Source organism: Pteropus medius, unplaced genomic scaffold (assembly GCF_902729225.1).
Source record: "Pteropus medius unplaced genomic scaffold, Ma_sr-lr_union100, whole genome shotgun sequence".
In the NCBI taxonomy this organism is placed as follows: domain Eukaryota; kingdom Metazoa; phylum Chordata; class Mammalia; order Chiroptera; family Pteropodidae; genus Pteropus; species Pteropus medius.
In genome coordinates, this window is record NW_024354911.1 from 12909215 (window position 1) to 12981303 (window position 72089).

At 31.8% G+C, this 72089-nt stretch overlaps 1 pseudogene; it reads left to right on the plus strand.

The window, feature by feature from the left end:
- The first annotated feature begins 6722 nt into the window (after window positions 1–6722).
- Window positions 6723–6841, plus strand: LOC120597999 (uncharacterized; annotated as a pseudogene).
- The last annotated feature ends 65248 nt before the right edge of the window (window positions 6842–72089 follow it).

Consider the following 72089-nt stretch of genomic DNA (forward strand, 5'->3'; position numbering starts at 1 on the left):
ATGTCAATTCTGACATAATTCTACTGCCATTCTAAATGTAAGAGTTTTTAATTATTTATTATCATAAACTATCACACACACACACACACACCATAGTCAAGGGTTCAATTTGAATTTTTTAATGGCTTTAAAATTGTATAGTCTTTCCTTACAAAGCCTCAAAAGAGAATGACAGGATCATTACCCATTGCATTTGGACGAGAGAACAGGGAGAAAAAGAATTAGTGCTTCTTTTTTTTTTTTTTTTTTTTTGGTTCTTTGGTAAAGCAAACTGGGAAAATGTTCACTCACCCAGACCTGTGCGCTGTTTACCTTATAATTGGCTGGCAATTTAGAAGATATTTATTTTAAACATCATAATAGTCAATGATCAGAGTTAGAAACAATTTTCAAAGAACTAATTAATAATCTATTTTTTTGCTTCCAGTACATTATTGATTATTATTTTCATTTTTTAGGAAACTACAGAGTAAATCACATTTAAAATGATTTAATAAACTGATAAAACATATAAGTACAGTATACATGGCTGTAGACAGAATACTTAGCCTCAAATTCAAAACAATATTGAGTGTTGGGTGTTTTTTGTTTTGTTTTGGTTTGGTTTTTGATTATTCATCTCTATTAGACCAGCAATATAAAAATATTTATATAAGAGATTTTGTCTGAAGCAAAATATTATCTGCCTGTATCCCAGATATTCAAGAGAAATAAAAAGAAGCAAAAGGATTATATATAATCCATTAATATTATATCTTTTTATTTGTTTAAAATACATTTGACTGTTCCATGCAAAAATAACAAAAAAAATGTGTTTATAAGATATGTAAAATATAGAACAACAATCTCAAAAAGTAGGGGAGAAGGGTAAAGGAATTATATTATTGGAAGTCTTTTACATTGTTCATAAAGTAATATATTTGTAGTAGAGCAGGTCAAATAAATATACATGGTGTGTTCACAAAAATTATTTAAAAAGAACACAAACACATTGGGCTAAACATTTTTTTAAAAGTTAAAATAAAATATCTGTGCATACATATAATATACAATGTGGCACATATTTGTATATGTGTAATGATTTATTTAATTTATATATAAATTAAAATGTATACACATATTTCTACATTACAATGTGGTAATCTTTCAGGGGTTATTATTTTGCCATCTACACACATATGCAATATATATTTAAAAATATACATATATGTGCAAACAAACATACACATATGTATGCAAAGAGAAATATCCTAAAGATACACATCATAACATTGATAGTAGGTGGATATTTTTTCTGGATCCCAAAAGCCTTAGGAACACCAGATATCAGGTAGAAATATAAAATCTGACAAGTTCCTATTCTAGATATATATAAAAAGTGATAGTCTAGAAAGGCCAAAATAATATTAAAGACATAACAATGTTGGAGGACTTATAGCACCAAAATATACCAGTTTTAAGGCTATAATATTCAAGATTGGTTTGTAGAGATAAACTGATAAATGTAATAGGATTATATGCTATTTACAAATGAGTCCAATACTAAGCACATCAGTTATTACCCCTCATGATATAGGAAATTCAAGGTTTAGGATAAAAATATAAATCTAGGTAGCATAAATAGTATATTGGCAAAATAAACTATAGTATTTACATTACATCTGACTTTATATAAACTTTCAAAAGAATGATACATATCTGTGATCAGAAATACAAAAAAATTGTCTATGGTACGTCATTGAGCAAGCAAATAATCAGTACTATGTGAATGATATGTGATATGTAGATATGTTATGTGTATGAACCCATCGTGTTTAAAAGTGGCTTACCACAGTGTTAAAATGTAAATGTAACTTTGAGTGGCGAGATTTCTGAGGCAGTTTTATTCCTCCCTATGATTTTGGTTTTGTCTGAATTTTTTTGTGGTCTCCTAGAAAGCCTTTTATTGAAACTGGGGAAAAATTGGTATGCAACATTATTAGTATAAATTATTTTTTAATCAGAAAAAAATTTAGAAGGCCTTCAATCTGGGTAAAAGTCTAATTCTTTAGACATATTTATTATTTTAAATAAAGATAATTTTTTTATTGATATAATTAATTTTTTTATTGATATATTTATAACAACCATAGGTTGTTATAAATCAGCCATAAGCTATTTGAACTGTTTGCAATAGCATATCCCTAGTTTCTATGGCCAGAATGTATTTGAAAAAGATAGAACTAGGTCAAGTTGCACTTGAGCAGGCTGGAAGCAGCAGGACCAGAGTCTACTTGCAAAGCAGATAAAAGAAACATCAGGTAAAAGTTAAAATTATCATCTAAGTTGTCTAAGTCAATGCATGTTGTAAAGCAGAGGAAAATATTCTAACAAAGAGAGAAGGAACAACGTTTTGAAAGAACCAAGTTTTGGATAAGCATTTACTAGAACATCATATTTCAGTTAATATGTATAAAATTTCTAGTGTTTTTGTAAACCTGCAATTATTTATCGATGAAGCACAAAAGATTTAAACTAACTAAACTTAAAAGCTAAATTCTAATTAGAAACTCAGTGCTCTACTGTGAAGAGTGTCTATTGTTCTCAATAACTCTAAAATCTCTATTTCATTCCTGCAACTGATGTGTATAGAACTTATTTGAACATTTAGTATAATAAAATAAACCAATATTTTTATTTAGAAGAAGAATTTGCAAATATTAACCCCTGTCATTCAATAATGTTTCTTATAAAGAATGAAAAGTAGAAAACGTTGTTTTTTTTTTTTTTGGTAAAAGTCTAGAGGAAAGTCTAGAGATTTTACTATTGATAAACACGCCAAAAGTAATCTAAGGACATACCGATAAACCAGAGCTTTATTTAAAAGATTGTGAAGGGTCACTTTAGGTTAGTAACAGGAAACAGTACAGAGATGGTCTAAAAGTGATTCCAAATTCTGTTCTTTAATTTGAAACAGAAACATGATTTGATTTTTAGTAAAAAAATTCAATAAAATATGCATGCTGAATAAATAAATATTTTGTGGTGCAAGTAAATGAAAAGTGAGCATTCTTATCTCTCCTTTAATTCAACTAGTCATTTTTATTCTGAGAAATAGGATTTGAACAAATTGAGTAGAAGTACCATAGCCAACATCTGTCCATAAATATATATATATATATATATATTCCATAGAAAACTCAAGTAGCCATACAAAATAAGGAAAAATATAAATAATTAAGAATATTTATTTAATAAATGTCACTTTAAAATTCAAATCTAAAATCACATTATTGTCCATATTGTATATCTGCTTTGTCCACAGGAATTAAAATAATTTCTCAATGTCCTTCATTATGCATACATAACATATTTAAATCTCTCATATATTACTTTATGTGAAGCTATCTACCAGAAAATAGATAAAACTTTTCAAATATAGTTTTATGCAAGAAAATAAGAATTCTTATGTTCTCAAATTTCTCTTTATAGAGACAAATGATAACTGACAGTACCATACTTTTGGGAAAAGCTAAAGCTGTAAGGGGTAAGAAATCTTGTTTGAATTAAAGATGATAAGTTGCAAAACTTTTATTTAAGTCATATTGCATATATATTCAGAAAACAAGATTAATGTCAGATGACTGCTCCTGAATGAAACTGTCTTAATTAAATACAAAATAAGATTAAAATGGATAATAAATGTCATTTACTCTGGCCTTTACGAATCTATAGTGCCTAAAGTATCTGTTTGATATGCTTCTACCTTAAATTCACTCAAATAAAAATTACGTCAATAAATATGAACTGAAAGGCAGATCTTTCTAACATTCTTTCCTTTATTATTGAGTAAAAATTGTGCAACCAATGGTATTGTGAGAGAAGTAGTAAAATATATACATTGAGAAAAAGAAGATGCAATCAAATGACATTTTTAAATATGAGAATGAATGCTAATTCTTATCATTAAGATATGAGAAGAATGAACTATTAACGTTTATTCACATGGTATCTATTATTGTTTATTATTTCTAAATATCAATTATAAGTGATTATAAGTATTGTTCCATTTGTTTTTTTAAGACGTATGTGTTTTGCTCAATATAAAATATATTTTACAATTAGAAAAATACTGAAAAGAATTTTCTTGCATTCTAATAAATTTATTTTAGTAACTTTTATTTGTGTTCAAAAGCCTATTAATGAAATAAAAAAATATGCCTGATTTAGCTAACATAACATTATATCTGATGCAGCCACTATGTATGCTTTCCCTCCAGCTTTCCCTTTCCTCACCCAGAGGTCGGTTTCCTGATTTTCTCTGGGTGGCAATGACACTGGATTTGGGGGTCCTTCCTCATGATGGTCCCATGTAATCTCTAAAATAGCCTGACTACTTTCCACAATTAATAATACTATTTCCTGAAATCAAGTCAGTTGATAATTTTGCCAAACAAAAGTACAAAATTATGGTAATTCTTGAATGTTAATACATATTTAATTGAAAGTCTTTCAATTATATTCCCAAATATTCTTTCAACAAATCAGTCATAATTACTTATTAAAATCTGTATATATATATTTTTCAGATAGTACTCCAGGGCATTTCAGACAAAATTGAAAGAACTAAGATTTATGGATGAAAAACCAGAAACATTCATTCATATGTGGTTCTTTCACATTACAAGAAAGAGACTCATTTAGGCTGTATATTTTGTTTAGAAAAACGCAGTAAATGTAAGGAATCCAGAGAAACCTATCACTTCCTCTGCAATAGATGCATCTTATAGATGATTTGAATACCTTCTCACTATGCGTTCATTACAGGAGGTCTTAATCGCATACCTTTTCTGCAAAAGACTTGTCACGCATTTTCCATTCTTGTTTCGTTTATCTTTCACACAAAGCAAATAACCAGTAATATTATCTGACATTCTTCTCACTGGGAGAATTTTACTTTGCCATTCTTTTTCAGAGCCACCTCTGAGTGTTGCTGTAGTTAAGTATCCACAGAATTCTGGTTTGGAGATGGCATATGGTATCGATCCATTTTCAAACTATGGCTATTATTTTCCTTCTCCATTAACTGGTTGAAGGACATGGGTCTGGTTGACCAAAATATAGCAAAGCAATGGACCTCTATACCATATAAGTGAACTACCTACTTGTGCAATTAACTTCTATCTTCTGTGCCAATTTTAGCCTGCTATTTATGTATCATTTCAATTTCATAATTGAATGTATGATTTGATGAAATCCAATGGATTGCACAGTCACTTGGTAGCTGATGTCAGCTATTCAGAGCTACTAGGAGCAAGTAGTAAGCCAGGAAATGTTTTCACATAGAAATTAGTACTAGGTAACAGAGGGCTTAGCCTTACTCCTAAACCTAAAAGTCTGCACAATTTTTCTCTGTCGAGGTTGCCAGAGGCTACTTAGAGCCTCTCTATCTCCCCTAGACACTTCCACAACCATTGTGTCTAATAAGGAAAAGAGATTCAATTGATTGAATAACATGTATCACAGATCTTAGCTTTTTTAAAATGGGTAGTCTTATAAGTTGTCAAGCAAATGATTGAAGCAGCTTGCCCTAATATGTTATTTTTAGCCAAAAATGCTCAGAGGCCCAGCAATTTATCTCTTAGTTTAGAAGATATAGCCCAACATGTCTCAGAGCTTAACAACTTCATTGATAGTTTTGGCCAAATTTCTATGAGGCATGTCTCCTAAACCCTGGCACATATGTCTTAAAAAGGCATCTAGGATATTGGCAACTTCCTCCTTTTCAGGTTTAATTAGCATACTGTGATGGATCAGCGTGATATTGGATCAACTTCTGATTTTCTCTTCATATTTTCTTTACTAATTGGAGATGAAAACATAAAGTTATTTTCTAAGCTAAAAGCTTTATACCAGTGCCAGAGACTGTAGGTTCTCCCATTAAGTATATACACCTGAAATGACAGCTGCAGTTAGCATTAGCATTTCATTAAGTTCAGGATATCCTGTCATTTTCTATGATTGCCTTAGTTTTTACCCTGGGTAAACAAGTGGGATAACATGGACTGTGGTAGCCAGTATCACTTCTACATCCTTCAAGTCTTGCTGGTGGCACTAAATCTCTACAATGTCCCCTAAGGTGTGGGATTATTTTTGTTTACACCTTGGAAGAGTAGGAGAATTTCAGTGGTTTCCATTTGCCCTTCCTATCATAACATCTCCTCCATAGGTCAGGGAGTCATGTGGTGATTCTACCTGTCACTAATATTTACATTGTATATTCTGATGCTGGACAAAGAATCAAAAACGCATCTGTAGTCTTGTTAGAATAATATGAAATTGACCAGAGACAAAGCTCCATCCATTGCCTAAACTCCTTCAAACTTCATTTTGAAGCTGTGCCACAATAGAGAATTAAGTCTCCAAGGATTACTATCAATTAAAGCAAAATCAAATAATCCACAGAAGCTCTGAGAATTTATTTCCTAAGGACACATTCATCCTAACAAATGACTACTGATGACAGTGAATATGGCTGTGGAAAGATTCATACATATACACTTGTGGATTTATTTCAGTGTTCTATTTCAAATAGATGAAGCTCCCCACCCTTATCATTCAAAAGACTCAGTGTCTGCCAACTGTCGTGAGTTGAACACTGAATTTCCATTTCAGTGTGCTACCTCAGAATAGGTTTTTCCCACCAAAACTGGAATTTTGCTATCTATAAGTATCAAATAAGTGTCTACAGCCATGTCATCCTGAATAAGCCCGATCTTATCTGATCTCGGAAACTAAGCAGGGTCGGGCCTGGTTAGTACTTGGATGGGAGACCACCTAGGAAGACCAGGTACTGTAGGTATAAAAAATAAATAAACAATAAGAGATTGTAAGCTGACAAGGTCTTTGCAATCCGTGAGACCAACCAAGGGTTGCCTCACTTAAAATAAATAAATAAATAAATAAATAAATAAATAAATAAATAAATAAATAAATAATAGATAGATAGATAGATAAATAATACATACATACATACATAAATACATAAATAAATAATTAAGTATCAAATAACCACCTTAACAGAAGTCTAGTTATTTCATTTTTAGGGGTCCTGTAATCGACTAAATATAATCACAGAGTCTTGCATATCAAAACTCTGATTGCCATTATTTCAGGAATTGTGTCCATCTTGTCTCTGAAAATAAATTGTGTCTACCTGGCTTGTACTGTTTTATCATCTCATTTTCACTGAGATAAGGAAATCCAATTAAGCTGCAGCATCCCCATCACCATCTTTACCCTGCACAGAGCATGTAGAGATTTTCAAGAAGGCTGGTGACACACTCACCAATTAATTTCTTTAAAAAGTGACAATTGACATGTCTATGTGGGATTGTAGACTTTGAGTTTAAAAACCTGCGCTTTCAGTCATCAGCTACCAATGTAAGTTATTTAGAATTCTTACATTTCATTGCTTGATTAAGAGTAATTTATATTATTACAAAAGACTGAATGTGCTCAGGACAATAAACAATGACATGGTGTCATGTGTGTGTTTGTGTGTGGGGGCGGGAGAGGAGGAGTTTGACACAGGAGGTATCATTTTCCTGAGAATAGGGATTGACTCAGTGGAATCTTGATTCTATTTTCTAGGGCTTTCAGATTGGTAGTTAAAATTATGTGCATCATTGGCCTTGCTCAAAGATGTCCTGACATAATCATATTGCACACAAATGAATAATATTAGAAATGTCATAACAAAATCAACTGAGAGACATATTACTTTGGACAAATTTGAGGAACAACTTTTCCCCTACTTATGAATTATTTCCAAGTGACTGAAAGTAAATCTCTTTAACAATATGTATTTTAATGGAAGTTATTCTTAAAAGCATTACGTGTTTTCCTGTTTTCTTACAGGGTATATTGAACATAATATAAATGTTTCTTTGTGAATGTAATTTTTACAGTTTTTACACAACAGTGGTTCTCAAGTGTGATCAGACCAACAGCAACCGGGAAATTGTTGAAATGATAAATTTTGGGTGCCTCTTCAGATCAACTGACTAGAAAGTTCTAGGTGGTTCTAATGCCCCCGAAAGCTGTCTTTGCCTCTGCTAGAGCACAGACTTTAGGGGCAGACACACTGAGGTTTAAATTTAGATTCTGCAAGTTCTTAACCAAGTGATCTTGGCAAAGTTATCTAACCTACCCAAAGCCCAAATTCCTCCAATGTAATTTCAACTTCATAGAATTTTGAGGATTACATAAGCAATTACATTAATTACGTGTAAAGTTCATAGTATAGTGCTTCACACATATCAGTTGTTTAATAAATAGTTAGATTATTATTTTTTAATTGCAATATACAGCCATGTTTAACAGTTCTATCCTCAATAGCAATTTTATGCAGAATTGCCTTCACTTTTTAAAACTTATGCATTTTTCTTTAACACATAAGTATCTCGTTAAAGTCCAAAATCTTTTTCATTGTTGGTTTTAACATGTAGTTCCTATAAATGAAGAGTTAGACTGGAAAATTATGTAGTTCTATAAAATTTTGAACTTACTTCTAAATAACTGCGGTAGCCAAATCCTTCTCTTAACCATTTTATAAAAAAAAATGATTTCATATAGAATACTCAGTTTTATAGTTTGGTCTGGTGTTCATTAGGCATATTAGAAAAGTTGTCTTAAGAGAAGCTTGATTTCCAAGTACATGACTATAAAAGAAGAATGAATTAAAACTAAAACAAATTGCAGAATTATAACTTTTCTTTTACTACATTCTTCCATGTTCAAAATCCTGGGAAACTTACAAGGTTAAATAAAAAGAAATCATTTTGTAACAGCCAACACTTTCAATTAGGCTTTCCTGAGGCTTGCAGAGTTAAAAAAAAAAAAAAAAAAAACTTAGCAAGCAAGTATAAAACTGATTCTTTTTCAGTAGGTACAAATAAAAAATGTATTAGGTCTCAATGGCAGGAAGAAACTGAACTCTTTAAAATAAAGACCAAGGAGATATTATTGCTTCAATTATTTTCTATCACTAGATGTTCAGAGAAAAGCCTTCCTATCAGCAATTCTAAACTTTTAAATATATTAGATTTTGTAATAACTGTCCAGTAAATACAAGAAGCAATACATTCTGTAACCATTCATAATTCCAAAGCTGGGCATTAAGAGTCATTATTCCTTTTCATTTATGATTTAAAGTATAACATGTTAAATATAAAAAAATTTCCAAAGATGTCTTTTAATAATTCATTGTATTATACTGAACATTTTGATAAATATTTTTTAAAAAGGATATGTGACATCATAATTTTATCCATCAATTACATTTTATTTCAACTTACATTGAATTGTTGACTTTAAAGAAAGTTTTATGTGAAAATTAAGTACATGTTGCCATGTTTGCTCACTTATTTCTTTTCTGGTCAATAGTGTTCTTATCTTTTGTTTTGAAAAAGGATCAAGAAGAGATTGAGCAGGGAGGTGGAAAACATAAAAGTGTTTATATTATCATTCCCATCATCGCCTGGGTTAAAATAGCAAGACTATACTCTTTTTGCCATTAAATAATTGGCAAAACTCAGCCTTTAAAAAAAGGTTATATTTTTAAACCTATATGCATACCTCATTTTATTGAACTTCATGTCATTGCTCTTCCAAAGTATTGCATTTTTCACAAATCGAAGGTTTGTGGCAACTCTGCATTGAGCAAGTCTATCAGCACCATTTTTTTCCCCCCCCAAAAAAATGATCGTTAGTATTCTTTTAGCAATAAAGTAATTTAGGTAAGATATGTGAATTTTTTTTTTTTTAGACATAATGATGTTTTACATTTAATAGGATGGTGTAAATATAACTTTTATACACACTGGGAAATCAAAAATTTTGTGTAACTCATTTTATTGTCATGTTCACTTTATTGTTGTGGTTTAGACTGAACCAACAATATCTCCAAAATATTCCTGTGCTTACAAAATAAAATTACCTTGCTACTTAAGGCAAATCATTTTTCTCTTTTGTATCCCATCCTATTTTAACTCTCTAGGGATCTTATTCCATAAATTATTCCATCCTTATTTCCTTATTACAGAATCAATATTTCTTCTCTGGTATACTTGGTATCAAAAAAATCACCCATATTTAAGTATTTTGGTTAGCCTAATTATAGTCCTATTTATTTTCTTTTCCCTATTGCCATATTCCTAAAATAATTTTAGTTTTACTCACACTTTTTAACTTTCCTTTCACTTGACCACTGTGATCAATCATCAATCAATAGAAATTCACTGAAATTCCTTATCTGATAGTCAGCATAGGCTACATTATGCTGCAGTAACAAATAATATAAAATACTCATTAGCTTAAATTAACAATAGTCTAATTCTCACACAAAGCTGGTAGGATCCCAGATTGATGGCACTTCACTCATTTATAAAATTATCTTCTCAACATAAATTTCCACAGTGGAAAAAAAAAAAGTATGTACAGAATTTCATAGGATTTTTTTAAGTTTATCAATCTGGAAGTGAGATTCTTGTTCATCTTTTGTTGGACAAAGTAAATGACTCTTTATAAAAATGGTAGAGGAGAGTGATAAATTGAAGGGGGAAAAAAGACTCTAGACGAAAAGTCACTATAATTTAATGATTTTAAAAATTTAGGCATTTCCAATCAAGTTAGAGGGGTAGGAAAATTCTGTGCTCGCCTTTTCCCCTGACCATATTAAAATTACAACTCAATTATAGAAACATCGACTTGGAGAACCACCTGAATTCTAGCTGAACATAATGTCTATGACAAAAAATAAATAAATAAGAGGTCACGTCGAGGGCGGAGATGAGAAATAGGCTAGCCTCACACTCACATGTGGCAGTTGAGCATCAGGAGGAATATCTTGGCTGCAGGGGTACCCTTAAAGGAGCAAGGGGCCCCAAACCCACACCAGGGCTACCTAGTCCAGGGTTCCAGTGCTGAGAAGTAGAGTCACCACATAATCTGGCTGTGAAAATCATTGAGGATTTTGATCATCCAGGTGAGATGAAAGGAACCTGGAAATGCAGGTGTCCTGTTAAAGGGCCTGTGCGCAGACTCACTTGCTCATATGCACTCACCCTGGTCTCCAGCGAAGGGACAGTAGCTTGGGAGGCACCAGAGACATACGGGGAAAGACTGAGTTGTATGGTTTTGAAGCAAGAGCGAGAGGGAGCTGGCATTGTCCCTTTGTCGAACCCTTTTCCTGAGAGGCCAGAGAGCAGACACCATCTTGCCTGTGTTCAGCCTTCCGCCCATACAGCCAATTCTGAATCTGCGTTGCCCTAGGTGGGTAGCTGCTAATCTTTTTGTGACCTGAGACTTTTTCAAGAGACCACAGGCTCAGCACTGAAACTGAACCTGAATCTGCACTGGTTGGGTGAAATCCACTCCTGTTACCCTAATGACTCTCTGGGAACCCGTCCCATCAAACTCATGTATCACCCAAAGACTCTCAGCGGCTGAACCCTACAGGAAGCCAGCAGGTATCCTCAGACCTTAGGGTGCCCTGGACCTTTAAATAAACTGCCCCAAGCTGAATAATTATGGGAGCCAGGCCTCAGTGCAGAGCATGGTCTCCCCCACTTGCCTCCAGGTTCAACACAAGCTGAGACCAAACACAATAATTTTGTAGCTCCTACCTGGTATCTCCTGGCAGTCACAGGCAGTAGCTGACCTTGGCCTACTGGAACCCCTCCCAAGAGGTCACAGAACCAACACATCCAGAGGCTGGTATTAGACCATAACAGAACACCATTTGATTAGCCTCACAAGTGGCACACCCAAAAGGTGGTCTCCACAGGTACACAGACTGCTGCGGTAAAGCACCTTCTGAGGGGTCATCCCCCATACAGAAGCTCATAACCTTGTGGGAGTGGCCAGTCCTCACAGCCAGTCAGCCTGAGAGTCAATCCCATTCACTGATGTGCTAACGCAATCAAGGCTTAACTACAACAGGAGAGCACACACAGCTCACACAAGGGACACGCCTGGGGCTTCCAGCATGGGTAATCAGGGAGACTGTGCAGTTGGGCCACACAGGACATCTACTACATAAGGCCACTCTACCAAGACTGGGAGATATAGCAAACCTATTTAATGCACAGAAATGAACACAAAGAGGCAACTAAAGTGAGAAAACAAAGACATGTCCCAAATGAAACAACTGGAGAAAACTCCAGAAAAAGAGCTAAATGAAATAGAGGCAAGCAACTGACCAGATATAGAGTTCAAAACACTGGTTATAAGGATGCTTAGTGAACTTAGGGGAAGAATAGATGACTGAGAGATAGTAAGCATTAAAAAATGGACATAGAAATTATAAAAAAGAATCAGACAGAAATGAAGAATACAATAACCGAAATGAAGAATACCTTAGGAGGAAGTAACAGCAGGTTAGATGAAGCAGAGAGGATCAAATTAGTGATTTAGAAGACAAAGTAACAGAAAATACCCAATTGGAACAGCAAAAAAGATAAACAAAACAACAAAAAAATGAGGATAGTTTAAGGGACCTTTGGGACAACATCAAATGTACCAAAATTCACATCATAGGTGTATCAAAAGGAGAAGAGATAGAGCTAGGAATTGAAAACATATTTAAAGAAATAGTGAAGGAAATCTTCCCTAACCTGGCTAATAAAATAGACATACAAGTCCAGGAAGCACAAAGAGTCTCAAACAAGAAGAAATCAAATAGGCCCACACCAAAAATATCATAACTAACATGCCAAGGGTTAAAGACAACAGGAGAATTTTAAAATCAGCAAGATAAAAGCAAATAGTTATCTATAAGAACACCCCCATGAGTATGTCAATAAGGCTTTCAATTAAAATGGAAGATAAAATAAAGAGCTTCCCAGACAGGAAAAACCTTAAGAAATTCATCAGCAACAAGCTAGTATTATAAGAAAGTTAAAGGGACTTTTTTAAGAAAAAGGATGGGGAAAAAGTAAATATGAATAATTAAATGGCAATAACTATGTACCTATCAAAAATTACTTCAAATGTAAATAGATTAAATGCTCCAATCAAAAGACATAGGGTAGCTAAATAGACAAGAAAACAAGACCCATATATATATATATATATATATACTGTCTACAAGAGAACCACTTCAGATCAAAATATACACACAGACTAAAAGTAAGGAGATAGAAAAAATATTTCATGAAAATGAAAAAAAAAATCTAGGGTAGCATTACTTATATAAACAAAATAGATTTTAAAATAAATGCTATAATAAGAGACAAGGACATCACATAATTATAAAGAGATCAATCCAACAAGAGGACATGGCCCTAGTAAACTTTTATGCACCCAACACAGGAACATCTATATATACAAAACAAATATTGATAGACATAAAGGGAGAGAGCAACAGTAATTCACTCATAGTAGGAAACGTTAACACCCCATTAACACCAATAAACAGATGTTCCAGACAAAAAATCAACAAGGGAACAGTAGCCTTAAATGACACCCTAGACTAGATGGATTTAATTGATATTTTTAAAACTCTTTCCCCCAAAGCAGCAGAATACACATTCTTCTCAGGTGTATACGAAGCATTTTCCAGGATAAACCATATATAAGAATACAAAACAATTATCAATAAATTTTAGAGATTAAAATCACTTTGTATGGAAGCACAAAAGACCCTGAATTGCAAAAGCCATTGTGAGAAAAAAGAATGAGGCTGCAGGCATCACTCTGCCCAATTTCAAATTATACTAGTAAGCGACAGTAATCAAAATGCCATTGTATTGGCAGACAAACAGACACATGGACCAGTGGAACAGAATCGAGAGTCCAGAAGTAAATCCATATTTATATGGGCAAATAATTTTTGACAAAAAAAGCCAAAAAAATACAAGGAAAAAAAGAAAGCTTCTTCAATAAATGGTGCTAAGAAAGGTGGAAAACCAATTGCAAGAGAATGAAACTAGACTGTTGTCTATCAACACACATCAAAATTAACTCAAAATTGATTAAGAACCTGAATATAAGACCTGAAACAATAAAATGCATAGAAGAAAACATAGGAACTAAACTCATGGATCTTGAGCTTAAAGAGGATTTTATGAATTTGACCTCAGAAGCAAGGGAAGTCAAAACTAAAATAAATAAATGAGACTACATCAAACTGAAAAGCTTCTGCTCAGCAAAAGAAACCATCAATAAGGTAAAGAGACAACCGCCCGAATGGTAAATATATTTGCAAGCAACACCTCCAATAAGGGGGCCTAATATCCAAACTATACAAAGAACTCATACATCTCAATAACAACAAAAAAAAACAATCTAATCAAAAAATGAGCAGAGGACCTGAACAGATACTTCTCCCTAGAGGACATACAAACGGTCAACAAATATTTGAAAAGATGCTCAACATTGCTAGCTATTAGGGAAATGGAAATCAAAACCACAGTGAGATACCATCTCAGAACTCTTAGAATAGCTATAATCAAAAGGACAAGTAATAACAGGTTTTGGAGAGGATGCAGAGAAAAAGGAACCCTCATACTCTGCTAGTGGGACTGCAAATTGGTATAGCCACTATCGAAAAGAGTACGAAGTTTTCTCAAAAAACTAAGAATTGATCTACCATATGATCCAGCAATCCTTCTACTGGATATTTACCCAAAAGCCTTGAAAACCCATATCTGAAAAGATATTTGCACACTGATGTTCATAGCAGCATTATTCATAGTGGCCAGAACATGGAAGCAATCAAAGTACCCTACAATAGATGATTGGCTAAAGAAGCTGTGGTACATATATACAATGGAATATTACTCAGCCATAAGAAGAGATGAAATACTGCCATTTGCAACAATGTGGTTGGACCTAGAAATAATCACACTAAGCAAGACAGAAAAAGTTGAAAATCACATGATATCACTTATATGTGGGATATAACCCTAAAAGCGACAAAAGAACAGGACAAACAGAGACTCATGGACATGGACAATGGACTAGTGGTTACCAGAGTGTAGGGTAGAGGAGGGATTGAGGAGATAGAAGAGGGAAAAAAATAATAATAATTTCTTCAATTTAATTAATTAATTAGTCAATTAATTAACAATAAAATCACTTTGAGCATCTTTTCTGAACACAATGGCATAAAACTAGAAATTAATAACAACAAAAAAAAAAAAACTTGAGAAGTACAAAAACACATTGTGGCTAAATAACATGCTACTAAACAATGAATGGGTTAACAATGAACTCAAAGAAGCAATCAAAAGATACCTTGCAACAAATGAAAACAAAAGGACAACAACTCAAAATCTATGGGACACAGCAAAAGGAGTCCTAGAGGAAAATTCATAGCAATAGAGGCCTTCTTCAAAAAACAAGAAAAATCTCAAATAACTATCTAACCTTATACTTAAAGAAATTTGAAAAATAAAAACAAACAGCCCAAACTGTGTAGAAGGAAGAAAATAATAAAGGTCAGAACAGAAATAAATAGTCTAAAAAAAATTCTAAAAATCAATGAAACCAAGACCTGGTTCTTTGAACAGATAATCAAAATTGATAAACTTTTAACCAGACTTAGAAAAAAAGAGAGAGGATCTGAATAAAATGAAATAGAAGTGACACCTGACTCTATAGAAATGAAATAGAAGTGACGCCTGACTCTACAGAAACACTTAGAATTATAATCAAATACTACAAGCAATTGTATGTCAACAAATAGGGCAATCTGGAAGAAATGAATGATTTCCTATACATACAGTCTCTCAAGACTAAGTCGAGATGGAAAAGAAAACCCAAAACTACAATTTACTACTAATGAAATCAAATAAGTAATCAAAAAACTCCCAACAAACAAAAGTCCCAAACTAGATGGCTTCACAGGTAAATTTTACCAAACGTTCGAAGAATAATTAACCTCTATTCTTCTCTAACTATTCCAAAAAATTCAAGAGAAGGAAAGGCTCTGAAGCTATTTTTAGGAGGCCAATATTACCCTGATTCCAAAACCAAAGATATTAAAAAAATTATAAGCCAATACCTTTGATAAACATATATGCAAAATTTACAACGAAATATCAGCAAACTGAATTTATAATACATTAAAAAGATCATATACCATGGTCAAGTGCGATTTATTCCTGAGAGGCAAGGTAATTTCAAAATCTACAAATCAATTAATGTGATACACCATGTTAACAAATTGAAAGATAAAAATCATATGATCATATCAATAGATGCAGAAAAAGTGTTTGACAAAATCCAGCATCCAATTATAATAAAAACTCTCAGCAAAAGGGGAATTGAGGGAACATAATTCAACATAATAAAGGCCATGTATGACAAACCCACAGCTAACATCATACTCAACAAGGAAAAGCTAAAAGCGTTTTCCTTAAGATCAGGAACAAGACAGGGATTCCCACTTTCACCACTCTTATTCAACATAGTATTCGAAGTCCTAGCCACAGCAATCAGACAAGAAAGAGAAATAAAATTGTCCAAATTGGAAAGGAAGAAGTAAAACTGTCATTATTTGTGATGACACAATGCTATAGAGAACCCTAAAGATTCCACCAAAAAACTGTTAGAATTGATTAATGAATTCAGTAAATTTGCAGAATACAAAATTAATATTCAGCAGTTGGTTGCATGTTTATACACTAACGATAAACTATTGGAAAGAGAAAATAAGTAAACAATCCCATTTATAACTGCATGAAAAACAATACAATATCTAGGATTAATTTAACCAGAGGAAAATATCTATATATGGAAAATTATAACTCATTGAAAAAAGAAATTGAAAAAGAAACAAATAAATGGAAGCATATACTGTACTCATGGATAGGAAAAATTAACATCATTAAAATAGCCATACTACTCAAAGCAATCTGTACACTCAATGCAGTCCCTATCAAAATACCAATGACATTTTTCACAGAACTAGAACAAATAATCTGAAATTTATATGGAACCATTTATGATCTCAAATAGCTATAGCAACCTTAAGAAAGAAGAACAAAGTTGGAGGTATCACACTACCTGATATCAACCTACACTACAAGGCTATAGTAATCAAAACAGCATGGTACTTGCATAAAAACAGACACACAGATCAATGCAACAGAATAGAAAGACCAGAAAAAAATCCACACCTATACACTTATTTAATCTATGACAAAGGAGACAAGACTATACAATGGGGTAAAGAAGGTCTCTTTATTAAATGGTATTAGGAAAGTTTGACAGACACATGCAAAACAATGAAACTCAATTGCCTTTTCCTTCTTATATCATATACAAGAATAAATTCAAAATAGATTAAAGACTTAAATGTAAGTCCCCAAACCATAAAACTCCTAGAGGAAAACATAGACGGTGAACTCTCTGACAATTGCTCTTAGTAATATTTTTTCTGATATGTCACCTCGGGCAAGGGAGACAAAAAAATAAACAAATGGGAATACATCACACTAAAAAGTTTTTACACTGCAAAACAAACCATCAACAAAACAAAAAAAACAATCTACTGAATGGGAGAATATATACAATGAAATATTACTCATCCATAAACAATGAAATCTTACCATTTGCAATAACATGGAATGTTCTGGAGGGTATTATGCTAAGTGAAATATGTCAGACAGAGTAAGATAAATACCATATGATTTCATTTATATGTGAAATCTAAGGAACAAAATGAATGAACAAACAAAATGAAGACAGACTTATAGACACAGAGAACAAACTGGTGATTGCTAGATGGGAGGGGAATTGGGAGCTGGTTGGAAAAGATGAAGGGATTAAGAAGTACAAATTGGTAGTTACAAAGTAGTCACAGGGATGTGAAGTACGACATAGGGAATATAGTCAATAATTTTGTAATGGCTATTTGAAAAGTTAAAGCTGATAAGATTTATTTAAGATTTTTAGACTTCGAGTTGATGCTCTAATAGGATAAGAATTTAAGGACATTGGGTTGGGGTGAATGTATTTTGCATGTGCTATGAATGTGAATATTTGGGAGCCAGATGGAAGCAGAATAATGACCCCCAGAAATGTCTAGACCCTAATCGCTGGAGTCAGGGATTCGAATATGTTACCTTTTATGGCAAAAGGATTTTAGCAGATCTAATTAGGGTTAAAACCTTAAAATAGAGAGATTATTCTAGATTTTCAGGTAATCTCAGTGTAAAAAATGGAAAATGGAAAATGGAAAAACAGAAGGCAGACATATGTGAAAATGGAATAAGTAGCAGGAAACATTCAAAGTGTGAGAGGAACTAGACCTAATTTTGCTCATTTTGAAGATGGCCAAAAAAAAATCATAAGCCAAGGACTGTGAGTGGTATCTGAAAGCTGAGCACAGCCCTCAGTTGACAACCAGTAAAGAAATAGGACCTTAGTCTTACAGCACTATGACATTGACTTCTGTGAACAACTTGAATGACAAGGAAACAGATTCTTCCCTAGAGTCTTCAAAAAGGAGCACAGTCCGGCCAACATCTATACTTTAGACTTTTGAGGTCCATATAAGGATTCAACTCTACAGAAATGTGATATAATAAATGTGTGCTGTTTTAAGTGGCTAAATGTGTGGTGATTTTAAATGGCAGTAGTAGAACACTAACACAAATAGATACTCACATGTTCTTGTATATAATATGTACATGTTCTCATATTTAATAAATACATTTTTTCAGAAAATGTTTAGTAAATTTTCATTATTTTATTTAAATTAATTTATTTCATTAATTAATTTAGTAAAATTTTTAATAATAGTATACAGCGAACAGCATTTTTACTATATTTGTTGTAGTAATATATCTGTACACTATGGGAATAATATCTTGTAGAAGTAGAAGACAAATTTTATTTGAATCATTGTAAGAAGTACTCTCCTCAGATGCAGAGAATTGATCACATTTAGGGTTACATATAAGCTATTATTAATTCCCCAATACCTGAACTCATCTCTTCATTTCTTTCAATTTATTTGAAGATCTTGGAAATTCATTTGTACCAATTTATTTTAATAAACAGGAGACCACATAGTATTATTTCACTCAGAGAAATAAAGGCACAGTATTATAAACTGTAATTTAATCTTCTTACTGAGTACTCTCCAATGTGTCTTTTTAGAGGTGCCTTCTTTTTATTATAACAAAATTGAAAGACAAAAGACCAATGGCAGTCTATCTGTAGTGTGAGAAAAATAAAGTAGCAAGGAAACTAATAAAATAAGTGTAAGAAAGCCTGAGAGCCTAGATGTTTAGTAATAAAGATAAAATAAATGGGCTTGGGAATGATAAGAGTTATCTACTTTAGTAAGCATGAAATGATTTCATTTGATAAGCCAAGATGTGAGTATACATGGAAAATTAACCTCAAGTTTTAACTAACTAACAGAGCCTTGAAAAAGTTTACATTACTGGAATAGAAGTTACAAAGCTTGTTTTCACTCTTTGTCAAATGAAAAATAATATTTGGCCTGGGATGCTTTTCCTAAGAATATATATTTTTAAATCCAAAATGACAACTGGATAGCAAACCTAGGATAGAATCAAATCAATTCTTTATTCTAGAAAGAATTAATTGTGTTACAATATATTCATCTTTCCCCAAATAATCATTTGTAAACATTTTTGTTATATATGTAAAAGATATTCTCTTCTATATTTCTTCAAATAATTGTGTTTGAAATAAACAGCATAAAAATACGTGTATTTTCATTAGATAAAGACAATATGGTACATATATACAATGGAATATTACTCAACCATAAGAAAAGATGAAATACTGCCATTTGTGACAACATGGATGGATCTCGAGATAATCATGCTAAGAGAAATAAATCAGACAGGAAAAGTTGAAAACCATATGATTTCACTCATATGTGGGATATAAAACTGAAAGCAACAAATCTCATGGACACAGACAGTGTGATTACAACAAGGAAGGGGTAAGGGAGGAGGTAGATAGTGGTATAAGGAGTCAAATATTTGGTGACAGAAGTAAATTTAACTTTGCGTAGTGAACCCACAATGCAACACATAAATGACATATTGTTGAATTATACACTTAAAACTTACTTCATTTTATTAACCAATGTCACCCCAATAATTCTAATTTTGAAAAGTTTTTTAAAAATAAACAAAATAAATGTGTTTTTATATCCACATTTGGCCAAACTTAACAATTTGACATACAACTATTAAATTTCCTGATTTTAGTCGTTGTACTTTAAAAGTAATTGGAAAATGTCATCATATTTAAAGGGAAGATTACATTGTGCCTTTTGTTTATCTCAAAGCAGTGGATTTTTACATATTTTACCAAGAATTTTTTCAAAGAATATTTTATAAAGCAAAAATAAAACTTTTCTCCTTGATAGCTAATATTTTTTACTGTTGATGAAATATAATTTCTATCCAGACTATAAGAGAAAAAATAGCATAAAAAAGTAACAGAATCTGGTTTTCTCTCACAATTAATGTATTACATTGTTGATAAGAGAAATATCCCCTATAATAAAAGCTGTATTATTCTAGGTTTTATTGAACAATGTTGTTCTGCATATATTAGACCAGAAAAGAGGAAATTGATAAATCTGTCTGACAACAGACTAAAACCAAGTTGACTATTGTAGTAATACTCAGGAAATTGTCATCCAAGGGTACTACCAATCTTATAGTAGATTTCATGATCCTATATTTAAGGATAAGAGATAACTTTGATTGGGATGACAAATTCAGGTATTCATAGTGGACTGGCAAAAGTACTTTATTATTAAATATGAAAAATAATAGACATCATTTGATCAACTCTAAAATATTTAAAGTTTGAGAAGGCTTTTTCATCTATTCCATTAATGCAAGTTCATAACCTCCAAGAATTTGTAAAAACTTCACTTTCTGTCTATCATCTTCATTTCCACAACTCAGCTTAATCACTTTCTATTCTGTCCCGGTAGATGTTAATTCATATTTATATTTGATGCCACTAGGTACACTATTTTGGAAATCTCCCCTACTGTATTCCACTAATTGTGTTCCTGATTTAAGTCCTATTTTAGCTGACAATAAGCTCAAAATAACAGCAACTATATTTCACTAAATAAGATAAGCTGTTTTGGTCTTTCATTTTTTTTCTATTGGTGTTGGATGCTTTCAAAACTAGGCATTTCAATATGCTACACTATCTTCCTAAATCCTATGTTACACTGTAGCAATTTTATTCAGTCTCTGAAATATCATTCTACTTACTTGAATACTCTTAGAAGGTATGCTCAGTATTCTATGATTTGACAGAGTTACAGATGGGAAAGCTATGCCCACAGTATTAATACAAAACTGAAAGTCACATTACCAAAAAAAGCTAACAGAAGCCATAGAAGAGTTAAATTTTTTGTTTAATATTAATCTAGTATAGTTTTATAGTGTTTTATGAGAGAAAAATAACTTGCATTTTTAGTTTATAATGATTCATACTCAAATATTCTGAATGTTACAACTAAAAGTCAACTTCCATTGTGATGTGTATATTGTAGAAAAGAATACACAATATTTCGGAGAATATTCGAGTAGTGAAAGCTTCCATAAAATGAGATGTATATTTGTATCAGCATATTGGAGATAATTTTATCTTGTTTATGGAATCACCCTAGTATTAAATTGTAAGGTGACTATTTTTACTCATCTCTTTTAACCCTAGTATTGGGTCATTACAATTTTTGAGTTGTTCAGTAATTCAGATTACCAAGTTCAGTAATTGCATTACCAAGGCTTTTAATGTGAATTCTAAAATTGTAGTATTAATTATAAAATATTTACCTTAATTAATTCACAACAAAATATATCAGTATATTATACAAATATTGTACAAAATATATATCGAAACTCTCCTTTTACATATTTATTACAATGGTTTCTAAACTTCAGCCAGGACACCCCACCTATCAAATGTTTCACATATTTTTGAGAACATGTCGACACGCTTTTTGTGATTGCTGCGTTTATTTAACATATTTGAAAGACAGTCTTCTATCCAAATGTCATGCATAAGGAAAGTATATCAATTCAGCTGTCTTTCAGAAATGTAGAAGTTTAACCAATTTAGCATTTGGTTGGCTATTTTTTTCTATAGATTAGAAAGTTGTAGTAAATATGATAAAATAGTGGGAGAAACTTTCATTCCTGGAGTTTATTTTAAAAAATGAGTCAAATGACAATGGTGACAACACAAAATGATTTATATTTTCCACTTTATCTTTGAATGAAATCGAGCAGAGTCTTCTTAGAAGAAAAAATTGTTTCATTGTAGTAGGATATACTAATACTTAATCATTGAAGATTTAGCTATCACCTACCTTACAGGGCACTTACTTGTGGGACTGAGGTTCTAATGTGACTCCAGTAACCAGACTGTCTAAAGATGAATCCATAAAATATAACCAAAAAGTTGGGATTGTGATTTTAGACAATGAAGTGATGTAATATGTCAGGAACAAATATTTCACATAACTATTTGAAATTCAGGATTATTACAGAATTACATTAAAAAGTATAACAAACTTTTCAAATCATTGATAGAATAATGGCAAATTTATATTTTAAGAGTTAGTGCATGTATGTTGCTGTTGTTCATTACCATTTTGACATATCAAAATATATGACAGAATCATATAATTAGGTAGGAAAAAAAGGAAAAAGTGTAAATATTGAAATCGAATAGGCCTTGGTTCATATCTCATCTCAGATATATAAATTTGTGACCTTGGGCAAGTTGTTTCTTCTTTTATCAGTCTCAAGTTTCTCTTTATAAGAGTTACAGTAACTACCTCACAATACATTTGTAAACATATAAATGAATGCCTTCTATGTGGAGTACATTGTACGGGGCATGTGGTCAGAAATTGATAAATACTTTATCTTTATTTAACAATTAATCCCCTAAACTCTGTATCAACTCTGGGAAATTTCTCATCCCTTTTATCATGATCTAATTTACATCAAATAGTTGGTCAGATTCAATATAGGTTTATTTTTCGTGATCTTCACACCCACTCCTGCCTTTGTGAGACAATACTGGGAGCGATTTTGGTGCAGGTGGTGAAACTAGATTTGTATTCAAATTTTGGCTGCATAATTATTGACAAATAATTAAACTCTGTGGATCATAGATTAGCATACGCTTGCCTTATTAGTTGATGCGTATATTAAATAATTATTTATAAATTACATGTAAAATGCTAACAATACTTCCTTGAACTTGATAAGTGTGCAATAAAGGTAGGTTTTAGTTATTTTAATTAATAAATGTTGGAGTTTCATTTACATAACACATGTATCCCTGATGTGCTCTTTTAGATATACATATGTTTATAAAGTTGGGTATTAAAAATTAAAGTTCAATATCCACAGTGCCATATCTGCCTTTATTGATCCCATATTCTTTTCCCTCCACATCTGTTTATCTTTCTTGTCCTCTCTACTAGGTCCTTCCTTTATTGTGTAAACATCCTCAAAAAACAAGTTCGAGAAATGATATAAGCATCATGGCTGCATGCCATTCCTCTTTGCTTGCTTCTTTTAAAAAACAACTAATTAGATATCCATAATCTTACAAAAGTGCCTCCACACCTTACACCATGGGGCCCAGAAGGACTCTAGCCAACTTGTGCATTTGCAAATAAAACTTCAGTAAGGACTGTGGATCCAAAGGAGTCTATGAACCTGTCTGCCACTTCTCTAAGAAATGTGGAAAAAACCTATTGAGCACAAACCTGGGCAGATACCCAAGGAGAAAGAATTTGTAGAAGTCCAACCTGCCATAGAGAAGATTCCAGAATGCCATAGGAGTAGGATAAAGACAAGTTGGGACCAGAGTAGAGGGAAGAAATTGCCAGAGCCACCTTCCTCTTTAGGGCAACACTGCAAAGAACTAAATTATTTGGCTATGGTAGCGTCTCCCATGGAGGAGGTGGACAGTGAAAGCAGTGAGTTATGTGGATTGTGGCTGGTGAAACCCATTCTCTCCAGTGATACCTGGACTGCTGAGCAGGGATCTCCATGACTGGGGGAAGGAATCAGGTAAGAATACCAAAGCATATTAAAAGAAGGCATTTTCTGCTGTCTGCTTCAGGACATAAGCAGGATGTCTGGCATAAGCCTCTGCGAGTACCCAGTTGAAGGATGTCCCCACCAGGCCATTGGCAGCCACAAAGCTCTCAGTGTAATAGCCATGCCTCCTCCTACTCTACTGTCAGATCACTGTGCATGTTTCCTAGCACATCAGTAAGAGCAAGCTCTAGTAGACAGGAGCATGCTCAGAATATAGGCCAAGTTTGGTGCGCAAGAGAGAAACCACAAAATTGAGTTAAATCGCCATCTTGTGGAATACAAAAGAAAGGTTTCTAATAGCCAGCCTGGTGAATTTTAAGAACAAAAATATAAGGAGGTTTCTCAAAAACTTAAAAATAGATCAATCATATGAACCAGAAATTCCTCCTAAGTATATACCCAATGGAAATGAAAACAAGATATAGAAGAGATATGTGCACCCGCATGTTCATTACAGCATATTCACAACAGCCAAGATATAGAAACCACCTAAGTATCCTTCAATAGATAAACGGATGAAGATGTGATATATACAATGGAATATTATTCATCTGTGAGAATGAAAGACATCCTGTCTTTTGTAACAACATGGCTGGAATTTGAGGACATTAAGCAAAGTGAGATAAATCAGACAGAAAGACAAACACAATATGATACCATTTACATGTGGAATCTAAAAAAGCCAAACTCATAAAAACAGAGTAAAACAGTAGTTAGCAGACAATGGCGGGGATATGCAAGGTGTACCAATGTACAAATATGCAATAAATAGCAAACAGTCCTAGAGATCTAATGTATAGTATAGTGAATATAGACAACAATATGATATTATAATCATCAAATTTGCTACAACTGAATCTTAATTATTTCAACCACTAAAAAGAAATAATAATTATGTGATGCAATAGAGGAGTTAATCATCAATACAATAGCAATCATTCTATGATATATAAATATATCAGATCGACATGTAGTACACCTTAAATTTACACAATGTTATACGGCAAATATATTTTAAATATATTTTAGCAAATAATAACAAGTACAATAGCTTGCTCAAACTTGAATACTCCCCTTAGTACCATATAATGGAGGCAAGAACAATTAACAGTGTGGAACCAAGGTACCATAAATGGACGCTGAGGTTCCAATCCTGGCCCCACCTCTTACTGCCTGTATAGTCTCGAACAATTTGGTTACACTACCTGCAAATCATTTCCTTCATCTTCAATATTTTCCGGGTTTAATAAAACAATTTTAAAGTTCATTTTACTGTATCTAGCACAAAGTAAGGATTCAATAAATATGAGTTTTGGTTTTTTTATTACTATCCAATTTCTTTCCTTCTCCTGTTATCCAAATATTACTAGAGTCATCCTTATTGATTCTAAGTGAAAAATTCCTAATATTTTAATTTAGTTTTTTTAAAGAAATAATACAAAAGCTATTTTCCTAAGGAAATGAATATATGAAAAACACAGAAGTTTGCATTCAGTTTTGAGAATTTCACAAACCCCTGACAACTTCCTTCTAGTTGAATGCCAATCAGAGTCAACTTTTTTATTAAAGGCATTTTGGTAATTAGACTTAGCAAAGAAATAAAGATATATTATTGTTAAAATGAAATTATTATTTCTTTTCGACTGAGTATGACAAGCACCACATAACACCCTTCATAAATTTGCACATTTAAAGTATATGGTCGTCAAAATTATATTGGATGGTCACCATCCAAACAAAACCTACTACTGAGAATAAAGAGCTGTGCTATCAATCAACCAAGAAGCAGATTTAAATTGACATTACTCAGGGAAAATGAAAACTTACGGTCACTCATAATACTTATATAGGTCATCATTGAAAACACAGAAAATGGTGACATTTTCTATAATTTTTATTTATAATATTTGCTAATTCACATCTACCATTTTTTCCCTTAAGTTTCAGTTATATTATTTCCATTATTTCCAATATAAGGATACATATCGACTAGGTTAGAGTTAAGACTTGGGTAAAGTACATGTAAAATTCAGCAACATTTCTATCTAAAGGTTTTCTCCATCTCTAAGGACATAAGATTTTTAGTTGTAATACATATAATATTTTGAAAACTACTATTATCAAAAATCAAGAATACTTAAAGTAGCTGTTTTGATACATTCTCAGTTCTGCATAGAACCTGGGAGCTCTGTGAATGAGAACGTAGAAACTGTCCATAAGAAGGGATCAAATATGTACTGATATGTTTGGCCTGCTGGTGATGACAAGCCTCCAAGGATAGACCCTGATACAAAATTATTGTGAGTAAGAAAATTCCTGGGAGAGCAGTCTGGGCTGGGGAGCAAAGCCAAGAGGTAAAAGACAAGAAAGATTCCAGTACAATTAACCACCAAGTGACTTGCTATAGGCATACTCCCTTTTCCCAACTATTTACCATTCTGCTCCTCGAATGACTGTACTTCTGGAAAGAATGGCTGCGGGATGTAGCTAAAGATGTGTCATCAGAGAAATGTAGACATACAGAAAGTAAGTCAAGTTCTCATAGACTCAAAGATAATAGGGTTTTTGAATGAAAGTTTGCTCTTCCTGTAATCCCATATTATATCTGTTCAAGATATTATGGCACTATCTATAAAAGGTTTTCCAAATTCTCTTTCCCATATTTTAATAATCAACTTTGTTTACAGCAATCGAAAAAGTATTTTAATTGGTTTTATTGTATTCTCCATTCTAAGATATAGCTGTCTCTCCCTCAAATTATTACTCAAATAAATCCATACTTATATAATGCCACTGTTTACAAAACTCCAAAGGTTTACAGTCTGTAGAATAGAAATAAAAAGCATTCGCTCAAGTCATAGGCACAGATACCAGCACAACTTTATTTCCTCCATATAATATTAGTTAAAGCAGCCACAAAAACCTCCCAGATCAAAGAGAGGGGAAATAGTCCCCATCTCTTGATGGAAGGAATATCTATGTTTATTCTCTGTAAGGAGTATAGAATTAGTTCAAATGTGCAGTTAAAGAAGTAAATAATACGTCAAAGCCAGGATCTACTACTGACTAGATATGAGGTTTTAGGAAACCTGTTAGGCAATAGGCATTTAATTCTAAGTTTCCATAATAGTCTCATAAGAGCAAGGGGAAGATTACATAAAATAATTCATGCAAAGTGCATAGCCAATGGCTTGCCAGAGAAAGTACTCATTAAAAGTTACTTTCTGCAACCTACACTTCAGCAAAATTCCTCATGTATTTTTGCACTGTGGCCTAGTGGTTTGTAACTGCGGACACATTTTTTTCCCAAGGGGACATCTGGCCGTTTCTCTAGACATTTATGGATGAGATAATGGAGGGTGGGTGGAGACTGGATGCTGTTAAATATCCTACAATCCATGGGACAGCACAACAAAGAATTGTCTTCCTCAAAATGACAACAGAAACATTTCACTAGCAAAATTGAAAAATGTAATAGTAAAAAAAATATGTTCCAAGTTTTCTTATTTCCTTTTGATTCAAAATATTTCTTCAATTCTTTCTCCTACTTAACACTGCTAGAAATGTCACATGGGAGGCTTGATTTATGTGGAATTTTCTCAATGAAACCTTTGTTTTTCCTTAAACCAGAAGAAATTTTTCTATCCTCAGTATTCTCAAAGTACTTGATACATTGATGGCAATCTCCCTCAAAATTATGCTTGTATTATATTACCTGTATTTTTCTCTGTTATTAATTTGGAAAGTCTTTTATTGCCAAAGAGCATGTCTTAATTATCTTCGAATATACCTTTCCCCGCTCATCTCTCATTGATGATAATGTTTTGAATGAACTAGACATTTAAAGGTATATTTGAACTGGATTAAAAGAATGTGATAAGAAAAGAAGATGGATTTGAAGAAATTATTTGAAAGTCTTAAGTACACAAAAAGCTTTTATTAGATAATTTATTTCCATTATAAAATTAAGGTTTATTATAATTTCAGTTTGGGGGATGTTTTAGTTTTCTCAATATATCTGGGTACAAAACTGAAATCTATGAGAACTCGATACTTAAAATAACTTTGTAGTTACTAAGAGAAAGAAAGTGCACTCTCATTGAATTTCTAGAATGCCTCATATAGAGTAATTTAATTTCCAAATAGTCACTTTTGTAGAAGATACACAGCTATCAGGATCAAAAGAGAAAAGACTAGCATAATGATCATTAAATTTATTTTTACTAATATATAACTGTAATATCCATCTAAAAATAGTATTTATTTATAAGTGCTGAATTAATTCCTGAAAGTCTAAAATGATTTAGGAAGTAATAGCATGTTTCCAAATATATTTAAATATTGTCATAAGCAGAAATTTAAAGGAGATTTTAAAATAATCTGGAAAAGAAATATTAACACAAAAAAGGTATAACTCCACTAGATCCATTTTTGCAAAAGTATGCTGGCTTAGGATGATACAAGGATGATTATCTCTCCAGGGACTAGAAAATTCTTAAATAGAAAGGAGCCCTGAGTGTGTACCCCTTTGACTAGCAGTCTAACTAATCTCGAGCTATATTTCCTCTATCTGGCCTATATACTCCAAGAGTTAATATTGTTCTGCCTTATTCTTTTAAATCCAGGACTAAGTAACAGGCAACTAAGGGACCACCCCTATATTTTAACTAGCAATCCTAAACTGTTTCCTTAACTAGGAAATACATGATGGAGCCTGACTATAGGTATTGTTGTAACCCAGTGCTCAACCATAAAGCACTGACCTCTTTTTCTCCCTTCATCTTAGCCCTGCCTTCCTCTGAGTTGGTTCCTTTCTTAACTCTCCAAGAAATGGCAAAATCGGTTCCTTCAACTGTAAGTTAAATTGTCCTTAGAGCCTGTGATTCATAGATGAAGCATAATTTCCCTCAAGAACTCATAGTAATACCAGGGGGAACAAACAAACAACAACTCTACTACAGCTTGAGTTTTGTGCCATCTCTGGAGAAAAAAAAAAAAAAAATGGATCCAAATGATTAAAAAACAAACAAATCATAGGGTGAGTAAATTGCACATGCAGAAGATTCAGGCAGACCAAAAGAAGAAAAGGTTCTCTGCAATATGTAAAAGAGAGAAAATGAATAATAGATTCAATTTTTGGGAAAAAAACAAGTGACTAACTATAAGAGAAGGTGAGGAATTAGGAATAAAGGAAAATAATATTTCAATTTATTATTAAATAATCATTTTAAAAATTGTTTTGCAGTACATGTTTATTATTATATTATGGCTATAACTCATAGAAATATGTGTTAATAAAAATTTAAAAATATACATATTGAACTTCTCTGGTGTAAGACAGAAAAGATACTTCCTTTCCTACTCTTTTTCTCTGAGCATTTATTTTAAAAAACCCATCATTGCAAACTTTCTCTGCTCCTTGGAAATATGTGTCTTTTAAAAAGCTAAATAGATCCCTTCTCAGCTTTATAACCCAGAAATCTTTTTTTCTTCAAGACTTGGGAACCACTTTTTTGAAATGTAATCATCTAAGAAGATAGCACATGCCATCTCCCATTGTCCCTGACAGGGTCGGACCCTAACTTCAGCTGGTGCTGAGCTCCAAGTTGAAAACCTATGAACTGTTGTAAAGATATGAAAATGTTATTTTTTTTTCATATAAAGGCAATTATAAAACACAGGCACATACTCCAATTACCAAGTGAATTTGGAATGAACAATGTGACGCAAGTGGTGCTATCAAATCCTCTACTTGAAGACTATTTATCATTTATTTTGAGAATATGCATAAAATGCGTTGCACATGCTCTACTACATGTATGAAAAAACTAAACATTTTATCTTGCAACCTCTTTAGCTGATTGCCTGTGATGTGTATCACATTCAGATTCCATGCTTATTCAATAATATTACTGGTAATTTAAGTTTTTCTGGTAACCGCATTAAAAAGTATAAAGGAAAATATTGAAATCTGGTCTGTATTTTACAATTGCAATACTTTCTCAAATCAAATGTTAAAGTTTCTTTGAAAACAATTGACTGTGTTTAGGTGTTTTTTAAATGTACAAGTGAAAAAGTAAAGTCAAATAAACAAATTTTTCCAAACATACTTAAAACTTTTCCAATAATTCAATCATCAGTTTTAAAATTAATTTCAAAGAATCAGTGCTTCAGCCACAGTAATCCCATTTCAAGTGCTCAGTATCCACTTGTGTCTGACTGGTGACCCTATATGGGATAGCACAGGTGCAAAATTTAGTAAACAATACCAACAACAGGAGATAATATAGATGGCAAAGCCCATGACATACGATCAGCAGCAATACAAGACAATAGACAAGGAACGGCAGCAGTTCTGGGACTTCCACTAGTTATTAATAGCATAACTGACACATTTGGAATTATTGATGAAAAGAGATATAACCCAGTGAACTGCAGAGGAGGAACATAGCGATGTTATGTAGAAGACCTAAAATGAGATTTTGGAATACATATAAGGTGCTCTCTCAGGATTCATGGCAGTAATTTGAGAAAAATTAGAAATGTCTTTGAGGAGAATAGCGAAGATGCCTCAGAAACAATGCTTTTATAAAATTTTCTTCTTCTGTCACTTTGTATTCAAAGCAGTGTAGTGTAAATGACACAAACGTTAGAGGAACATTTCTTTGAGTGAGAACTAGTAGAAACTGCGGGGGCGTCTAAACCAAGAAAATAATACATGCACATTCATTTGATCTTTCAAATAAATGTTAACATTAATAGTCTTGTGATGAGCTTACCATCTGCTTTTCTAAAAACAATTATTATCCTGAATATGCTACACTTACAAAAAGTACTACAATCAAGAATTTGGAAAAATTATGTTGTTTTATAGTGTAGCAGTTTATAAGTTTAAAACTCTCTGAAGTAGCAGTTTATAAGTTTAAAACTCTCTGAAGTATAACAGAGGTAAGATTCAACAAGAAATAATTTCATAGTGCCTATATTCCAATGAGATGAACTGACATACACTAAGCTCAAAAGAGTTATACTCTAAAGAGTAATCTTACAATCTCTTATTCATGAAGGAAAGAGACTAACTTCATGTGTCCTATCAATGTTCAACTTGAAACCACTTAAGCTAAAGTATTGGTCAGATTCTTCCTTAGGCTCTATGACCCCAGATGGTAATTATCAAGATAGCACATATAGAGCAAAAGTATTCTGAAGTATTATGTTAAACTGTGGATACTAGTCTAGAGAATTGTAGCAGCAGGTGCCCTGCTTAAGTTGGCACAAAACAGAATATCTCTACAAGCAGCCTCACTTCTGACTTCAGCATCTAAGACTCTGCTTGCGGGCTCTCTCTTGGCACACAGGACCAGTTATAAATGTCTGAGAACTGACACCCTGTGAATAGACCCACAGAGTTCCACAGAGGAATTAAGCTGCAGATAGATACCTTGTGGCTGCTTTACTGATAATGCATTCTTCATTGGCTTCCTTCCCTTTCTTTCTCACTGTTCCAATCCCCTACCAATGTTCCCCAATAAACAACTTGCACTCGAATCTTTGTCTCAGAGTCTATTTCAGAAGGAACACAAACTAAGGCAGAGACACATTCAGAGACCTGGAAAACTTGAACATAGACTATATTTTTCTGGTAAATGAACTGTCTTTTATTAAATCCTAAAGAGTAAGGTGAAATTACATAAAAATTAAGTGAAATTAGGGTAAAATTAGGCACTTGACCAGTTAAGCAAAATAATTTCTTCTTTACAAAAAATCAAATAGTTATTGATCCTATGAAAATACTATTTGTTCATTCAAAGTAAAGCCCTTTAATGACAACTTTCTATATTAGTTGATCAAGTGATTACAAATGATATTTGAATATTTAAAATCAACAGAAATTCATGCTATTCTACAAGATAACAGTACAGAACACTCTGTAAGTCAACAAACCAAATTATCCTCTGTTCTGTACAATTAAAACTATTATGACCAGTATAAGAGCTAAAGGGAGAAAATTATTAAAAGTATTAAATTGCATATATATATATATTTTCTTTTTCTCAAAAAATATAGAAAAGTCACTATATGTTAGGCATTTTTTTGAGGTATTTGGGATATTGGTTTAAAAAACAAAACAAATTATTGCCTTTGAGTAACCTATATCCTAATAGAGGCAAAAGGTAACTTCCAAATAGAAAATTGTATCTATATTTCGTGGGTAGTGTTAAGATTTATAGGAATTCATTGAAGTTTGCAGAAAAAATGACATCACTTTGCTCAGTATTGTTAAATAATATGTTAATGTAGATTAAATACAATGCATTATAAGGGGACAATTATAAAATCAGGAAGGCAACTTGAGAAGCTACTCAGTCATTTAACACACATTTATTGAGTACCCACTATTTTTCCAGTTATTGTTATAATAGAGGGAATTCAGGGGGAATGACAAATATTCCTGCCTCTATTGAGTTTACTGTTTAGAACTGAGTGACAGACAAAAATTATATGGGTAACTAGAAAGGGATGTTAGAAGACGATAAGTGTTATTGAAAAAAAAAATAGAGGTAAGTGAGGAAGATTATGTATATGGATGACAGGATAGGTTTAAATGGTCCACCAAGTTTCCAATTAAAAAAGACACACACCGTGAGGCTCAGAGATCATGAAATTTCAGAACACACACCAAAGATAAAGAAAAAGCATAAAAGCTTCTAGAGAGAAAAATAATTCGATTTTCTATGATTAAGAATCAGAAGCATTAGATATCATAACTGAAATATCTAGAAGTAAATGATTTAAAATTTTGAAGAAAAAATGATGCAGGACAGGGCAAATTCCCTGACTAAGAGGGTGGGTATTGAATATTGTAGCCAAAATACAAATATAGCATTTGGATAGATGTTTTGTATTAATTTCTCAAAGAAACAGTATTTCTCATTCTCTTGTTTTCAAGGAACTCTGGAGATTAATTAGATTTGCTCAAAGTAAAAGATAAGTACAGAGGATCTAGGAAATAAGAGATCTAAGACAGTGAGGGGAAAAGGAATGACAGCTGTGCCTGCAGGCTCAGAGAGAAACCAGTTAAAACTACAGGAAGAAGTGTTATAGGACAAGACTGATTTTACACACACACACACGCACACGCACGCACACACATATGTACACATTAATCAGCCTCTCAAACTCAAGTGTATATGTGTGTAACACACACACATCTATGTTGCACAAACTACTTATCCAATTAAAGGAGAAGCACGGTTTCCTAATGAAACTACAAAAAAATACAATACTATAAAAAGTAAAGAGAATTCATTGTATTTGTTCCAGAATTTAAGGGGTCAGTGAGAACAGTTTACCATTAAAAGCTATTCCATTGTAGTTTGAATAAGCATAGTCTATTAATTTGATGTTTTGAGATAAGTGAAGAAGAATGAGACACATTTTCCAATAAAGAGAAAACAAAATATTTAAAAATATAACTAAAATATTTCAAAACAACCACAATTAGTAATACCTTAACAGTTTCTCAGTGCCTAATGTAGTTAAATCTGCTTAAAATCTGATTTTATGAAGTTATCCATTTCTAAACTAATAATAACCCTGGAAATTTTGAGTCTGTACTGTAGTACAGTCTGAATGTTGTCTAAGTTGTGGTGCTCTGAACTCCAGGTTCTGTACCCAATAGTCTATTTCTTGAACTATCAGTAGTTAAAGATCTCTGATGCAGTCCCTCTGAGACTGTCTCTCTTTGTTGAAGACTTAATTTCTAGCCTACAGCCTTTAGCAGAACCTTCGGACAAGCATGAGATAAAAATAAAACAACTGTTAATGATAAGACAATGTTTTTAATTAATTTATTATAGTAATCAATAATATCAAAAAAAGAAATGTAAAATAATCTTTTTGGATCTATTTGAAGAATTGATCAATATGTATCTTGAGGGCAAGTACATATTAAGACAGCTAGGGAACTGAGACTTCTACAGGGACTCCTAATTCTTCCTGTAACAAATGTATATCAATGATATTTTACCTGTAGCAATTAAGCTAGGGAAAGCTAAGGTTCTTTTTTGATTTTACAACTTTCGATTTTAAGGTTCTTTTTTGATTTTACAACTTTTGATTTTACAACTCCTTTCATACAGTTCTTGCAATAATCCTGAGCTTATGTATGAATATGGAACATACCAAATAAACTTGGTTTATTTATTTAAACAGAATTACAGAGATAAATACTAGAAGTAAATGATTGTGGCCACTGAAAATGGGTCTTGAGAGGTGGGGAGTAATGGCAAAAGGAGGCTACTTTCAGTTTAAGATTCATAGTAAAATGTTACTGCTTAACCAATGTTTATTATTCCTTTGATTATTTTGAATATAAAAAGAATGAAAAATGAAATTAAATGAAAACAATAATTACGGACACTTTGAAAAGTTGAATTGTGAAAGAGGAAAGATAGGTTGTGTAGTTGAAGGGAGCATGGTATTAAAAGAAGGTATTCAAGGTTGTTTGTTTTAAAAGATGGAAGATATTACAGCATGATTTTTAAAATAAAAATAACTATATTAGAGCTTCTATATACTATTAAGAGAAAATCAGATGAAAATAAGGAAAAAATGATCACTTGGAGATGCAAATTTTTAAGTATGTGGAAGAAGATTCAATGTATAAATATATTAGCCACAGTAGCTGGTAAATTTAAATAATGTTTACTATAAATAACCCCAAGAAATACTATTCTAACAGAAGCTGAAAAGTAATCTAATAAAATCGAACATGTTTTCCAGATTAAAAAAAAAATTGACAACCAAGTAACAGTTATACTAGTAAAAATAGGTATAAGAAAATGAGGGAAATGCCAGTTTCAATTACATCTATTTTATATATCTATATGTTTATCAATCTAATTGTGTGTGTAATCTAGGAAGATGCCAACCAGTAGTGATGAGTTATGGTGTGTGGCACTATAAAACTGAACACTATAACTTCCAGACAAGCGATGCTCCCATGGTACCCCAGGGATTAACATGAGTTAGAGGGTGATTGTTTTTCAACGTAAGGCCACCACTCCATCATTTTTCAATGCTCAGCATCACTGGTCAATGGGAACTAACGAAATAAGTACACTACTCTAGCTTGTGTAGAGTTGAGAGTTTATGATCAATCTCTGGTGAGTTTTCGGCCCTAAGCATTGACTAATCAAATGGGAGTAGGCCTGGGGCTCTTCGCTGTTTAGATGGAGTACCTGCCCAGAAATGAATAGCAGCAATAATGGGAGAATGAGGATGAATGAACAAATGTGTTAGTGAACTAATGGACACTCTACCAAATGATACTGAGATGCATTAATTATACATGTATATTAGATTATTCATAACAAGCTAATATTTTTAATTTCAGGTATATTGAAAGACCGAACATTAAATCTATAAAATAGCGAGAAGATATAGTGAATATTTGTCAGTGTATACTATGGGACATGCTTTTCTAAGCAAAAAAACAAAGAAATTATAAGTGAATATATTGATAGATTTGATGACACAAATACACTAATGTTTTAAAATGTGTATAGGAGAAACCACACAAGTCAAATTTAATGATGAATAAAAAAATACAACAAAAACAGATAAAAGTTAATATACTAAATATATACACATTTCTAACAAATCGGTATGGAAAAGTTGAGCAACCAGTTAGTAGTTTAAAAAAAATAAGAAAAAATTTCAGGTAGACAAAATAAATATAATTAATTTGTAAAGCTGGTTATACGTTTTAGTAGAAAAAAAATTTAAACAATTATTACGAAAGAGAAATTGGCAGTATCGTTTAAGAGCTTTTAAAAATGTTTTAAATACATTTAATATTTAAAGTATTTGTATTTATTTTTTACTGGATACTTTATATGCATAATCCAATTTTGTAGGCACATGTGATTATAATGTTTAGTCCACTAATAATACTGAAATATAAAACGACATATTTGTTTCTTATTGAGCAAAACAGTATTTTCTTCTAAAGCAAGAAAAGCCCACTCTGATGTCTCAAATTTTGCCAAGCATATTTCATGGATCTCTCCTTTTTTGTGTATATAATCTACAAGCTGGCAATCGCTTGATTTTCCTTAGCGCCATCAGATTTTACTTTGGCTGCTTCATACTCTACCTAGAATAGCAAAAATGTCTAGTGGTACATTATCAATTCCCTGGGCTCCAGAGATAGATGGACACAAACATGTAAATACCATGGTGAAAAAAATCAGTAATTGTCTTGCTAATGCTTTTAAAGAAAGAAGTGCAATCATGCTGACAGCCATAGTGCAGATAGAGAATTACAGAATCAATCTTCTTGTCTGAGAGACCACTCTCCCTGGTTTCTTTGCACACTCCAGGAACTTACACTCTCAGCAGGAATGCCATTATCAGTCTGGAAATGTTTCAGTTTTTATAATTCTTTCTTGCTACATTCATTCAAGGCTGAGTGAAAGCTTTGCTCTTTTTCTCTTTGCTTTTGAAAGATAATTGCTCTCTCACTTCATCGGAGATGATATTGCTGTTTCTAAAAGACAGTACGGTGTAGCTGGTTTGAGTCAAAGCTCAGCTCATCGGTCTCACTTTATGTCATAGAGTACATATGCCTAGGGTAAGTAAAACCTATTGAAGATGGTGGATTGCTAGGAATTTTGAATATGCACACCCTAACCCTCAAACTGAATTGCTTCAGTTTTTCTGTTCCTAAATAATCTAGAACTAATTTTACCATAGCTGGGTAATCTCTTTCTAAAGCACTATTACAACAGCATGGAGCTCTCACCACACACAAGAAGTCAAGATGAATTGAGACATATTTTCCAGTTAAATTTACTAATAGCAAAGACCATAATTGTAGGAAATAACTAGAATAAAATGCTCTACTTAGCTTAATGATTAAGCTTGAAGCACAAATTGCTAGACCTGAAGCAAGCAAATGTAAGACCTCAAGCAAAAGAGAAGCACTATAGTTTAGGCAAAATGAAATTATTTGAAAATTCATATGTGATATACATTTATATCTGTAAATAATGTTATTTCCAGTTTTTCAACTTCTGAGCTGGGTTATCTCGTACAAGTCACAACTTCTCTAATTTCCTTTTCTTCAAAATGAGTGAAAATATCTGCATAACGTACTTCAAAAAATTGTATGGCCAAAAAAATTAACCTTTTTGGTGCATAATATGCATAAAATAAAAAGAGTAAAAAGTCACTGAAGCATTTTGTACAATTTTGTCATTATTAAAAGTATTGTATAAAACAGGTCATTTTACCTGTCGTATTTAACAGATATTAGTCGTAATTTAAACTTTTAATGATGCTAATTTTAATTAATGTGGGTAGTTGACATACTATTAAAAATGATAAGATGAAAAAAGTATTATATACTGATAAGACAAAATTCATAAAATGAAATAACTGCAATTGATAAGGAAAGAAAAAGCAATGGAGAATTGAAGGGTTATATATTTAAAACTGTAGCTGCTTTTAAAAAGTTTTTTTAACTAACTATTCCAAGAAAAAGTTTTATTTTTGTTTCTGATACTGACTTGATCATTTTAAATATGAGAAAATACACTACTATAATAGAAGTGTAAAGGTTTTCTTCAGTCATTCCTTCAGATTAAGAATAGTAGATCCTTTTAATTGAAATACTCATTCAAATGAACTAGAATATAGAGTTAAAACACTTCATTTCTGGTCCTTTTTTTTAAGTACAGCTATTATGACCTGAAAATATTTTACGTTTTTATATTTTATTTGCCTCAATTATCTAGATTATATTTCACTTATTAAATATTATTTGTGTTGAAAATTTTGAGATAACTGTAGATTCACACGTTCTTTTAAGAAATAGTACAGAGATCCTGTATATTCTCACCCACTTTCTTCCAATAGTAACATCTTACACAAAGACAATAAAATATCATAACCAGAAATTGTCAATAATATATTTTACACAATTTAACATACATTTATTTATGTATATGTGTGTGTGTTTGTGATCTTACTTAGGCCTGTCACAACTGGTGTGCTACATGACATTATTTATAGATATCGTTTTAGGATTTCTCACGCTTGGTTTCAAAAGTAAATAATTTTGGAGTAATGATTTTACAGATGAATATATATTAATATATTAATATTAATATATTAATACATATTAATGTCACTTTGGTAACTAACTTAAAGCCTCCGTGATGAGGTTACATGGGTTGTTCCTGATCAACTAAAACTATTCTTACCCAAGGCCAGTCACGAGGGGGTTAGCAGAACTCTAGTTAGGTTCTTCTAGTCATTCGATCAACTGATTAGGAAGGCTTTCCTACCATATAATAGTTAGAAAATGTTTGGTAAAAACTAGTCTTATAGTTTTTTTATCAGTAAATTTGGGAAGTAACATTATTTTTTTGGCAGACTGAGTAAATGACTAACATACAACTAGCTATCGTGTAAATAATAAAGTATTTCCAGATCTTGTTAGTTGTAATATATCAGCAATAATTGAGATTAAAATACATAAAAGTCTATTCAAATAGATATATGACATAAATATACATATATGAGATTTGCTTGCTAGAAATTAATATAGAAGGTATTTTTGATATATTGCTTTAAACTAATTTATGTTTACTCCTAGTTATTAACCCATTATGTTAATTATAATATATTATCCTGACTGTTGATTAGAGAATTATATATTTCGATGTATTAAAGCATCTAGATGATATACAATAAATACTTATATTGAATTCTTATACAAAATAGAATATTTAAAAAAAAAATCCAAAACTCATTATTGAAAGACCAACATAAGCATGATATCCAAATCTAATAAGGATATTCTGAGAACTACAGGTCAATGTCACTCATGAACAGAAATGCAGAAATCCTAAATGAAATTGACAAATCAGTCCAGTACTATATAAAGTGGATCATATCGTATTAATTCTAGTGAGAAAGAAAAAAGCAGAAACAATAAATTGTATAGACGAAAATATAGGAACTAAACTCATAGACCTTGGACTTAAAGAGAATTTTATGAATTTGACCTCAAAGGCAAGGGAAGCAAAAGTAAAAATTAATGAATGGGACTACGTCAAACTAAAAAGCTTTTGCTCAGCAAAAGAAACCGTCAACAAGGTAAAGAGACAACCACCTGAATGGGAAAATATATTTGCAAGCAACACCTCCGATAAGGGCCTAATATCCAAAATATGCAAAGAACTCATACAACTCAATAACAGCAAAAAAAAAAAAAAAAGAAAAGAAAAAGATACAATTAAAAAATGGGCAGAGGACCTGAACAGACACTTCTCTCAACAAACATATGAAAAGATGTTTAACATTGCTAGCTATTAAGAAAATGCCAATCAAAACTACAATGAGATACCACCTTACACCTGTTAGAAAAGCTGTAATCAAAAGGAAAGTAATAACAGATTTTGGAGAGGATGCAGAGAAAAAGGAACCCTCATACACTGCTGGTGGGACTGCAAATTGTTACAGCCACCATCGAAAACAGTATGGAAGTTCCTCAAAAACTAAGAATTGTTCTACCGTATGATCCAGCAATCCCTCTACTGGGGATTTACCTCACAGACTTGAAAACCTATATCCAAAAAGTTATTTGCACACTGATGTTCATAGTAGCATTATTTATGGTGGCTAGGACATGGAAGCAACTGAAGTGTCCTACAATAGATGATTAGCTAAAGAAGCCGTGGTACATATATACAATGGAATATTACTCAACCACAAGAAGAGATGAAATACTGCCATTTGCGACAATGTGGATGGACTTTGAGATAATCATGCTAAGCGAAATAAGTAAGACAGAAAAAGTAGAAAACCCATGATATCACTTATATGTTTATACCTAAAAGCAACAAATGAACAGGACAAACAAAACATAGACTCATGAACATGGACAATAGACTAGTGGTCACCAGAGGGTGCAGGGGATGGGAGAGGGGAGGTAGACGGGGTAAAAGGAGTCAAATATGTGGTGACAAAAAGAAATCTAACTATGGGCGATGAACACGCAATGCGATATATACATACACACACCTTACGGCTAAATTGTACTAGATTTTGTTAATCAATGTTTCCATAATAACAAAAAGCAAAAAATAAATAAGAAAAAAGTAGCCTCACCATCCAAGAGCTAAATTGTCACCACTATCATCTGTGACCTGATGTTGCTAAGTGCTATCCTGATAATCACAGCTAGATTTTGATTTTACAGCACACCAACAACATGTAAGTCCATTTAGTGATTATGATGAATCAAGACAAAATAAATAATTTCATTATCATGTCTGACACAGATACTTATTTTCAACCATATCAATTGTATACATTGAATATGCACAGCTCTTTGCATGTCACCATACCTCAATAAATACTTTTTTTTGTAAATGACAATTATTCATACCACAGAATAGCCAAGTATTCCCCTAGATTGGTTAATATGAGTTATTGGAACTCATTTATCAATGACAACTTTAGACTTGTTTTATTCCTTTTACTTTATAGTTAAGCTTTATTAAAATATCTAATCATAAAATTGTCCCCAAGTCCTGAAAATATTCAATACAAACTTTGGCTTCCTTGAACACTCCTAAAAATCACCTGTTTTATCTAAATCCTATATATTCTAACAGCCTCTTACTGAGACATCTGCATTCTCCTCGGTGTTTGTTCTCCCTTACTTCAAGAATCAAACTCAAATTGTTAAAATTCAAGTGTCTTCATAATGGTTTTTGGGTAGAGATCATTGATTTTAGAAATGTAAAAATGATTTCACAGCACCAAATCCATCAAGAAAAAATCAATTATGTGATTATCTAAATACATAAAGAAAAAAGAATTTGATAAAATACAACATCAAAGGTTTTTAAAACTCTTAGTAAATTATATTTAGTCAGTTTTCTTTATTAGACATGCTTATTAAAGTGGGAAGGAAAGGCAAATTACCTAATCTGATGACGGTTACATACAGAAAACAAAACTAAAAACAAAAAACTTTACAGTAAACATACATAATAATGAAATACTAACAGCTTTTTTCTGGCTCAAGGACCAAGTAGGAAATGACTACAATGACCAGTTTTGATACATATTTGTATCAAAGGTCCTATCCAATGAGATAAACAAGAAAAAAAAAGTGAAAGAATTGCAAAGAAATATTGTGACAGATGACTTGATAGTATAAGTGCTATAGACAAAAATCAATTATATTTTTATACAGATGTAACAAATATTTTATGAAAAGATAACACTTAACGCAGCATAAAAGTATCCATAAAAACTAATGAAAAATGTCCAAGATTTCTATACATCATACCTTTAAAAACACTATAAGATAGAATTGTAGGAAATTAAAGAAGATGAAAAAGGGTGATTATACCTTATTCTTGGTTTGAGTTTGTTTAATGTCAATTCTTTGCAAATTCAGATTGATTCATAGATTTGTTGCTATGGATATTTTTTTTCTAGAAATGTCAATCCAGTTCTAAGATTTACATAGAAATGCAAAGGCCAAGGATAGCCAAAAAAAAAACAAAACAAACAAAAAAACCCCAACAAAACAGCAACAACAACAAAAAAACACAAAAAATGAAAAAGACGAGCATGACACTAGCAGTTTTATTATAAGTTATAGTAATTAAGAGAATGTGGTACTGGCCCAAGGATAGGCAAAGAGATACATGACAGAGAACAGAGAATCTAGAAACTGACCAATTCATGTTTGAGCATTTGAGTTACAAAGAATTTAACACTGCAAAGAAATGGAAAAAGAATCTTTTTTTTTTTTTTTCAATACTAGTTGTGGCACTGTTTTATGTCCATGTAGGAAAATTTTATTGATACCTATTTCATACCACATACAAAAATTAATTCCAAATTTATTGTTGCTACAACTCTGAGAGGAAAAACAACAAATCTTCTATAGAAAAATGTAGGAAGATATCATCATTAACTTGAGTTAGATAAACATACTTGAAGACAAAAATACGGTAACCACAAAAGAAAGATCAATAAATTGGACTAAATCAAAACTAAGAACTTTTATCTATCAATTGACTCCAGTAAAAAGTGATAAGGAAGTTGCCAAAAGGAAGTTTGTAGTAACGAATAAACAACAAATATTTAAGCTAGATAAAGAACAACAATGTAAGGATAGGAATCCCTAAAAGAAACTAAACAACAAACTTAAAGAAGCATTTCACAAAGGGTATACTCATATAGCCAAAAATATGTTATAGGTGACAAATACATTTTGATTTGAGAAAATGAAAATGAAAATCATAATATACCACAACACATTATACAAATATTTAGTACAAATAACCACAATTAAAATGACTGACAGCATCAACTATTACTGAAAATGTAGAGAAACAGAAATTCTCATTTACTATAGGCATTTGGAAATACAAAATGATGTAACTACTTTAAGAAATTTGTTAAGTTCTAAAATTGAATCTATGTATCACTGTGACACAGAAATTCCACTTCTAAGTGTATTTCCAACAGAAATGCATACACATATGACAAAGGAACAAATACAAGTAAATTCACTGTAGAATTTTCCATAATTGCACCAATCTGGCAACAACCTGAATATCCATCAATGGTAGAAGGCATAAATAAGTTGCAAAAATTCATAGAATGGAAAATTCTCCAACAACGAAATGAATCAGCTCTAGCTATATACAAGAACATGGATGATACTCACGAATATAATATTGAATGAAAGAATCCAATCACAACACACTTATTGTATCATTCTATTAAAATAAACTTCAATAAACAGTTAAAATTCAACTTTAACCTTATGAGATGCAAATAAATGTGGTTCATTTACAAACTTCTTAGGACCATGCAAGGTTTAGTTGGATAATTTGATATGATTTAATGTAATTTAAATGCAATTAATAACTTTATCAAAAAAATTAAACTTTCGTTATCATCATCTCATCTAGAGAGTCTACAATGAGGATTATTTCACTTGTTTTGAAGGAGTAGAAAGATATTTTATATGTACTGGGCATACTTCATCAAATTTGTAGTAAGTTACTGAAATTAGTACCACAGTTAATCAGTACAAATTAGCACATCATTATTGTTATTTGCTTCATTTTATCAAGGGCAGTGTTTATAATTTATCTACTTCACCTGGTAGGAAACTAATCTAAATCATGAGTATAAAATTTAACTTGATTTTCTTTAATGTAGAACAATCACATTAGCATGTATAAGGCATGGTGTTTATTTTACAACTTCCTGAATAAGTACATCACTTTTTTGAATTGTCAGTTACAAGAATAGTACCCACAGAAATAAAGCAAGACGTGAAATGTTTTTCACTTGTACTCAAAAAATATATATGTTTTTAAGTCAGAAAGAAAAACTATTTGGCTTGGCCCACTATAACTGAAAAAGAAGGCATTTTATTCTTTCTTTAATGCAATCAAAGGTATATTGGTAAAGAGACAATAAATATTTTATTGAACCAACATTTATGTTAATTATGTCTACTAATAATATGTGAAGTGGAAGGATATTTATTTAACCACTTCAGTATTAATTTCTTAAATTTTTTTTAATACTTAAGAATATCTAGTGGTCTATTATTTGCATTCAGTTTTTATGCAATTATATAACAGCACAATGTTTCAAACACTAGAACAATATAGTTATGTCATAAATACTTTATACTCTGGCATAAAGAATCCAATAATGCACTGGAGTCAATTTATTCTTAAACAAGGAATTCTTTCCAAATAGTGCTTGTGTGAATAAACAGCATATGTAATTTCTAATAAACATTTCCCTATAAAAATAAACATTTTAGGTAAAGATTTAATATAAGATGAAAATAATATCAAAGTTATTTCTGTATAGGTTCTTTTAAAAGTTTTCCCTGGCAATATTGACAAATAAAATTGTGTGTGTGTCTAGTATACAACATGATGATTTGATATATACACATTGTGAAATGATTGCAATAATCAGATTAACACATCTATTACCTCACGTAACTACTGTGTAAGTGTGCATGTGTATGTGTGTTTGGTGAAAATACTTAAATTTACTCTCTTAGCAAATTTCAAGTATACAATAAAGTATTAGTAACTATAGTTATCATGCTATACATTAGATCCTCAGAACTTATTCATCTTACAACTGAAAGAGGTATCCTTTGATTAGCATCTCCCCGTTTCTCCCAAACTTCAGTCCCAGGTAACAACTACTATACTCTCTGTTCTTATGAGTTTGACTTTTTTTGTTTTAATATTCCATGTATAAGATCATACAGTATTTGTCCTACTCAGTCCAGCTTATTTCACTTAATATAATGTCCTCTCAGTTCTTATCCCTCACTACTATCCTTATGAATATTTTTGCTTTAAAAATTTTATTAAAATATTCATCTGGTTTCAAGTGTTTGGAATTGTCCATGCAACCTACACTTCTAACAAATTGTTTTAAGAAAATCATTGCCTATCACATAAATTATAACATTCTGTTAATAAATATACAACAGTAAATTTGTTTTTTATTTAAAAAATAACTTTCATGTACTTCTGTCAAAATACACATGAAAATACAGGTTGTTTTCTCATTTCCCAGACAAAAAAGAATGACTGAAATGTTGCTCATTGTTCCATTCTTAGTTCAAGCTGAGTTTTTCTACAATCTCTTTGAGAGATATGAGTTTTTTTTTGTTGTTGTTGTTTGTTTTGTTTGGGTTTTTTTAATCTCATCATAATACCACTTGAAACCACTCAGTTGCTCAGTGGAATTAAAATTTCCTATTACACAAAATTGTAGAAATGTAAGATTTTTGATGTACCTCCAAGATAAAAAGAGACATTTTTAAAATTGTTTATTTTGCTTTAGATTATTGTTTTCCTTCTTGTTGAGCAATGTGTTAGTAGAAAATCTTGGTTAGTGTGTAATCAGCCATTAGAATATTTTAACTTTTATTTTTTTGGAAAAGTTGATGCTTTCGGTAAATATGCATTCAAAAACACCCTGTTTAATGGTATTAAACAAAAGAAAAAGAAACACTTCTTTTCACTATAATAAGAAATGCATTAGTTCTGTTTATTCTTGGTGAAAAGAAATAAAACCAAAGATAAAATGAGGCTGAAATAGATGATATTTTATTCTTTCTTTAGCACAATGAAATGTACATTTTGTATTTTGACCTGTATTTTCAAAATGGGTAGAATGTACTTCCACAGAATGAAGATGAGGTGACTTTCTAGCTATGAAACAACTCCAGATTTTTTTGTACGAGAAAATGATTCAAGCTTCAACAGATTCTCCTGCTCAGGAGTACATGAGATTTAAGTTATTAAGTTTTATAAAGTTGCTTTGGGTTTATCTATGGCAATGAAAATTCCATCAAGACGTCTGAAAAGTAGGCTTTTGAGAAAATATATGAGTTCTCGGAGTGCTATTTGAGAGACTTCAGGTCTAAGTTAGTGACATTTTTAGTTAGACCTCTCTCTTCTAATTTCTTCTCCACCTGATTGGTCAATGTCTCTGTCTATGTCTCCATGTATCTCCTGTAATTTCTGCTTACTAAAAGCTGTATCTATGTGATTATATATCTATAGGAATTTAGAAATATATTGTAATTTTAAACTGAAGTGTGAAACATAAAATTTCTTTCTTTTTTCTCATTTATGATAGCGATCCATGCTTTCTTTATTTGGAATTAAATGTCACCTGATGTTTCCAGAGTTTTATTCCCAGTGGCTTGATACCAAGAGTAGTTACTTTTTCATCTGTGGGGAGGCAGGACCCTGCTTTTTGCTTTTCTTTCAAATATACTTCAGTGATCCAACAGCATTTTCTTCTGCAGAGTCACATTTCTCAGCCAGGCTTGTCAAATATTTTTTAAAAGAAATGTTCAGTTCCCTGAGAGTAATTGAAAACTTCAAGGCACATGTTTTCAGATACTGAAGGAGTCATCCTCTGTATCTACAGTTGGCAGAAGTTATAATTCATTACACTGGGGGGTTTGCAGGCTGGTTTTCTACAGCTGACCTTTTCTAGTTACTTATTTTTCTTTGAGGCATATCTAATATATAATAAACACATTTACTTCAAAGTCTTTGTTTTTACAAAAGTCCTAAAACAATAGTGGGCGAATATACCCTCCATAAAATATTTTAACCTCGGTTTTATTTACAGTAGAAAAAACTTTGTGTTACAAATGTCATCCAAGAAAAATAAGCCAATTGATTTTTCTGTTAATAAGTATATTTATTACATAAAGCACAAGTCTTAGAAATTTTATGAAGAAATCAAGGCTTACAAACATTCAAAAAAAATTCAAGTCTTTCAATGTATATTTGACAAGTTCTCCCATTCCTTAAGAAATCTAAGTACTTAACTCTAAAGATAAGCCTTTCTGTTTGCTCTCCGTTGTCTTTTAATATAAAAGACAGTTTGGGAAAATTAATTTCTGCTTTATTTATTTCTATATGATTCCCAGGAAAGGCATAATATAAAAATAAAAATATATATCAGGAAATTTATGTTAAAAGAGGCTTTAACATATTAATCATAGTTATTTGAATTTTTTTTTCTAATTCCAATTCATGAGTCTGTTTCTGATGACTCCAATTCTACTTTTTTTGCCTTCAATATGCCTCATATTATTTTTGTAGTTGTTTTAGAAAGCTAAAAATGCTCTATTTAGTAATAAAAACAGGATAATTGATCTTTAGTTTGAGGATTTATGCTAATCTGGCTAGGAGTCGGGCTGTGTTTAAAGTTTGCTATAGCTATAGGTGCCAGAAACTTGAATTCTTCTAGTATGCTTGTTTTTATCTCTTCTTAATTTAGGGTTTCTATAACTATTCCTCCTCAAAGAAAATCTGTCTTGTGGCTCTTTTTGTTGTAATATACTGTTCACTGTTATTATACTGGAGGCCTATTGGTATTGTTGTAAGGTGTAGGGAAAAGAGGAATGTTCTATAATTTTTCAATTAAATCTCAGTTGGCCTCACTCAATGAACATGTATCTTGGCAATGTCACATTTATATGTATTTCTTCAGTGGTATGGCTGTTTTCTCTCAGTCTCCTTCTGCCTTCCCTAGTGTAGTGTTCTCAGTCTATTTTCTCAAACACCGGTCCCCTGTTGACTATGTCTATTTTCCCCCTGAAATGAGACAAGAAAACTTGAAGGGAGGAAGTAGTAGAAGAAATTTCCTTCTCTCAGCTGGCATAAGATTTCAACAGTAGAAACTAGATTTTTGTTATAGAGAAGGTTCAGTGTATTTCACTCTTTTCCTTCTCCTGCCATAGCTAGGAGGGGATATTTCTTAGATTTTCACTGTGAGAACCCAGTGGGATTCCTGGAGGTAAATCCCATAAATATGAGGAGGCTCCCTAAAACTGAGAATACCAGGAGTATCTGACTCAAGTTAGTCCACACTCAGCCTTCAGTAATTCATCAAAATTACCATTTAAATGTCCCTACTAGTTTATGGCTCTATGGTCTTCTTATCAATATAAACAGGCTTCAGCTGTGTCTCTCTGGGTGAACCTCTCTTTCTAGGTTTGGGGTGGCGATTACCCTGTGACCTCAGTTCTTGATGAGTCCAAGGAAATTCATTGATCTCCAGTTTTTCTAGCTTTTTTGGTTATAAAAATGGAAGTGAGATCTTCCAAGATCTTTTATATGTTAGTGCCAAAATCCGATGTCCTCCTGGAGGAGCTGTAAGCACCAAAGTTGAGCTTCAACTGTTCAGCAAGGACAGTGATACTAGCATCTCTTAGAGACTTCGAAGCACGAATTCCAACATCTGAAAGACCTAGTTAATATTGAGTAAGATGAGAAATTAGGACAATTGAAAATAAGGAAAAATTATAGAGATCAACAGAAGATTTCATCAATATACCTAGATGATGGGTAAGGGAGAACATAAGCTATTTAATGAGGACACCAGGGTCATGAGAGTATCAAGGGTACCAGTAGAAGCATTCCTTTAGGGCTTCATCCCAAGTTTGATGAATGTAGATAATTCTGAAAATAATAAACATTCATATAGATCCTAGAATTCAAAGGTCTTACCCTGGACTGGTCTTCCATTCTAAATAAATGACTCTGTAACTTCTCACCAACAAGCCACTCTAGTAACTTCCTTGATTCATTCTAGTACACTAGTTTAACTTCAACATTTATGCTCACCTATGTTTTGGTCTTTAACAACTGACTGACTTGTCTATTGGTTCATGTTATTGTCTTTCTGATTTAACAAATATTCTCTATTCTATAGATTGGCCTCAGTCTGTATTTTGCATCTAACTTTAGACTCGTTGGGTAACAGGCAACTAACACCTTAAGAAATCACAAATGACTAAAGGCATCATTATTGAAAGATTATCATCAATAACCAGTAACACTTCCCAATTTTCTATGCTATGTCACATCAGGTGAGAAAAACCCAGGAATGAATCAGTTATTATTTATATGCAGAAATATGAAGAAGTAAATTGTTGATATACTCAGGTCTTATTAGAGGGAAGCTAGGATAGTTGAACCCTTTAGTCTATTCTCAAGTTCATGATAGTTTTAAGTTTTGACTGTTACTAACTTCTATTAAAAAAAATTAAGTAACTTGGTTAATTTTGAATCCTAGGATCTCTGTAAACTAGACTCGGCTCTAGAGATTCTGAATAATAACGTATCCCTCATATACCTGGATATGGTGTTGTTAAAGGTTATTATTTAAACATCAGGTGTTTTACTATTATGGTTGTGCTTCCATTGACATTTATTGAGGTTATTAAGTACCTTCCATAAAAGACTTAGAAAATTTATGTGATATTATTGGAAATTTTATGTTATTTTATAACTTGTGTTTCTCCGCTAATATTTTCATGATGTCAGCTTTTACTTCTCACATTCCTAATAGTCCTAAATCCAGGGAACCATACATTTCTTCTAATTCCAAACTAAATTAACTGAAGGCATACAACTAAATCTCATTAGGAAATAACATAAGGATAAAACTAATCATTCAGGTGAGAACCTGTGACTCCTTTAAAGAACTTTAACATTTATAATAATATGCAATGTATATCTATCACTTTAACTGATCATTGAAAATATTTAATTCCTGTTCCTTGAAAGAATTACACCTCCCCCTTTCTTATCATTTGGCTAAACATGGAAAGCATAGCAGAAATACCAAAAATGCCTCTGACCAATATGCCAAGCACTGGTTAGCATAGGTTAGTTATATTCTTAAATTCTCAACAGCTGGGAAAAACAACCAAATATATAGGAAATTCATACAATATATATGTATACAACTATAGGTTCATCAAGATTACATATATGCATTTGTATGTATACATGAATAAAAACATATGCATAAGAGAAGATATTTATGGTCATAAATGTATATTAAATTTTATAGTAAAAGATTTTAAAATACTGTTTATCGTAAAATACTGTTTATGCGATAATGAGTACCATATATTTACATAAATTTTTACCTGGATCTTCACTTTCATTTCTCCAACCTCTACCACAATCCCCCTACACATACATGTGCATGCATGCATACACACATGCACACCCTTTTTACTTCTTGTAAGCATTTTAAAACGCTGGTGATAATTCTGATATATCACATATACATTTCGGTCTACCAAAGGTTCACACAACCCTTAGTGCATCTATGTCTTACAAAGTGAAACTAATGAAATCCTCTTGCATTTTTTCCAGATGACAATCCTATCTGGCCACAGTGTAGAATAAAATTCTGAACCTAGGTGAACACACCAAGATATTCTCCAGGCTATTGAATACTCCTATTCCTTTTCCATTATTTTTAAAGCTTTTTAATTAATTTGGTCATAGAAAACAATAAAACTTTTTCCCTTCCTCCAATTATCAGAAGGTGATAAATCAGAACAGAGAGAATTCACAAGTACATTTCGAATGTTACATTTCCTAGGAGAGACATGATAAAAGTTGAATTATTTGGGAATAACAATTTGTTTGCTTTACCAAGGAGATCTGTAAAAGTAAAGATCAGAAAAAAATTTAAGAAACTGGGTAATTTTTCAGGGATATGTAGACACATAGCTCATGGTATCATTTACAACATATTTGTAATGTAGAAAATTATTTTTAAAGATTGTAGAACCTAATAAAACATATTTGGGAAAATATTTTATTTACCATAGTAATTGCTCGAATAATATTACATTATTACCCTTTTTATTTGTATTAATATAATTTTATAATTTTATTCTTCTAGTTTAATCCAGTGTCATCCACCAACCCAGATAAAAAACAAATTTGCATTTCAAACCTGATTCATTTGTATGAATTTTACAAAAAATTATACATGTTTATTCATTAGAACTAGAAAATATTAGATTACTTGAACATATCAATTGTTAGCATTCTGAATAAAAAATATGATATTACAATAAAATATGAAATAAGTATTTATATAATGCCCACTTCAAAACCTTTCAATAAAATTTAGCTACGACTTTAATATATGTTAAAGTTCTTAATCTGAATTAAACTCTTAAATGCATTTTCTAACTAATCCTAATAATTCCATGCAAATAATTCTATAATTATTTAGATTTCACAGATAATGACATTGAAGCTAAAAAGGTTTAAGCAATATTTCAAAGTTACACAACCAGTAAATGACAACGTATATAACTGAACCAAAGATATCTAAAATTGGAGTCTAGGAGAAGGACTAAAATACCACACCGCCTTTGCATTGTTGTTTATGTCACCCCAAATCCCTCCCATTGCCTATAAGGTCCATGGACTTCAACTTACATCATCAGCGTGCTCCAGATTTGACCATGGTAATCGTTTTTGTTTGTTTTATGACCATCCCACATTTTCCCTGCATGGGTTCTTGTACATATTGTTTTTTCCTTCTGCTTAGAACTTTCTTACCCTGGCTAAATCCAATTTTTCAGATACAGTCATAAATGCAACTTTCTGAAGAGAAGTCTTCCCTTTTCCCACCCCTCTCAAACTGCAGAAAGTTTTGGTCCTACTATTTCCTGTTATTTGCTAGATTAGCATCCAGTGTTTTCTCATGGCATATATTTAATTATATTTAAATAAGTCCCTATGTAGTTGCTTAACATCTATTTTCCACTATTAACATAAGCGTTATGAAACAGAGTTTGCACAATATTGTTCATTGCTATACCCTTCACTCCTAAGGCACTACTTGGTGCAAGCTAAGTACAAAATAAATATTTGTTAAAAAATGAAGAAATTAATGATTTAATTAGCAAGATATAGGATTATCTTTGATATTTAAACTAAATAGACTATAAAATTTATGCAAAGTGATTTTAGAGAAGTCAGATATTTTCCAAACTTGTGAGATGTACCTGACTGCAATATAAGTCTAAAGAATATTTCATTCAATCATAAGTGCAGCAGCACGAATTTCTCAAAAGTAAAAGTAGAAATGGTAATCATCCAAGTTTCTGGAACTCCATTCTATAGCTGGAATTATCATATAGAAACATAAATGTGATCAAATCTCCCCTGGATTTTGCATACAGCAATAACTTCCAAACACACTTCAAATAAATAACAACTTCCACATCGGAGCGCATCTGATCGTTACCTCTGCAGAGGAGCTTTGTATACCAAACTCAACTTGATGTCATTAAAATTTGAAATATTTTCCTAATTTTCTTAGTTTTAACCCCACATTTTCCAAGAAACTGAACTGGAGCCATGTAAATTTTTCTCAAACTTACCTCACCCCACCTTCCATGGTTAGAACACTGCAAATAACTTGAAATCTGAGTTGTGTTCGTACATAAATCAACATTCATAACATGGCAGCCTCATTTCTCTTTGCTCTCTGCAGTCCAGCAATTGTCACCATTGGGGTTGCTCGGAATGCGGAGTTCGGTGTCACCCAATGGTAGAGGGAAGGGAGAGGAATATCAACGGCGTGGATGAGTAGCTAGCATTTTCCCTGGGTTCTTTCTCAGATGAAGTATATATTATTTTGTTTGGTTTCTGCTGATCAATATTGTGTTTCAGTGATCCATCCACATTTTTGCATATAGTTACAGTTAATTTGTTATTACTATTGCATAATTCTCTATTGAATGCATATTACACAATTTACATATCTATTTTATCCTTGGATATCTGGAATGTTTTCAAATGTTTGACCATTAAATGTTGCTAAGTATGTGTTTGTAGATGATAAATTTATCCATTGAGTTAATTTTAGTTAATTAAATAAATATTGTTTATTCTCTAGTCTCTCTTTACCCTCTGAAATACCAATTAACATTATATGTTATTTTGACCATGCTCCAGCTATCTGTTGCTTCATGAATTCTTTCTTCTAAATACATTCCAGTTAAGTAAGTCTCTAGCTATGCCTAATAATTGCTACCTTTATAAAATTGCGAACTATCTTTTGATTCTAGTTTGTAGTTTCTAATTCTTTGCCAAAATTCTCAATCTCATTGTTAATCTGTAAATGTATATTATTTGAAAGTACATGTCAGATAATGCCGTTATCTATTGCATGTATTTCTATTTCCTTTCCCTTGTTTTTATTTATGTGTTCTCTACTACTCATATACCTGGTTATTTTTTACTGAGTTCCAGAATGAATTTATTTTTACTCATGTCAGGCAGTTAGACTATAGGAAAAAGCAATAATACAAAACTTTAATTCTACAGACATGATAGGTTAAGGTGCTATTTATGTTTAATCAATTCTGACAATGTTATCTTTAAATAAAGTACTTAATTTAGTTAGACTTACTATAAATATAGACATAGTTGAATTATTTATATAAAATATTTTATTATTTGTCAACTTTGTGTCCATTCTTTTATATTGATTTTTTATTTCCACTTGCTCCTCTGAGGTTGGGGGCTGAACTCCATTATTGAAAGAACAAGCCCTTATTCTACAATAATGAAGAACACATGAAACTGATATAGACCCAATTTTCAGATTAAAACCAGCAGAGTTCAATCTAGCTATGATCATCTGAAATAGAGTTGATGAATGAGAGAAAACTTTTTTTAAAACAGTGAAATCCTAAGGTTGTTGGTAAACAGTTTACTGTAGCAACAACTGACTGAGACAGAAATTGATACCTATAAATATGGTATAACTGGAAGAACAAAAAATAAATAAAACTAAAATATGTGGCAGTGACTTTAGGACCAGAAGTCAACAGTATGGAAATTATTCTTAGAATTTGGATAAGTGTATGTTATAGGGAAAGTGTTGTAGATGGTCGGAATATGTGATAAGCTTTATTATGTACTGTCAAATATTTGGTACGACTGTCATCTTCGATAACCTGGAAGGCAGAAAATATACCTAATTATCTTGGCACATAGGGTGAAAAGATTTTGAGGCAAAATGTTGAATGTATGAATTGGCTGTTGCTCACTGCATTTTATAAGAAAACTACAAGAAATAGATGAGGTAAAAAAGAAAAACAGCCAGTTTACAAATAAAATTTAGAAGGAATAAACAGTGCCCAGAAGATGCATTGAAAAATTAATTTGTTTTTCACCAGATCAATGTATTGACAGTTTCAAAAGGGTCAGGGTTGAGGGTGTGTTTTAGGGCTCCATCATTCAAAGATGTTCTCAGGTTAAATAGCTGAGTACTAAATTAAGTGTGTGACTATAAACCTCTTTATAAATATCTTTGAGAAAATGCAAATAGTGTCTAGAACATTTTAACTAAATCAAGTTTCTGAAAAGATAAAGATAAGATCACACACAATCATTATTTCTCCAAGATATCCACAAATAAATTGAAAGAGAAAGGCAGCTTGACAACAATTGTACATAAGGCTTTGACATAGAGATTTCACTGGAGTCTCATTTATTTTTTTCATATTAGCACTACATAAATGAAAATAATAGAATATGACTGAGGTACAAAGAGACCATTAGGACATCTCCTTTTGTACAGGCAGGCGGGACTCTGACGAAGTTGCTCAGCTACCAAGCAAGGCATATTCTCTCATGACATCTTCAGAGATAAATAAGGAAGATGACAGAAAAGGAAGAATGGATGTATATAAGAGCTATGGAAACAAGGAACTGGAAAGCCACATATAGGGAATAAATGAAAGTCTATCCATTAACTCGAGATTAGGGTACCAGAAAATATTATCTCAAAAAGATTACAGAATTGCTATCAACAAATGACTGCTACATGCTTCTTTTTTTTTCTCTTTTAAATTAGAGTGTTTGTTACAGTTATCCTTTCTATCCATATTACAGAATCTATTGAATGAGACTTTTAAGGATAAGGGGATATGTTTGAGTGAGTTTTAATTGTAGGTATGGGAAGAATTATAGTTAAAATAATAGACTGTAAGGGATGGCATTGCTTTCCCAGTTCTTTACCTTCCCTGAATCCATACCCTTAGTCACTTGACTTCATACTTCTTCACCGATTGATAGCAGTCTTGCTCTGTGACTCACTTTAGCTAATATATTTTGAGTAGAAGTGACAGGCTGCAGTGTTTTAGCCTAGAATTGTTTGATCCTCTGGTGACTTTCTATTTCTACCAGGAAAAACAATTTCTTTGAGTAGATATATTTCTTTATCATGGGCTCCAACATAAACACACATGATGTAGAGATGTTCTATCCAAACTCAGACTGAAGCATTTTTGTCCCAATAGGGCCACAGATAAATGAAAAAAGGATACATTATTGTGGTATGCTGTAGAGTTTGGAGATGGTTTGTGGACTTATTGAATATTATAAATTGTATATAAGAAATTGTAAAGCCTATGAATAATATTATCTTCTTCCAGAGTAGGTTAACCAATCCTCTGATAGGCTATAAAAGTGGAAGCCAGATTAAGCCCTTCCTTAATCTAATCAATAATAAGCTGCCTGGTGATGGTTTTCAGTATTTGTAAAACTCCATGTGTCTGATTTGTTCCCACTCGTCTAAGGAAACAAACCTAGAGCCTGGAGTGTATCATAGGGCCTATCCAACATTCTGATTTCTGTTTCTGTTTCCCTAATCTTTTTTTTTTTTTTTTTTATCTCCACAGTAAAAAATTCTGCTCTGCTTTACAGCCCTTTTTTTCCTTGGCTTCTTACACTATATCATGTGCTACTTATAAATTCAGAAAATGCTTAAGGGAAAATTGAGTTTTATGCTCATTTCTCAATACCTCTCTTTTCTATAGGATCAAGGACACTCAAGTCCTGGAAGCACTGTCAGTCACAAACTCTACTTTTTGTCTCCTTTGCCTCATGAAATTGTTAAAATCTCTGTTGCTTTCTATCTTCCTTAGCAATGGTCCTCTTGCCTTGTTACAACAATCAGCAGATCCTTGCCCCGTGAAAATAACACGAAGAAGAAAGTGACAGTTCAGAATATTGGCTCACTTTTAACAAGTTCTCTTCTTTCCAAGATGTCTGCTCATGAAGTTCTACCTAACTTGGCAAGATTTCATTACAGAAATCTCTTTACCTATATTGCAAAGTATTATACTATTATAATGTTCAATTTAAATTTAACTTAATGAGAAACTGCTTTCTCCATTTAACTTTATTTTCAAGCATAATTCATTTTTTCTTGAATAAGATAAATTTAGAATCTGTTTTTATTACCAATGGTGAAATGATTATTTTGTTATTCATCATATTTGATTTCTTTTTCAATTTCTGTTCAAAAGACCTCAGAATAAAATTTTTATTACCTCAGCTTGAGATATCACTTGGTTATCAAATTTTATATTTTACTCACAAACCAGTGTCAAATATATGTTTTAAGTCAAATATATATTTAGCTAAAATTAAAAGTGTAAGCAGTACTGATAAGTAATAACTGAAATGTCACATGATTATTTCTTGGTTATTCAAAATATAAACATAAAGAGAGCATTGACAGTTGATTTTATATGCAATATTTCCTTTTCATTAAAAGAACTGCTGAACATCTACCAGATGTAAGAGTACTTGTAGATCTGAGTTTAATGGATATAAGGTAATCATGTTTTCATTAATCTTATAATCTGTAATTTCTGAGGAAAGTATTTGAAATAAGTTTTTATTTTTTATCAATACTAAACTTAATAATTATTATTCATTAATGCTTATAATTTTCATTATTCTATTTAGCTAATTTTTACTTCTAATTTAAGTCTGGAGAAAACATGGAAATCTCTGAGTTTCCAAAATCTATTAGTCTAAAATGTATGCATTTTATCCTCCCAAGACCATAGGGAATAATATATCCCTATGTGCTATTCACTTTGCAATTCTATTACCACTTTTCTTTGTTCATCTGTAAGCAAAGAGAGGAATATGATTATGATGACATTAAGTCTTATTTGTGAGAGATCATGAAAATATAGGAAACTGCCCCCAAATCTGTACCAAGTATTAGTACTTTTCATAGTTAGGCATATCTGCTCAAAGATACAGTTTTGGGAAGTGATATCAGCAAGATGCTGAAATAGGAAGCCTTAGACTTTTTCTCCTTATAGACAAACCCATTCAACAACAATATATTGACAAATTACCTTTGTGAGAAATCCAAAGGCTAGTTGAGAGGCCCCTGTATCCTGGGCAACCTTAATACAGCCACATCAAAGCTAGTAGGAAAATTCAAGACACCCTCTCTCCATAATCCCTCCCCCAGCACAGTGTCATAAAATGGGAAGAAATTCTTAGCTTCCAGCTTCTCTCTGGGGATGGAAAGAGTTGAATGACAGGTCCAATGTTCCAAATTTTCCAGGGATGTCCAAGGTAATTGCTTCTATGTTTCCCATCTTATTATGCTAATGGGCCCCAACATACTCTAAATGCCTGGAGATCATTGAGAACAAGAATGGCAATTTGAACTTGCATGCAAGCAGCCACCATAGCTTCTTTATCCACCCAGTGTAGAGTCAGTGAGTGAAAAACCACAGATCACAGCTTCATTCTGGGAAGAGATATGTTTAACATTACGGCATCTCCAGGGTCTGTCCAAGGGACTGTCTTCTATCTTGTCTGACTCTGAGAATTGATGGAACCTGGCATTCCCTAGACTCCTGGTAGCTGCTAAGAATAAAAGCAGTGATTGATCAACATAAAGGTTTGAGAAGTCCCCAGAATCTCTAAATAGGCTGATAGGTAGGTGACGATCTTCCATATGAGGTCAGTTTGTGAAGACTAAGAGAGGAATCAACTTGTTCTCATAGACAAATACCAACACAGAGTCCAGAAAAGATGAAGACAAAGGGAAATATGTCTCAAACAAAGGAACAAGAGATATCTCCAGAACCAAACAGTAACGAAACATAAATACAGGAATTACCTGACAGGAGAAAATAACTGTCATAGAGATGGTCAATGAAGTCAATGAAGGGAGAATTTCAACAAAAATGCAGAAAATATTAAAGAATACCAAATAGAAGTCCTGAAATTGTAGAATACAACACAACTGAAAAACTCACTAGAGAGTTTTAACAACAGAATAGATCAAGCAGAAGCAAGGATCAGTGTATTCAAAGACAGGTCAATGGAAATTGTCCAATTTGAGGAGAAAACAAAAAGAGAAAGATTAAAAAAAAACTGAAAAAAGCTTAAGAGAGTTAGGAGACACCATCAACTGTGTATGTACACATAATGGAATCCAAGAAGGAAATGACAGAAAAGGACAGAAAGATTATCCAAAATAATAATGGCCCAAACTTTCTGAATCATAGAAAGGAACTTACATCCAGGTAAGCATAATAGATTTCAAATAAGATAAATCCGAATAAATTCACATCAAGACATGTTATAATTAATATAATTAAATTATCAAAATCCAAAGGCGAAGAAAGCAGCAATGTCACAAGGCAACTCTCATAAGACTATCAGCAGATTTCTTAACAGAAATTTGGCAGGCTAATATGTTCAAAATAACAACAGTAAAAATGGGCAAATGAGACTGCATCAAACTAAAAGCTGCACAGCAAAGGAAATGATTAACAAACTAAAAAGCAACCTATGGAGTATGAGAAAATATGTGCAAACCTTGTTTTTGATAAGGAGTTAATATTTAAAATATATAAGCAACTTCTACAAATCAATAGGAAGAAAAAAGAAATAGTCTGATTACAAATTTACATAGAACTTGAAGAGATATCTGTCCAAAGAAGATGGAAAAATGGCCAAAGGATATATGAACAGATGCTCAACATCACTAATTATCAGGGAAATGCAAATCAAAACACAATGAGATATCAACTTCCACATGTTAGGATGGTTATTATAAAAAGTAAAATAAATTTTGTTTAAAAAGTTAACAATCATAGACAATGATGTAAAATTGGAACTCATACACTTGATAAGAATGCAAAATGGTTCAGCCGATATAGAAAATAGTATGAAAGTTTTTTAAAAAATTAAAAATAGAACTACCATATAATTCAATGACTGCACTTATGAAGATTTATCTAAAAGAATTGAAATCAGGATCTTGAAGAGATATTTGCATTGCCATGTTCATGTAGCATTATTCAAAACAGTCAATATTCAAAACAGACAAACTAAATGTCCATGGATGGATAAATGGATAAAGAAAATGTAGTATGCATATATATATATATATATATATTATATATATACATACATACATATATGCATATATATATATGCATATATACATACATATATGCATATATATATATGCATATATGTATATACATATAATTTTATTCAGCATCAGAAAATTATGACATATGCAATAGCCTAATGTCCTCGAGATTCATCCATGTTAAGTGAAAAAGCCAAACACAGGACAAATACTGTGTGATTCAACTTATATAAAATATCTAAAATGAATTCCATATGATCATTCCCTTGACAAGTAAAACTACTGAAGAGGTCAAATCACAGCTTAAAAGATTTCTATAAAAAAAAAAAAATGTATGTTTGCCATTTCATTCTCAGTAGCTACTGGTTTCAAATGGTACTTTATTGTCCATAGCAGGTAGAACCACATGTCTTAATTTAGAGTACAAAAATATAGTTAAAGTTAGCTATGTAGAACTCTTGTATCTTTATAATTCAGCACAGATTTTGGTTATATACAATCGAATAAGTAAGAAATTAAGAGGTTTTAATAGGCAAAGAGGAGCATGGAGGTTTTACTTTCCAAATTTCCTATTTGGATTTGTTTTCTAATGTACTTGAAATTATGAAGATTATTTTGTTTTCTAGACAATAATTCTCTATTAAAACTCCAAAACAAGATTATAAGAAAATCCAAATAAGTTTCTATAGATTAAAATATTATAAAAAGATCAAAGTCAAGTATGTCTAACTGATTCATATCAACCATGCATAAGAAAAAAACATTTGGTTTCTATTCTTAGCAGGAAAAATTATACTACATCTAATATTGTTTCTGCTTTGAAGTAATTACTTTTAAAAAACTCAAAACTCTAGTATCTAATTATTTATAAACTTAAACTATAACTCTAATGTTTTTACTATACTGAACTATGAAATAAAGTGATGTTTATGAAAGACGTAGTTCAGAAAAATTTACATAAATTTGACATCATTATTTTTCTGCAGTGAAATGATTAATTTTTTGAAATTGCAGTAATTCATCTTGGGCCTTGGCCTTTCATAAAATATGAAGCAGTACATGAAAATTTTAAATATTAATCATAATATAAATATCCACATAGGTTTTTCAAAATTTGTATAAACAATGAGAGCATTCACATAGTTGAAATACATTTATCTTAAATTAATCACTACTGTTTTCATAACATAGAACTGTATTCCATGGAGATAGAGCAAGAAGCAATACTTCATCATTGCTAGAATGGGATGAAGCTTTCATGGTGGGAGTGATGATTCAATACATAAATTTGTTGGTGAACTGGTTTTAAAAGAAATGACCACAGATCAGCATACAATTTGACTGAATGCCTACTTAGACTAAAGATATTTTATAAATACATCTAGTTTTATTTATGAGTGAGTAAACTTCCTCATTTTGGTTAATTGTGCTATAATGCATTTTATTACATAAGCCATAATTCTAGATTTCAATTCTAATTTTTCATTTTCTATACTTCGTACAACCAATTGCTCACCAAATCCACCATGGTCATGCCACTTGTCCTGAGTTTCGATTTATTTGTTTTTGATTTGTTTTTCTTGGTGGGTAAGTGTATGCGTTTGCAGTAGAATTTATGGAGAGAGTGTTTCTTATAAAGGAACTTAGGTTCTGTGGTATGTTGAATGCTGTCCCCCAAAATATCCAGGTCCTAATCCCTGGAAATTGTGTTACCTTATAAGACAAAATTAATTTTGCAAACATGATTAATTTAAGAATTTTGAGATGGGAAATAATACTGGAATATCTGGGAATACTATACATGTAATCACAAATGTCCTTATGAGAAGACAGTAGTGAGAGATTTAACACAGGAGAACATGATATGATCCAATTATGAAGTGATGTACTTGGAAGACAGAAGAAGAGAACACAATCCAAGCAATATAGACAACCACTAGAAGCTAAAAAAGGCAAGCAAGTAGAGTTGCCCCTTAGATTCCAGAGGTGCCAGCACCTTGACTTGGGCCTAATGAAACTGATATGAGACTTCTGACTTCCAGAACTGTAAGATAATACATTTATGTTGTTTTAAGTCACCACGTTTGATAATTTATTACAGCATATACATTACTAGTAATATATTACAGCAGCAATGGCAAAGTGATGCAGGTTTTTTGTCTTAATTCTTAATTTAGGATCACTCTAAAATGCAAATATGATCATTTAATAGCTCCCAATTGCCTAGCAAGGAAAACACGCAAGGTTCATCAACATGTGAATTTTCCGCCTCTCTAATCACATCCCTGTGGTTCCTTATACCTTACCATCTAAAATTATGAAACTTTGCAGGAGTTTTTAAGCTTTTGCATACCTCCTAAAGTTTCTTGGTAAACTTGTCTCCTTTCCTTAACACGAATTACACATATCTGCAATAGTAATGATCACACAGTCTTACAATTATTTGCTTTCAGTTGGCCTTTTCCTCTAAAACTATAAATTCATTGAGGGTTCCCACATACCTAGTTCAATGTCTGACACCCAGTCAAAGCTACATAAATATTTCCCAAATAAATGAATACTAAAGCCACAGCTCTTCCCATTAAATATCCAATACGTAAGTTTTATTTGGTCATTCCTTTTAATATATCAGTTGTGGACTATATTTTCTTAGATTGATGATATAACTTTCAAAAAACAAACAGAAAAAAAACCCTACAAACACATTTCAAATATCCTAGGAGTTCACCAGCAAGTGTATAGATATAAAGCACATTTTAGCTCTTTGGGCTTGCAGGACCTCAGCTCTTTCTTCCAGGGCCTCTACACTTCACATGTTTTAGAGTTTCTACAACCACTGCTAACGTTTCACTGCTCTCTTGGGGCCCTTAGTGGCTGTTGTCTCTGCTAAGTTATAATTTCTCAATATTCACAGTGTGGTAAATAGTAGACAATCATCTTTGAAGTGTGAAAAGGCCTCAACCTCCTCAAAGGATTCCACAGAGAGCTACTTGCACACTAAACATTAAGGGGATTTTCAGTGTCTGTATAGCCCCTTTTTCCTAGAGCACCCCCTCATTATGATGAGTCATTTGGGACTACTTAACTTAAGTGACAACCACCATCCCTCTACAAGCTCTTAGACCCTTTTACTCAACTCATCTCATCATTCTTTATTCTTTTACTTATCCATTCAAACCTTCATTTAGATAATATTGTCTCTTTTTAAATAATTTTATGTAACACACATAAAGAAAAATAATTCTTTATAAAACTTTAAGCCTTTCAATAACAATATTCTATATAAAATATAATATTTTAAGATTCTCCTAAAAAGTTGCTTTTAAAGTATTTTTCACAAAAACTTTATATTTTCATTAAAGGAGACTTTCCATGATTCCACAGCACATGCAACTTTTAAAGATGCTTTTACCAAAAGTACCTTTCCTTGACACATTTTCTAAATAGCTGAAATTTTTCTTACACATATTATTAATTTTCTTTGTCTATGATGTAGGGGATGGTTATTATTATCCTTACTTTACAGATGGAAGAAGAGGCATAAGAGGTTAAGAGGCTTGACATAAAGAACAAGCAGAATATTCAGGAATAAAAATGAAATCACGGACAAATTCTAAATGAGTATGGATTTTTCTGTTTTCCTTATACATATGAAAATCTTGGATAGAGAAAGTCAAATGACCCCTTTTAATAAAGTTCATGAAATATATGTGACTGTACAGATTATGATTTCATCAGACCAAAAGATTTTAAATAACTTAATCAGAAAGATTGATGATTTCAATTGCCAGGATATTTGGGGGGAAACTGCAAACACCTTAGCACAATTTTGGGCCTTTTTCTTTTATTAAAAAGAAAGGTAACTGATTAATTTTAAAAGTGAAAATTATTTTATCTCTGCTACTTGAACTGAGTTGGAATTTAAGTCAATTCATATAATATAATCGCATAATTGAACACAAGGCAAGAAAACACATATATATAGGTTAGTTAGGCTCTTTTAAAAAGCAAAGATCTTTTAGCAGTGGTACAGTTTCAGAATTGTGGAATATGCCATTCCAGAGGAGCAAAACTAGATAATCGCCTATATCCCAGCAGATATCAGGCAGAAATGTAAGAATGAGGAAGCTTCAACTTTAGGGCTAGCATTTTTAATGAGTGAGTAGAATATGGGTGCTTGAAGTGTATAATTTTTGAGACTCTTTCCACCTTCTCTGTGGTGGGATCTTGCTTTCGATGACTGAATTTCAAGAATCTCATAACAATCATTCAATAAATGCATGAATGGTAAGAATAGAGCAGCTAAGCAAAACACTTTAGAAAGAATTAAGGAATTTGAGGACCTAGAGTGTATTGACAATTTATACATTTGAAATCGATAACATTTTTGTACCTCTCTTGTTTTATCTGACTATGTATTATAATTAGGTGTGTGATATTTATATATCCACAGTGTACTGATTGCGAAAGGTGATAAATATGTATTCTCATTTCATTACTAGAACTGGGGTAAGATTTAGAGGTTTGGTCCACAAAATGAGTCCTTAGTCTAACCACGAAGCTGAGGATCATATTTGAAAGCAAACCAGAAGAAATCACTGAGCCTAAAGCTAAGAGCCTCTTTAATTTCCTCTGAATAGGAAAAACATTAATCCCTGAAATTCAGTTGGCATTAAGTCTTTAAGAAGGAGGATATGTTTGTCCCCAGTGTTCAATAATGGAAAGTGGATGCTAGATAGGGTTATATTTTTTGCAGCAGAAAAAGAACTTGACTTAGAATAGGTTTCCTGGGTTACAATCTATCATTTAAATGCTGTTTGCCTTATAAAGAAGTTACTTGAATATTGTAAATGTCAATTTAGTGATCTACAAAAGAGGGATTGTAATGACTGCTTTTCATTAATTTGAACAGGAAGTGGTTAAAACTTACATCTTTGATATGTGGCTGTCGAAGGGAAGTTTAATGCCAAGAAATGAGATGGCATAACAAAACAAGCAATCTGATTTCTACTCAGATTTCAAACAAGAAATTATTCATCCCCTCGAGGGAGAGTTTAAAATGCCACTCTCATTGCCCTGCTGCACAGAACTTTAATTATAGCAGAGAATGGAATTAAAAGGATATTCATAATGACAGGAAATATTTAGATTAGAAGGAGAGAAACGAATCCTCAAATGTGAAAAAGTAAACCATATTACCAGAAATTAAATTTTCCTTTACTTTCATCATTTATGTATTATCATATGGAAGTCACAGAAAATGTTTGGAGGACTTGAATTTTGCCTGCATATCTCAGAATCTTAATGTGCCAAGTCAATATTACATAAAATTAAAACATTCCAGAGTATATTAGATGGGGACAGGGTCTACATAAGGTGTGAATTTAAGATCATTTTAAACATTTCTAGATGTAGAGATTAAGAGTTCAGTAATCAAGAGACAGTATAAGATAGGCATCCAAATACAGATTTTGTGGATCATAAAAAAGGGGGTTGGGAATTATAGAGAATACTCTATTAATCCCAGGGATAAAAAGCACTTATAAAAACACTATCAGCAATTCCTTAAAGTGAGGAGGAACTGGATACTGAGATCTGAACTCAAAGTGTATCAATGTGTACAATATTTAGTAGGCATGTGGATATTGGAACAGTTCTTATTTCAGAATATGGTCTCAAAAGTCTGCAACAAGTGTTCTTGATCTAATCACATAAAATTCCAATTTCAAAAAGTCTAAATTTTACCATAGGTAGGTTTTTGGAAAGACTAAATTTTCTATAGATATTTTTGAGGATTAAAAAATTTAAGTACACTAAATTGTTTGTCCTGGCACACGCTAAGCACACGGTAAAGTGAAATTGTTATTAATAGTAAGTAAGGTAATATAAACTGTCCCTTTTGTTGTTATTTAATGTCCAGACCTCAACTCTGAATTATATTTGAATGTGTCCATGTGTTAATTTTAGAAGAAAGGGTGGAAAGAGCAAGAGTCGACCATCACTTGGTTATTATGTGAATATAGATAACTGGATTAGTCATCCTCGTAAATAGAATCCTATTTAGTCAATAAAATAAAGTTGTTAATGAATATTTATTGTCATGAAAATACATTTGTAATATATCATTAAAGGTTAAAAAATTCCTTATAAAACGGTAATGTGTAGTTTGACTCTTGCTAAAAATGTATGTATATTTTTGTGTATGCATGTATGTCGTGCATATATGCACATATTACATGCAGAAATTTTATTGTAAATGTCTTAAAAGATGTAAACCAAGTATAATTTTGGCTTAACTGGATTTTCATAATTATAATATTTTTCATGAAAAATATTTTCTAAAAGTTATCAGAAGCTGCAAATGAAACATGCAATTTAAATTGCTATTTGCATATTTTGACACTCACATCTTACTTTCAAGCATGTTGAAAGCTCTATTAGAATAATATATTCAGCATTTCAATTGATAACCTACTTATGTCTACTACATGATGATACTAAACTTCTGAAAAAAATTTTTTTCTGGGCATTCAAGACTGCTTTCTTCGACAATAAGCAGTAACAATCATATGTTTGAGTAAGTCAAAATTAAATATATTACTAATTATTAATGGCATTTTCTATTTTTTAGTACAATGTAAAGCATAGTTAATACACTCTGGTGTGTCATTTAAAAACTAAAATAAATATATGTATGTTTAAATATATGCACATGTATATATGATTTATGTGTATGTGATTTCTGTGCATGTAAAGAAACAGAAAAAAATGTAGATATGCCATTTTACAAGAACATGCTAAAAATCCAAAATATTTATAAAATAAAAATTATTAATCTAATAATAGAAAATTATTACTTACATTTTCTGAACTACTACAATAACTACACAAATTTATATTGCTTGCTTTGAACTAAATCCAACAGTATAGAAATTTTAATCTTAACAGACAAGTTTGAATTAAAAATATTAGTAAAATAGGTCAGCACTTAATTGTTTCAGAGAGGCTGAAATGAATTTTGTGGAATTACTTCCACTTAAAAATAGCTTGTATCCTATTTCCCTTATTTAAGAAGCAGGCACGGGATCCTAATCTTCATAAACCTGTTGGAAATCAGTAAACTCTTTATCCTACCTATGTTTTCCCTAAGAAAATAAGGTCGGACATGTAAGGGAAATGTGGTATTTAATAAAATACTATCAAAAGATTTAAAATTACAATATCCTTTTGAGACACATCTTCAAAAGATTAGAGGCTCTATGAAATAAGTTAAAATTTTAGAAAACAGTCAGTGTTATCCATAACTGAATTGTTTGCTCTTCGTTGACATCAGGCTAAAGTCCAATCTCCTTCATCTAATAAATGATTAACCAGGTGGCTTCACTTTCTCTCCAACCTCAACTCTTGCTATTCCTTTTCTCCTTTCTAGACTCCAGAAACACTGAGCCCTCATAGTTTATCAAATGCTCAGATGCTCTGCCGACATCTTTTACAAGTGCCATTTCCTTAGACTGGGGTTTGGGGCAGACAGTTAAAAACTCCAGTTTCACTTGGATAACACCTTTATCTTCTCATTTCTTGTTAGTTTTGTTTAGTTAAGAGATGTCACTTTCTTTAATTGGACCCACCAATATAGGTATTCCCTCTACCTGTTCTCAGAGCACACTCTATTCTTTCTTAATCTCTCTCATAGAATAAAAGATTCTGGGTTGCAGAATCTCTGACTGGCATCCCCAGTGTCTAGTATAGTATCTTATGTTAGACATTCAATAAATCTTTGATAAATGGATTAATGGTGGAAATTAATTCTCGTGCATGGCTTAAATATTTATTGCCAATCAAATTCATGAATTAAGCTCTCTATTTATATTCTTATAATGACAGCTTATTTTATGATAGCTTAAATTAAGCTAAATGGATTATATATATATATATACACACACATATATGTGTGTGTGTGTGTGTGTGTGTAAATACTATCATATGTGTGTGTATATATATATATATACGTATATATATATATATATATACGTATATATATATATATGCATCTTGTGGCAAAGAAAATCTCATAGTTAATTCTACACACACAGGGGACTAAATTTCCCAGCCTCTCCCTTACAGTTGCATGGGGCCATAAAGACTGAATTGTGGTGAATAGAATGTGGGCAGAAGTGACATATGCCTCTCACAAGCCTAGTCTCTCTCTAAAACCTCCCTTCTGATTCTTAACACCCTCTCAGTGTTTGTCTCTCTGCCATATGAAAGGAAAGAGTCTGCAGTATTCATAACCAGGTAGAGTTCCTCATCACCAGCACCAACTTGCACTGGATGATGATTCAAACAAGGTATAAAACTTTGTTTGTTTAGCTACTGAGATCTTGACATGGCTTGTTATACAAATTGTCTTCCTTGGCTAAAACAGTTATCAGCAGTTTGCAAAATTTTCCCAGACATAAGATGTGCTCACATACTTGTAAGAAAAAATTGATATAATAATAATATTTAATAATAATAATAATAGAATACTATCAAGAAGGTTTAAACTACAAGGCCCTTTTGAGTCACAGCTTCAACAAAAGTTAGAGATGATGTAAAATAAATTAAAATTTTAGAAAAAAATGTTATATTTTCCAAATTTGTCTTTATAATGTGTTTGGAAATTCATAAACATATACAAAGTAGAAAGTGATATAATGAATCCCAGGTACCTAGTATCCCTATTCGACAATTATTAACAATGTTTGAATATGATATCATTTATCCCTTGTCTCTTTATGGCAAATCCCCTCAGGAAATCTAAGACACCATGCCATTCATCCATAAATACCTGACAAGTCTTTTTTATAACATAAATCATATCATTTTCAAATCTAAGATTTTTTAAAATGAATATCCCTTAATACTGTCTAATACATAATCCATAGTTGCATTTTCCTAATTGTCATATAGCTTTCACATATAGTCAGATTGTCTACCACTTCTTTGAGTTATGTGTCTAGTTTCTTTTATTCTATAATAATTTTTTTTTATTTTCTATGTCATTAATTTTTTTGGAGGAATAAATATTGTCCTATATACTGTCTCAATGTGATTGTACCAACAACTTGGTTCATCATTTGGTTCTTTTGGTTGGCTGATATCGTTGCTTCTGAGGTGAGCCTCTGGAGAATGTTGTGAAAAACTCTACACTGGCATCAATAGCTACTACTGAAACAAATTAGGCCTAGAGAGGTGAAAAAGAATTGATAGAGGAATGCTGTCAGGTAAAGGAACGAAACAGAAAAGTGCAGCATATCCCTTCCTCCTCCTCTGGCCTTCCAGTCTCCATTATGTACTCCTTTTGGCAAACCTAGCCAAGAGGTAGCAAAGTGACAAAAGAGATAAGTGATTTGAAGCGATGGAGCCAAGCAGTCAAGAGGCAACAAATTAATAACAAACATGAAACGATATTTTATAAAACTTCTTGTAATATCTAAAATGAAAGTAATAGACAAATACATTATATCTACATATGTCATTTCAAAACAAAACATAAACCCTAATTATAATGTGAATGAAAAAAATAATAATGTGAATGAGAAATAAAGGTAATTTTAATGAGGATTTTAAGATAAAATTAATATAAAAATTCATTTATTTTATCTATACAGTTTGATGACTTTTATAAATGGATGTAGTTATATAACCAATACCATATTCCAGATATAGACTATGTTCTCCTGCCCAAAATTTCCTTCCTGCTCTTCGCAGTCAATCCTATCCCCTCACCCCACAAAAACACCAGGCCATTCTAATCACTGATCTATTTTCTGTTGGTGCCTTTTCTGGAATTCCATATACATAGAATGAGAGAGTTGATTCCTTGCTTATGGAGTTGATACTCTTGCTTATTTTCTGTCTACTTGTTTTATAGATACCAACAGAGTACTCTTGAGGTCTTATGTGTGAATGTAAAATTTTTTATTTATCCTATTAATTGTATGGTTTTGCTTCATGTATTTTCAAACTCTATTACTAAGTGCAAACATAATTGGCGTTATTATATCTTGGGGACATTGACTCTTATATTGTTCTTCAGAATTTTCCTTTCTCTGAAGTATATTTTGATATTAAAAAAAGATACTTAAGCTTTCTTGTGATCAGTGTTTGCACATTATACCTTCTTCTATCAAGTACTTTTAACATCTCTAGTTCTTTATAGATAAAAATGAGTTCATTTTAACAACATATAATTGAGTCTTACATTGTTCCATCCCACCCTGCCCCCCCAACAGATAATCTCTGTCATTTAATTGGCATGTTCAGACAATTTATATTGAATGTGATTAATATGGTTGGGCAACTTGTTTTCTAAATTTTTCATCTGTTCTTTGTTCCTTCTTTTGTTCATATTTTGGATACTACATTACTTCAAATATATTAAACTTATAATAATTACATTTACCATTTCCTAGCCTTCGTGCTTTCCTTGTCATACATTTTCCTTCTACATATGTTATAAAATCCACAATATACCTCTATTATTATTACATTGCTTTGTGTCATTAATTTTAATAGTTAATAAAAATTCTAACACATATTATGTTTAAATTATTATTTACGCATACAACGACAATTTCCTGTGATTTTCTTTCATTCAAAGAGATTTGAATTTGTATCTGATCTTTTCTTTTTTGTTTTAGTACTTCTTTTAGTATTTATTGTTGTATTCATTATTTTGAAAAAAATGTTAACTTCTGTATGTCTGGAAAAAGTCTATTTGCCTTTATTTATGAACAATTATTTTTCTGGTTAAAGAATTTTAGTTTGTATATTTCAGCACATTAAGGATGTTGCTCCTCTGTCTTCTGGTTTGCACTGCTTATGAAGAGGCCTGTTACATTCTCATCTCACATATGGACATACCATGACTGTTTTTTTTAATATTACTTTTATTTTTTTAATTTTTATACCTTTTTTTCCAATAATTTGATTATGCTGTGCCTTGGTATGATATTCATGTCTCTTGCTTATTCATTGAGCATCTTAAATCCATGGATTTTTAGTTTACCCAAATTTTAAAAAAGTTTTGTCCATTTTTTCTTCAAATATTTTTCTTTCCCCAGCTTTTTCTCCTCTCTTCTCTCTTTCTAATTGCACTGTTAGGTTGTTTTGTATTTTCTGATACCTAAGTGATGTCCTGTTCAATTTTTTGTCTTCTCTGGGCTTTATTTTTGAGTTTCTGTTGACAGCTTCTTTAGCTACATAATTATGTTCATTTTCTTAGCGTCTAATCTGCTATTAATCCTCCATTTATTTTTCCTTCAACATATTGATTTTTTTTATGTATACATGTTCTATTTGATAATTTTAATATCTCCCAGGACCCATTTCATCATATTCATGCTTTATTCTACCTTTTTGATCATATGTATTATATTTACAATAGCTGTTTTAATCTTTTCTACTAATTCTCTTATCTCTGTTATATCAATGTCGATTTTTCTTAATTGATTCTTTCTGGTTATAAATTTATTCTTCCTGATTTTTTTTTCTTTTCATCTTTAGGTAAGTTTAGGATTTTATTATGTGACACACTCATGGATTTTATGTTGTTCAGTTTAGGAGACAGGATCTTTAAAGAGGTAATTAATTTAAAATTAGGTAATTAGGGTTGTCCCTAATTCCAATATGACTGGTGTCCTTCAAAGAGGAGGAAATTAGGACACAGGTACAGAGAGAGAATACCATATAAAGACAAAGGGAAAAGGCAGCCATCTATAGGCCAAGGAAAGGCTGAAGAATGAAGACAAATCTGCTAACCCCTTGATCTTAAATTTCTAGTTTCCAGAACTGTGAAGAAATTACTATTGTTTAAGCCAACCAGTCTTCAGTACTTTGTATGACAGTAGCATGGAGAATTTTCATAGGTGGTGTGGAGAATTTTTAGAACTAAATCTTTAGATCCTCATCATTATCATTACTATATCTTTGCTTCTCTATCCATTTACTATCTTCATTATCAATGGATCCATTTTAAACAGAATTAGGTATTTAGGTATTCCTTTTTTCTGGCTGTCAATATATTCAATACATACATACATTTGCATTTGCTATAATATATTTATTAATATATTCCAATTCATTACTATATCATCACTGCTTCCTGAAATCAAGTTTTAGAAACTAGAATGATGAAGACACTAAAAGTACATATTTCAACTTTTTATTGCACTTGCTAGATATCTGACATACATACTGTTCAAAGGATAAAGATAATGCTCATAGAAATACCTTAAAATATAACTTTCCCTCCTGAAATATTTTCTGTATAGAGTCATTTTTCTTGGCTTTTGGGGCTACTGTGTCTCCAGTGAGGCTAACTGGATTTTAGAGAGTATTGTGCTGCTATCAATCTTGGGAGAAAACCTCACTGACAAGATGGTTCTACAAAGAAAAAATATGAAAATAATGATTCTAAAACAATTACAAATTCACACTGAAATGCCAGGGCATAACATTCCTGGACAAACTGACAGGATAAAAGAATAATTTATTAAGGCATTTTTTATCTACTGTTTCTCTCTCCTAAAAACACACTGAAGCTATGTTGAAAACTACATTACAAGTTATTGCCGCCCTGAGCTTCAATAACTTGTAAAATGCCAGCAATGCACCTACTATAAACACATTGAAAAAGCATCTTAGTACATTACTGCCTCCAGGAGTGGAGACCATGTTTATGGAACTGAGAAGTTATGACCCCATCTGTTATATATGTCGAACAGCTTACCCATTGTAAGAAGGCTGCTGTGTAACTCCACACATATCAGGCGGGGATAGTGGTACTTGGCAGGGGGAGTAAAACAAGAACAATTGTTTCTTAGCTCATTTCTCTTACGCAAAATCTGGCCAATATACTGCTTTTAAAATAATATCTCACATACATTATTAACCATGCTACTTCCCTTAAAGATTTTTCCTAACCCATGTTCAATGACAGTATTATAATTCATACAAATGTAAAGTAACAACAAATGAGCTACTAAAAATAAACAGGGGAATGTTTCTTTATGAATTTAAAATGTCATTCTAATTCCTGCTGCCATTTTCTGTGATAAAAACAACTCTGTTCTATGTGAATTCAATTCTATCTTCTAACCTAATTTCTTACTGGTGAAAGCCATTCACAGACAGGCTAACATAACCTGGGAGCTAATTTAAAATGCAGAATCTCAGGCTCTACTTTAAACCTATTGAATCAGAATTGGCAACTCAACAAGATCCCTAAGTGATCTATATGCAAATTAA